Genomic DNA, 72,089 nt, shown 5'->3' with positions numbered 1-72,089 from the left:
ACACACACACACACACACACACACACACACACACACACACTGGTTTCACCCTCTGGACAGTACAGTATTTAGATCCTTCTGCCAGGTCAGTCAAGACTTGTTGAGGGGACCCCAGAGCCTTGGGACCCTGCCTTCTACACACATTCAGAGAGACCAGAGAACCTGCTAGGAGGACAGCGGGAAGCCAGATCAGGAGAACCGACCCCCAAGGAGCCTGGGCCTCTGCCTCAGACCCAACTACCCCAGCGGCCCAAATACCACGGTGGAGAGGACCCAAGTTTTACAACATCCAAATCCACTTTGTAGCCTTTTTAAGAAGACCCTGGGAAGCGTCAATAAATGCAGATTCAACCCACTTTCTTTGGCCCCGTTAAATCTGACTTTAAGATTAGAATTAGCTGCTCCCTAAAGGAAATGAGTCAGGCGCATTGGGAACTCAAGTGAGAGGCTTACCTGCGGAGGCCTCAGCCAACCCCATCCGGTCCCGAGGTTTTCTCTGAATTACACCTGACTTCTGCTCCAAGCTGCGTTTGGACGCCGTCTGAGGGACGCAGAGCTTCCTAGCATTGCCTTCCTCTGCGTATTCAGGGAATCTTTCTGAGCGTGCCATAGAAAAAAATGAGGCAGAGTCTGTTATGGTTTTAAGTAGGGCTGCGAGTTAAAAAAAAATGCAGCACATGGGCCAACTTGGGAAGCCAGGATGGGTAGGAGCATGTGTGAAAAAGGCTTAGTGGAGGCTAAGCTCCCCATGAGTCAGGAGTGTCATGAATCTTGAATACTATGTGAGGCTGCATTAAAAGAAGCAGAGCTCCCAAAGCAAGGAGGTCATGGTCCCACCTGACTCTGCCCTTTTCAGAGACTCTGTTTGCCCCTAAGCTTGCTTTATTTATTTACTATTTTTATTTTTTTGTGGTACTGGAGATTGAACCCAGGGGTGTTTGACCTCTGAGCTATACCCCAGGTCCTATTTTATTTTTATTTTATTTTGAAACAAGGCCCTGATAGGTTAATGAGAGTCTCACTACTGGCTGAGGCTGGTCTTAAGCCTGGAATCCTCCTGTCTCAGCCCACCAACTACTAGGATTGCAGGCATGTGTCCCCATGCTCAGCTGCCCCCGAGCTTTTTGATGGACATAGGTTAACTGGGATATATTGTATGGAGATAAAGGCGTTAGGGCAGGGGCTGCCACCTCTGTCCTGGGAGAGTGAGCTGTGTTGCCTGAACAAAAGTCAGACTGGGGCATGTCCCCCTTTCTTCAAGCCTCCCAGAAGCCTCCAGGGCAGAGAGTGGGGCGGTGGATACACACAGATGGGATTGAGGCTATATAGCATCAGATTTCACCTAAGAAAAGAAAGAAGTTTCAAACCATTGGAGGCAGCCAAGGGGGAAGCTGGCTGCCTCGGGCACTAGTAAGCTCCCCATTCTGGAAAGGTGTCCAGTGTTGAAAAGCAGGCAGTGGGATGTTGTAAGAGAATCCATTCCTTGGGAGGGGGTTGAGCCCAAAAGACTTTTGGAAACTTTTCCAGCCCTAGGCCTCTGGGATCTTGGGTACCTACTGGAGACTCAAGAACATGCACATTTCTTGGTTCTACACTCATCTTCAACTAGACATTCAGGCGGTGCCTCAAGGAAGATAAGTCAGCGCAGGCCTGCCCACCATCCAGCAGAGCTCTTTGGTTACAGGCAACAAAAAACTACTCTAAACAATTAAGCAGTAGCAGGAGCGTATTGGCAGAAATTAGATAGTTCACAGATCGAAGGGAGAGCCGAAATACCGAGTCTTGAGAAAGATGTAGTTCAGGACAGTAGCTCAGACCAGGACCTAATGGATTAGCTCCTCTGAGTTCCCCTGTCAGTGTGAACCAGGCTGTCAATGATCAAGCCGCTGAAGTCACAATCCAAAATCCAGAGAAACTCTCTGATCTCCCCAGTATCACCAGCCTCCTGGGGCTGATAGGGGACAGGGCGTACTGACCAACAGACAGGCCAATCATGGCAAAATCCAGTGAAGGAGGGGATTCTCCACAAAGAAAATCAGGGAGATGTTATCAGAGAAAGGAAGGATGCTGTGCTGGCATAATATGAAATTTATGCCTTGCTTTTGCCAGGATGAGTCAACAAGGACTTGTCAAGGAGACTCTGGCATCTATTCCTCCAGTCTCTTTCACTGCAGTGACAAGGTTAAAATCATGGGCAGGTAGGTAATCTCAGCAATTTAAGATGTGAGTACATCTGGGTGTGGTGGTGCATACCTGTAATCCCAGTATTTGGGAGACTGAGACAAGAGGATTGCAGGTTCAAGACCAGCCTTAGTAATTTAGTGAAACCCTGTTTCGAAAAAAAAAAAAAAAAAAAAAACTTTTTTTTAAGGCCTAGGGTATAGCTCAGCAGTAGAAAACTGCTCCGTTCAATCCCCAGTACCAAAGGAAAAAAAAACAAACGACAGGAATGTAAGGATGCAGGGATGTAGCTCGATGATAGGGTGCCCTTGGGTTCAATCTGGTACTGAGGAAGGAAGGAAGGAAGGAAGGAAGGAAGGAAGGAAGGAAGGAAGGAAGGAAGGAGTATTTTGGTGGAAAAAAGACTAGGACTTCTGTTTCCACCAGTAAACACAACCAGAACTTTCCAAGGAAACAACTGAAATAACTGGATAAAATATTTCTTAAAATACATTAGTAAACCAGGAATGATAGGACATACTTGTAATCCCAGTATTTGGGAGTCTGAGACAGGAAGATCACAGATTTCAGGACAGCCTCAGCAACATAGCAAGACTTTCTGCAGTTTAGCAAGACCATGTTTCAAAAATAATAATAGTGACTAGGAGTTTATCTTTGAGATAGAATGCCCTCGGGTTCAACCACACACACACACATACACACACAAAGGAAAAGAAAAAGAAAGAAATTGGATAGAGAACTAAAACATTAACCCATACAAATATATTCAACTGGGGTATGGGGTATGGGGGGTACTGAGGGCTGAATCTTCTTCCACTGAGTGATGTCCTAGCCCCTTTCATTTTATTTTGAAACAGGGTCTTGCTAAATTCCCTAAGCTGGCCTTGAACTTGTGCTACACCTGCCTCAGCCTCCCAAGAAGCTGGGGTTACAGGTGTGTGCCACCACACCCAGCTAACGATTTTATTCACAATAGAAAAGAGAGGGGGGTGGAGAGAAACAGAGAAAGAGAGGGAGGGAGGGAGGGGAAAAAACTGGAAAAAGCCCAGATGTCATAGGTGAATGGTACATCCATAAACATGGAATGCTGCTCAGCAATTAAAAAATGAATTATTATCTCATAATTATCAATAATCCCCAGAGAATTATGCTGAGCACAAGGGCCAATTCCAATAGATTACATGGTTATATTTATATAACACTTTTTGAAATGAAAAAATTACAGAAACGGAGAATAGCTTGGTCATTGCCAAGGGTTCAGGAGAGGGTGCAGGTGAAGAGGGAGTAGGCATGGGTGCGAACGGGTCATGGGAGAGGTCCTCGTGGCGACTCACATCACATGTTCTGATCCCGACTATATAAATGTCACTTCCCAGCTGCAATACTGCAATATTTTGTGAGATGTTAGCACTAGGAGAAATTGGGTAAAGGTTGCACAGGATGTCTTTGCATTATTTCTTATAAATGCCATGAATCTTGAAAATAAATGTCAGACATTTAAAAACGAGTTACTGATGAATATATGCCTTTGATTCCATTCATTAAAAGTGAAAAATGCCGGGCGTGGTGGCGCACGCTTGTAATCCCCGCGCTTGGGAGGCGGAGACAGGAGGATCGCGCAGGTTCGAAGCCAGCCGTGCTGGTGTAAGAGACCCTGTTTCAAAAATATAAAATAGGTCTGGGAGTGTAGCCCGGAGGAAGAAGGGCTTCCAGGAACCCCGGTACCACCAAAAAAAAAAAAAAAAAAAAGTGAAAAATGGGTAAAGTAAACTGATATCTTTCTTCTTAAAGGTTCCTTCCTCTAGCGTGATGTTAGAAATGGACTCCCAGGCCCGCGGCCAGCTACGCACAACAGGAAACGCTGACCTGTGCAGCTGGCTGACCGTCAGCGCTCCGTGCCATCGTGGTGAGCTATAAGGAAACACATGGAGTGATTAGCACAAGGTTCTGGTTGGTGTTTACCTCAAGCAGGGAGGAATTAGGAAGGAATAGTGAAGAAGAACCCAAAGGGGCCCATGATGATGTCTGGTCTCTTGAACTGGATGGAGGGGCTGTAAAAATGTTCATTTGCTGCTGCTGCTGGGTATCTGTATTCACCCCAAAAATGTCCCATTCACACATGCCTATCACCCAAGCCAGCAAAACCATCCCACCGTGTCAGACACAGCTACTCAGGAGACTGATCGACAGGACTCAGGAAGATTGAGAGTATGGGGCCAGCCTCTGCAACTTAGCGAGACGCTGTCTCAAAAGAAATAAAAAGAAGCCAAGCAGGGTGGGGCATACCTGTAACCCCCGTACTTGGAGGGTTGCTGGTTCGAGGCCAGCATCGCAATAACTAAGTGAGGCCCTCAACAACTTAGTGAGATTCTGTTCCAAAATAAAAGATAAAGCTGGGTGTGGTGGCGCACACTTGTCATCCCAGAATTTTGGAGGCTGAGACAGGACAGCCTCAGCTACTTAGTGAGGCCCTCTGCAACTCAGTGAGACCCTGTTTCAAAATAAAGAATAAAAAATAGGGCAGGGGGGTGTGGCTCGGAAGTCAAATGTCCCTGAGTTCCATCCCCAGACCCACCAAAAAATAAAAAATAAATTAAATTAAAAAATAAAAAGAAAACAATCATGGTGCTGCATGCTTGCAATCCCAATACTTGGGAGGCTGAAACAGGAGGATTGTTTTATTTATATTTTATTATCATAATAAAATATAAAATAGAGCCAGGAGTATAACTCAGTGGTAAAGTATACCTGGGTTCAATATCCAGTACTGCAAAAAAAAAAAAAAATAGCAAAGAAATAGAGAAAAAGAAAAAAGAAGGGAAAAAAGAGAAGAAAGAAAAAACCCATTCGAACCATTTATTTTTCTTTTCTCTCTTTTTATGTTTTTTGGTTTTGGTTTTGGTACTGGGGATTGAACTTAGTTAGGGCTATTCTACCTCCAAACTACACACACCCTCCCAGCCCTTTTTATTTTTCAGTTTGAAACAAGGACTTACTACGTTGCTGAGGCAGGTCTTGAACCTGCGATCCTCCTGTCTCAGACTCCCAAGTACTGGGACTGCGGGTGTGTCCACCACAGCCAGCTCACTCAGTGGCAGCAGTGATACAGTGTGGGGGCGGCCCAGGGGAAGCGCTCGTGTGCACGTGTTCTCACATCAGCAAGCCCACCGGGGCCTTCCCGCCCTGTCCCATTACACACATGGAGGAACAAAGGCCAAAGGACGGCGGGGACCATCCCGCAAGCCAGGAGCCCCACAGGCTCCTAAGCTGCCCACACCAGGCTGGCAGCCTCGGGGCTCACCCACCCACCCACCTTCACCGAAGCAGCCCAGGGAATTAGACCTGATGCCCACGCCCCGCGCTGGAGTTCCCGACACCTCTTCTTGGATCAAGGCCCTTTCAAAAGGAGCATTTCAAATAGGAGCCATCAACACTTACAGAGGAGGGCGGGTCTTAATCCACAGAGGATCATTAGCTTCAGCCAAGTGATGGGACGTCCGTCAGCACCTCCCATTCTTCCACCAATTATCTATCTGCTAATTATCTGGGATTAAGAATTGACACGGAGCGACATGGTCATTAACTACATATTTGCACGGCTTATTCATGTTCGCAGGGCTGCTCGGTCTCACCGAGTCTAATTGGACACGCCCACAATGCTGCGGAACACATTTACACAGACGTGGCTGTCAGCGGCCAATAAAGGACCTCAGGATGTGTTTACTTCCAAGGGGACTTGGCTCTTGGCAAGAGCTTCTCCGCAGGCACACTGGATGCCTTGGCTTCCTGGCAGGGCAAACTGCAGCTTAATTCAGAGCACACATTCACTCGTGTATCAAACATTCATTAACTCAAGCATTGTACCGGGTACAGCACCGTACCCAGGAGCTTTCACAAAGATGAGTGTGATGCTGTTCCTGCCACCTCTGCGGTTTACCTTCGGTCAAGGGACACGCATGAGCAGGGAAAGCTCAGAGACACAGAACAGGAGACGCACTGGGCTGTGTGAATGCAGCGCCAGCAGAGGTTGCCTTGGCCCAAGAAATCAGGAAGGGCCTCCCAGAGGAGGTGGCATCTTTGGAGAGAGCTGGATAGAAAGAAGAATTCCAGGCTGAAGGAACAGCAAAAGCGAGGGCACCAAGAGATGTGAGGGCCGGTGGGAGCAGTTCAACCGATGGCATACATGATATAGATGCGGGGACCCTGGTGGCTCGGGAGGCTGGGCACACCAACGAGAGCTCGCAGGATTCTGCCAGGCTTTGCAATTTTCTCCTCTAGGTAAGAGGATCCATGTGAGAGATTTGTTGTTGTTGTTGTTGTTGTGTATGTGTGGCTAGGTGTGTTTGAGTCAACTTTCTGTGGAAGTATAACATACATGCAGAAGAGCACAAAAATTTCACAGGCTGACCGCAGCTACGGAAATAGTACCAGGTCCAGAAACAAGTCATTACTGAAATGCCAGAAATCCACTGTGGCCCCTTCTCAGGAATGACCTACGCACACGAGAAAATTCTATCCTGACCGGCACCATAGATGCACTTTCCCTACCTGATGGTCCTTGGCTTCCCTCACTCAGTATATATTTACAAGACTCATCCACGTTGCTCTACGTAAACATTGTTTCTTCTTCCTCTGGCTGTACACCGGTTGGTTGCGAGCACTGTGCAGCTCCCAGCTGGGGGCTGTAAATCTTCCTGCTCCTGCCTTTTGATGCTCCTTTGGGTATTTGTTGGTTATTTTGCTCCTAGATACTCTTATCTAGGAGTGGAGTTGCCAGGTCACAGAGGATATACATGTCCACTTGAGTAGATACTACTAGGTTCATTGTTGTTGCTATCATGGTTTGTGGTGCTAGAGATTGAACCTACCGGCCCTTTTTATTTCTTGTTTTGAAACAAGGTCTTACCAAGTTGCCGAGAGTCTAGCCACATTGCTGAGGCTGTTCTTGAATCCTCCTGTCTTGGCCTCCCAAATTCTGGGATTATAGATGTGCACTACCCCACCTGGCGGATACTACTAGTTTCCCGAAGTCATTTTACTCATTAACACCCCACCAGGCGTGCACAGGAGCTCCGGTTGCTCTATCCTCGCCAACACTTAGTGGTGTCAGTTTTTTATGTTTTCTGTTTTTTTGAAGGGCAGCGACCAGCTAGTGAGGTGGAGTCCCACCTGGGCTGAAGTGCGCTCGCTCTGTCCGCAGTGTGGAGCGCAGGAGTTAGAAAAGAAGCAGGCAAGGATAAGTGGGACCCGTCACCAGGTCAGATGCTCGTGCCCAAGAAATGGACAACAGACCTGAAATGAAGAAGTATGGCCAGCGGGGCGTGGTGGCACGTGCTTGTAATCCCAGCGTTTGGGAGGCTAAGAAAGGAAGATCAAGAACAGCCTCAGCTACTTAGTGAGGTCTTTTGAAATTCAGTGAGCCCTTGATTTAAAATAAAGAATAAAAAAACAGGGCCGGGGGCATAGTTCAGAGGTAGAATGCCCCTAGGTTCTGTCTCCAATACCACACACACACAAAAAAAGTATGGTCAAAAGGGGCACCTTCTGGGGATGCAGATTTAGATACAGGTAGAAATGAACATGGGGGAGATGGAGGAAGGTTTTTATTTTCTTTCCTTTTGGGGTAAGAGCGGTACTAAGAATTAAATCCAGGGGTATTCTACCTCCAAGTTACACCCCCAGCCCTATTTTTATTTTTTATTTTGAAATAGGGTCTTGCTAAATTGCTGAGGTTGGCCTTGAACCTGCATTTCTTCTTTTTTAGCCTCCCAAGTACTGGGCTTTCAGGCATGTGGTACCACGCTTGGTGGAGGAAGGTTTCTGTACGGGGAAGCTGCCCAGGGGTGGGCTCTCTGATTTGAAGGCAAGAGAAACACCGCAGTTCGAGACATCTCCTGTCCAAGCTGGAGGATGGCTAGATGGAGCTCCCCAGGGCACCCTGGCTTTGTGGCCCCTTGCTCAGGGCTGAGGTCAAGGATGGAGACACAGAGATAGGAGTTGTCGCAGAGGTGGGGGTTGGAGCCAGGGGTGTGGAAGAGATTTCCCAAGAGGGTTGTATATAAAAGAGAGCAGGGCTAAAGAGAAGGCGCCTGCCTCTAGGGCATGAGCAGAGGACAAAGAGGGGGAGAAAACAGTGCTGAAAACGCTGGCAGGGGCTGAGAAGCGTGAGTCAGGCCCTCCCAGCCTCAATAGCCTAGGGTCGGTCCCTCCATCACTCCACCCTTGCATCACCAACCCCAAACGGGTTGTGAAACCCCATCACATTGCGTACCTCTGACGGCATCCTAGGGACAACGGGCACCAGACACTCATAGCATCCCCCTCACCTCCCCACATCTCCGCCAATTAGTTCTCCAGCACCCCAGGCAGGGAACTCAGAACTTCCCACGGCCCGCCCATTCGTCACTGAGCAAGTGAGGACCAGCAACCCTTTGCTTACAAACCAAGCCTCAGCAGAGTGCAAGTCAAAGGGAAAGATAAAGCTACATGGATGAGACTGACCCTGAGTCCAGCCAAGCGCTCGATCCTGAAAACACTTCTTTTCCCGTGCCCAACGGCACCTTCCTGCTGGACTTGAATCTGAGCATCTTCCTCCCCCCAGGAAGCTGCGGTGAGTTCATCCGTTTGCGCACCCCACGGGAATGCGCTCATCGGCTGCAGGCATTCCTCTGGCTTCCTCAAGCGGTGAGTACACGGGCCCTGGAACCCCGCCAGCCTCTCAGGACCGAGGCCGTGCATGCCACAGCGCAGACCCACTAGGCTGGACACGTGGGAAGAACGATGGCGGCCGGGGAGAGGGAGCCCACGGCAAGAGGAGTGGGCGTAATGCCCCTTCCCTTCAGCCTACCTGCCCCCCTACATGTTTAACCCCTCCTGGTCCTGTGCTGCTCTCTGAGAAGAAAAGGAGGGCAGATCTGATTAAGAAATCAGCCCAGGGGTGGGCTCTCTGATTTGAAGGCCAGAGAAACACCCCAGTGCGAGACATCTCCTGTCCAAGCTGGAGGATGGCTAGATGGAGCTCCCCAGGGAACCCTGGCTTTGTGGCCCCTTGCTCAGGGCTGAGGTCAAGGATGGAGACACAGAGTTAGGAGTTGTCGCAGAGGTGGGGGTTGAACAAGAGAGCAGGGCTAAAGAGAAGGCGCCTGCAAGTTCCCTTGCCCAGCATGATGGTACATGCTTGTAATCCTAGTATTTGGGAGACTGAGACGGGAGGATTCCAAGTTTGAGGCCAGCAATTTAGTGAGGGTGTAGCTCAAAGGTAAAATACCCCTGGGTTCAACCTCCAACACCAATTAAAAAATTTTTTCTTCAGCCGGACGTGGAGGTGCACGTTTGTAATCCCAGTGCTTAGGAGGCAGAGACGGGAGGATTGCACAGGTTCGAAGCCAGCCTCAGCTACTTAGTGAGGCTCTCAGCAACTTAGTGAGACCCTGTTTCCAAATAAAATAGAATATAGGTCTGGGAGTATAGCCTGGAGGTAGAAAAGCCCCTGGGTTCCACTCCCAGTACCGCACAAAAATGTATTTGAGAGGCTGAGGCAAGAAGATTACAGGTTTGAGGCCAGCCTCAGCTACTTAGGGAGACTCTGTTTCAAAATAAAAAAGTGCCTAGGGTGTATATTGGAGGTAGAATGCCCCCAGTTCAGTCCCCAGTAACTCTAATCTGCGATCCTTCTGTTTTAGCCTCCCAAGTACTGGTATCACAGGTGTGCATCACCAAGCCCAGCTTAATTTCTGTTTTCTTTTGTTTTGCAGTACTGAGGATAGAGCCCAGGGGCATTCTACCTCTGACCTACATCCCCAGCCCTACTTTTTATTCTTTATTTTGAAACAGGGTCTCACTGAGTTGCAAAGGGCCTCACTAAGTAGCTGAGGATGTTTGTGAACAGTGATCTTCCTGTCTCAGCCTCCCAAATGCTGGGATTACAAGCGTGCGCCACCACACCCATCATGTCCAGTTACTTAGTGTGGCCCTTTGCAACTCAGGAGACCCTGTTTCAAAATAAAGAATAAAAAAAATAATAGGGCTGCGGGTGTAGCTTGGAGGTAGAATGACTCTGGGTTCTGTCCCCGGTACCGAAAAAGAGAGGGAGGGAGAGAGAGAGAGAGAGAGAGAGAGAGAGAGAGAGAGAGAGTTTAAAAATATATGTATTCCAGCCTGGCATGGTGGCATACCTGTAATCCCAGTACTTGGGATACTTGGGAGGCTGAGACAGGAGAAGCTCATGTTTGAGACCAGCCTCGGCAATATAGCAAGACTTTCAGCAACCCAGCAAACCCTGTCTCAAAACAAACAAAAATATTAAAATCTTGCAAAGAAAAACATATTGAAGAAAGGATTGGGATAAGAATGGCATGATTTCAAGCCGGGCGTGGTGGTGCACGCTTATAATCCCTGTGCTTGGGAGGCGGAGACAGGAGGATCGCGCAGGTTCGAAGCCAGCCTCGCTAGCTTAAGAGACCCTGTTTCCAAATAAAAATATAAAATGGGTCTGGGAGTGTAGCCCGGAGGTAGAAGGGTTTCCAGGAATCCCAGTACCACCAAAAAAAAAAAAAAAAAAAAAAGAATGGCATGATTTCTAGAAGGCAATGGAACCCACCTGTCAAGATTCAAAGGATTATTTTAAACCTAGAACGCAATATCCAACCAAATTTTCAATGAAGTATGAGAGCTAAAAAAATAGATGCTTTCAGATATGCAAGATGTATTCATTAGAATTTAGGTTAAAGAAAGAGAGACTCTTAAAAAAATAAACAAGACAAGACAAAACAGAAACTGAAATTAAGCTGGGCGTGGTAGTGCATGCTTGTAATCCCTGTGCTTGGGAGGCTGAGACAGGAAGATCACAGTTCGCGGACAGCCTCAGCTACTTAGTGAGGTGTCACCAGTGGCCATGTGTCAGTGGTCATGTGTCATCAGCCAGCGGCTGACCCAGGCTTATTCCCAGGGTGGAAGGATCCTGAACAGGAAGAGAAGGCCCACTCCGATGACCAAGCTCCCCGTCCTATGTCCCAGAGGACATCCTGCGCACGGCTGCCCTAACCCATCCACTGAAGGATGTTTCCCCTTGCTGCCCCCGTCACCTGCGGGTGCTTCTTAGGTTATTCCTACAACACCGAAATCCTTTTTTGTGATCTTGCATCTTGGCAAAGATAGGATGTTAGACCAAAAAACTCAGAGAGAAACTGGGTGTGGAGGTGCATGCCTGTCATCCCAGTACCTGGGAAGCTGTCAGGAGGATCTCAGGTTTGAAGCTTACCCTCAGCAATTTGCACAGCCCTCAGTGACTTAGTGAGCCCCTACTTCAAAATAAAACATAAATTTGGGCTGGGGTATAGCTCAGAGGTAGAGTGCCCCTGGGTTCAATACCCAATACCAAAACCAAAACAAACAAATGACCTCAGAGAGAAAAATCTCTAGTCATAACATGCTGAGGAGGCCTCTGAAGCCCCCCCCACACACACACACAGGTCTGCCTAACCCCACAGAGACTCCGCCCATCCTTACAGATCTCAAGCCCTCCCCAACCCACGTCTGAGCTCCCAAGTCTGTTGACAACCCTTCTCCCCTCCACCTGTGGGCTCTGTCCTGCCATCTGCCACAGGCTGGCCCAGCCTTCCTCCTAGGTGTCCCCACCCCTCCCCAGCACAGCTCCCCTACACAGTAGGCACGGCCTCTCTCAGGCCCCAGATGGGTCTTTCCTCATCCACCCAGCCGCTTGAGCTCAGAGCGCCATTCTGACGAGGCAAGAGCCAGCCCCAGGGACACAAGGGAGCGATCCCCACGACTCACATGGCGGTGAGCTCGCGCCAGGCCAGCCGACTGCGCACCAGTGGGCGGGGCTGACGACGGAGAGGCTCCTGCAAGCCGGGACCCATCCCTAGTCCACACTGGATGAACTGCACAGATTTGGTGAACACTGGGCTAAGGAGCTCTCTGGGGCTTAGCCCTCTGCCAGCAACCCCATCCGCTCAGGAGCCTGTCTCCTTCCTGGAGGCACCAGGCCTTATCCAAAAGCCTGTCTCTAGAAAAACAGAAAACGTGAGTGCACCCTCACCGACAGTGCTTCCCGGGCTCAGCCAGCATCCCGGTCCAAACCAGCTCAGCATCCATAGTCAGTGTGGGACCTGGGTGGTTTTTTATTTTGTGATTCACATGGAATACTCCAAGAAAAATCAAACATGTCCTTAACTATATTTACCTAATCTTTCTCAGGAGGTGAAGAATAAATATATATTTAAATATATAAATCCAACATATTTGTTCATCTATTCTAATATATCAGATCCATTCCAGTTAGATACTGGACAGTTTATGTTCCTTATATTCCACCTATAAAAATATGTGCTTGTGATTTAAAAAAAGGTTTTCACAATGTACTGAAGAGAATAAAACAAAAAGTCCCCTTGTGCAACAAGTCCATTGTTGGGCTGGAGTTGTAGCTAGGTCATAGAGTGTTTGCCTAGCATGTGCAAGGCCTTGGTCTCAATCCCAAGAAAGAAAGAAAGAAAGAAAGAAAGAAAGAAAGAAAGAAAGAAAGAAAGAAAGAAAGAAGCCATTGGCAGCAGTTTTTATACCTCTAATTTTTTTTTTATATTGAGGATTGAACCTGGGAAACTTCTACCTCTGAGCTACAGCCCAAGCTCTATTTTTATTTTTAAATGAAAACAGGGCCTCACTAAGTTTCTAAGGCTGGCCTTGAACCTGCAATCCTCCAGTCTCAGCCTCCCAAGTACTGGGATTACAGTCATGTACCACCATGTCAGGCTATAAATTTATTTTCATATGTGTAAACTTAGATTTGTATCATCTCAGTTTACACATATGAATGAGATATTATGATATATACTGAGCTACCTTTTATATCCTATTTGTAACTTTTCTCACATGGCTACGTAAATAAAACCTTTCAAAAATATAGACAGTTCCTGTCTTAGAAGCATATGATAACACAATAATTTGCAAATAACCTTTCAAGAATTCAAAACACCATTTCTTTTGATTTCTTTCTTTCTTTTGGGGGGGGATTGAACCCAGAATAATTCTACCTTTGAGCTACATTCCAGCCCAATTGTATTTATTTGGAAAGAGTCTTGAGAGGTTGACAAGTCTCACTACTTCCTGAGGCTGTCCTCACACCTGAGACCCTTCTGTCTCAGCCTCCTAAACTGGGATTACAGGCGTGCTCCACCACACCTGGCATCAAAATGCCACTTCTGGGAAGTAATGCTCTGAATCAGGGGTCAGAAGTTTTGGGGGGAACAGCCAGTTAGTAAGTACTTCTAGCTCTGCAGGCCAGTCTGCGTCGTCGTGTGTGCTTTTGTGGAACTGTTTCATATTGTTTTGATTTTTTTGTTTATAATCCTTTAAAAATGTAGACTAATCTGAGCTCTCAGGCAGCACAAAAACAAGCTATGGGACACAGCTGGCCATAGATATCTGCTGACCACTCTTCCAAAGGTGCAGAGGCCTCAGTTTAGCTCTTAGATGCACCTCTGATTCCGAATGTTGCTGCAATATCAAGTGAGATTATATATATATTACACTTGAGATTATATATAATATATGCATTATATATATGTATGTATATATGATATATATCTCATACTAGGGATTGATCCCAGGGAAACTCTACTCTGAACTATACCCCTAGCCCTTTTTTCAAAGTTCTTTTTTGAAACAAGATTTCTCTGAATTGCTGAGAGGGTCTCACTGAATTGCTACGGTTGGCCTTGAACCTGTGGTCCTCATATCTCAGCCTCCTGGGATTACGGGCATGCACCACCACACCTGGCTGCGATAATATATTTAAAATTACTCCGAGCTTGGTGTAGTGGCACACAGATGTAATCCCAGTACTTGGGAGGCTGAGGCTGGAGGCCTGACAGTTTGAGGACAGCCTCAGCAACATAGCAAGACCATTTCCAAACAATAACAACAACAACAACAACAACAACAACAACAACAATAATTGAAAAGGCTTGGGGTATAGCTGAGAGGTAGAATGGCCTTGGGTTCAATTCCCAGTGCCATGAATGAATGAATGAATGAAATCTATAAGTTGTAAAGTCTATCTGTCCTAATGTATTTTTCAGTGTTTAGCATTTTTTTTTTCTTGGAACTGGAGTTTGAACCCAGGGGCATTCTACCTCCGAGGTACACCCCTAGCCCTGTTTTTTTATTCTTTATTTTGAAACAGGGTCTCACTAAGTTGCAGAGGGCCTCACTAAGTAGCTGAGGCTGGCCTCGAACCTGCAATCCTCCTGTCTCAGCCTCCCAAGTACTGGGATTACAAGCGTGTGCTGCCATGCCTGGCTGTAATATTTTAAATAAAAGTTAAAATGGAATGAAAAAGCATTCGATACATCTTGAATTAGGTGAAGAAATGTCAAGGTACCTACGAGATAGACTACCATCGTTATCACTTCCAATCAGCTACTTCAGTCCCATAACATAAATTCACGTTGACTCAACTGCGACTGGATCCTAGGGTATGAGTTCATAGCCAACTGGACCCTCCACCAAAAACCAGAGAGGCTCTCAGTGCCCACTGCACCACGGGCATCAAAGGCTTTCCTTCTGCTTGCTGCTCGCCCCACGTGACTGGCTACACCGAGTCCTCCGTGAACCTCAGCTACAAAGGCAGAGACGGTACCAACAGGGTATTGCTAAAGACTCATTTGACTACTTACCTAGATCAGGGAACTTACTTTAATAACAAAAACACTCCTATTATATTTAATTGAGCTTAAAAACTTATAATTTGCCTTTTCTCTGTCACAGAGGTAGTACTTGCTTTATTAACTTCACACCATGAATACAACTTATTTTTCTTATAAAAGAAATACAGAGGTTTGCCTGCAATACCTGGCTAGAGCCAGGGAAGGAGACGAAAGAGAATATGTGCTAAGGACGATCGTGTGTGAGGAAGGCGTCAAGCTGGTGAGCATCTGTGCTGGCGGCAAAGGCCAGAAAGGATACCCGGGGAAGAGGAGGAAGTGGCCTTCGGCAGGAGGCATAATGCGAGAGGAATCTTAATGTGGGAGCACTCTGTGATATCACCCCTAGCAAAACAGCACACACGCTCATGGGTACACATCTCCACATGCTGGGCTGATCCTTCCTACCCCTTAGACCTACAATTTAAGAAAATTTAATAAATGCCACTCGTCCTTCGAATCTTTCTATATGTGGTTGAAACACATCAGCATTTATTTGTAGAAATTACTGTTTTTGAAAGCTGTGACGGGTGTGCCAAAGCCAAAATTACCAGAGGGCTTGAAATTCTGAGTTTACCTTCAAGCTAGGGGAAAAATATTTTTTTTTAATCTGCCATCAATGGCTCCCCCTACAGGCACCAAAAAGAAAAAGTTGAAACTGAGAAGGGGCTCCCTGTTCTTCTGAAGCTTCCAAGACAAAAAGGATTGCGCTTGTTTCACGGGAGCACTTCTGCCTTTTTCTCCTTCTGAGATGGAAGTTCACAAACTACAGACACACATTTGCTCTCAATAGGTCACTTGAAATATACACCACAGACACAAAAGCTCCAGGGGGCCCTTGAGGGACTGGGGGTGGAGAGCCTTGAAGTCCTATTAAGCGAGAAACAGAAGAAAATTGGGTGCTCAGGGAAGGCGCAGTCTGAGAGGCTAACTCCAGGGGCCTCAGCCTTATTTTGTGTGACTTGTTTGCAGGGTACATTAACAGAAGCAGATCTGAGCTCATAAAAAGGAAAAATGTTTTAATAATGAGTAGTCTACATGGAATAAGCTTCACGGGGCAGGAGGGAGGACTTGGCTCCGAGGTGCTTAAAGCAGGGGCTGGAAAGCCCAGCGCTGGCAGTGCTGAGGGAGGCTTGTAAACTGGCAGAAAACTCAGCCGGGTTATGCTTAAGATTCGTTTAGCTCTAAAATCCTGAGGACGTATGATAAAATCCCAAAGAACTATTTCTCTTGCTAGAAAGCTGGTTGGAATCACCATCAGAGTTATTTCATGTTAATCATCAACATCTTGTGTTCAATCCCTGATTCACTTTCAGAATACTTTAATAGAAAAGACATCAAAACTAGGTGTGGTGGTGCATGCTTGTAATCCTGGTACTTGGGAGGCTGAGACAGGAGAATCACAGGTTCATGGCCAGCCTTTTTTTTTTTTTCTTTTTTTTCTTTTTTTTTGCAGCACTGGGGATGGAACCGAGGGGCATTCTACCTCTGAGCTCTATCCCAACCCTCTATTTTTTATTTTGAAACAAGGTCTCACTAAGTTGTGGAAGGCCTAAGTGTCTGAGGATGACCATGAACCTGTGATCCTCCTGTCTCAGCCTCCCAAGTACTGGGATTACAAGTGTGCACCACTATGCCCAGCTGTGAGAACTCATTTCGAACTAAAAGAATAAAAAGAGCTGGGAGTGTAGCTCAAAGGTACAATGCCCCTGAGTTTAATCTCCAGTACAGAGAGAGAGAGAGAGAGAGAGAGAGAGAGAGAGAGAGAGAGATTGATTGTAATCCCAGTATTTGGGAGACTAAGGCAGGAGGATCACAGGTTTGAGATCAGCCTCAGCAACTTAGTGAGAGACACCATTTCAAAATAAAAACAGCTGGAGATGTAGCTCAGTAGTAGAGCACTCCTGTGTTCAATCCCCTATACACATGCACACGCGCGCGCGCGCGCGCACACACACACACACACACACACACACACACACACGTGTATTTACTCTTGATTCCAAAATAAAGACTCTGGGATGTCTTTGGCTATTCTTGTATCAGAAAAGAAAATCATTCCCAAAAGCTCAAGAAATCATTACTGGTTTATTCTCTTATTTATTCTATGATTGTTTACTGAGAATCCACTATGGGTTAGGTATGGGTGATAAAATGTGATAAATAAGATACAGTTCTTGTTGCAAGTTGTGGTTTGTGGAGGCAGTAATAATTCACCAATTATTGTATTACAGTTTGATAACTCTAGTAATTAGGTCTGCACACAGTTCCTGAACCATGTAGGAAGGCGTTGTAAGAATGTATTGCCTATAGGTGATTTTTAATGAGGTGATCCCAGATAACTAAAGATTTACCACCAACGTAACCAAATTAGACACCTGTCAACATGACACAGACTTTCCTTATCACAACCATAAATCTAAAAGCTGGTTGTTCCTGGTTTCGAAATAAACCTGCTGCCTGTGGTGCTTGTGCAGAGGCATTTGTGGCCAAAGCTGTGCCACTCCTGAGACAAACTGATTTGTAGCTGTTGTCTTTGATGTTTCTTAAGACAGTTTTGGGTAAGAATCTTAAATATGATTGGGGGGGGGGACCTGCAGTGCCCTTTATAGGAAGGTGGTATTATTATTATCATTATTATTATTTTGTGGTACTAGGAATTGAACCCAGGAGCAGTCTACCTCCAAGCTATACCACAGCCCCCCCCCTTTTTTTCTTTATTTTGAAGCAGGGTCTCACTCAGTTGCAGAGGGTTTCACTAAGTAGCTGAGGCTGGCCACAAACCTGTCTCAGTCTCCCAAGTACTAGGATTACAAGCCTATACCACCATACCTGGCTAAATTTGATTTTTTTTAAGATTTCTATTCTGCAATAATTATAGAGTCACAGGAAACTGCAAAACAGGTCAGAGGCTCCCTGTTGCCTCCACACGCCCCACTCAGTGATTTCTTTAGAAAATCACTGAGACAGCATCACCTTTGGATTCCTAAATATCAGGAATGTCAAAAGGCATATGGTTATAATTTTAAAAAAAGATATAGTGATTTTTCTATATGTCTGTTAAGTTTATTAAAAATACATTTTTTGAATAAATATTTTTAAACAGCCTCAGTCAATCAAGAAGCAAAGTGTTACTTCTTTCTGCAAAGAAAACATATCACCTTGAACAGAAAACCCAAATCACACCCAGAGGTCAACATGGCTGTCTCAAAAACAGGATGGAGGCCCCTCATGACCCCAGAGTCATGGAGGACTCCTCAGGGTCGGCCATCTGGAGGGACTCAGAAGCAGGCTTGATCCTTAGAACTTCTGCAAAGCCATCACCAAACCAGCAGGTGACATGTGCTGTGTCCACCGTGAAGTAGAAGAGGCGGTCCTGGCAGAGCTTCCGGCGATACACGGACCGAGGGTCGGCCGCCAGCACGGCCTCGATGGCACACCTTGCCTCCTCTGCCGACCGGAAATACCTAAACGACACCTGACCGGCACCTGCAACGAGAGGAACACAGCTCAGCACTCAAAGACCCGTGGGTCAAACCCCAGTGAGCTTCCACATGGAATATGGAGGGCCCCTTGAAATGAACGGAGCTCAGAAATCTGTTCAGTCACTACAGAGACTGTCATATTCAAGTAGTATTTTCTGTCATTAGATTTAACTCATGGACCCCCCTCCACAATTTTTAATTTACTGAACAAAAAAATCATGGTGGTATTTTTCACTGGCCTCCTAACTAGGAAAGGTAAGCTTTCATTTTCTCTCAATCAAAATGCCACTTTTCTTCACCCAACTTAGACTTGTTGTGTATATGAGCGGGAGGTAAGGTGCTCAGGATTGAAGTCAGGAGGACCACAGGTAGCATTGTGGGAGGTAGCATTAGCAAGGGTAAGCATGACACCGAGTGCCTACGAGGCAGCATCCTTCCTTGGTCCCATCCAACTCACCCAGATCCTCCATCAATGGTGAGGAACAAGATGCAGGTGCGTGTGTGTGTTTTACTGGGGACTGAACCCTAGGCATGCTACTTCCGAGCTATTCCCATCCCTGTTTTTTCTAGACAGGGTATCACTAGATTGATACGAGTCCCACTACTTGCTGAGGCTGTCCTGGAACCTGTGGTCCTCCTGTTTCAATCTGGGCTACCTCTGGGCTAACCTCCCCCAGCCCTGTTGTATTTATTTTTCAATAGGGTCTCCCTAAGTTGCTGCGGGTCTTGCTAAATTTCTGAGGCTGCCCTCAAACCTGCAATCCTGCCTCAGTCCCCCAAGCACTGGGATTCCAGGAGTGCCCCACTGTGCCTGGCTTTTAACATAGACTAGTTCAATTCCTTGTCATTTTCCTCTGAGATCAAAGACATGGTCAAGGAAAGGCATGCCAACCCCCGCCTTTCAGCCACAGGAAGTGGACTAAGCCCACGCATGCCTATTTTACTAGCTGCAGGCAAGAGCTGGGGTCACAGTCACATGTAACACCACATCCCTAAGAAATGGAGACAGGAGAGAATGCTGGGACAGATGTGAAGGAGAGACACTGAGCCATTCCATGGCACCAGGAGGGAGCCAGTCACTCTCACACTCAAAATATCACCTGGAGCCAGAGTGGATCTTTATTCTTTGTAGTAGATTTAAGCTTTATAAATAGCCCCAAATCACTCTTGACTCTATCCAACAAGTAAGTTGGTAAATAAAGCCACAAAGTACATTTTTGGTGAAAAATACTAATCACCTGGTGATAAGATTCCTTCATTACATGGTTCATGGAGGACTGCTAAGGCTTCTCAAGAAAGTCAAGACAGGCTCCGCAACAGAGCTTCTGGAGGCAGCTCCGGGCCTCTGCTCGGCCCGGCTGTGGTGCTAGCACTCTGCTCCGTCCCCTGCCTACTCACCTCCTGGCCCACACTTCCTGCTCCTGCCCTGTCTGCACTGCCTCTCCCTTGCGCCCACAAGGCTCTTCCCAGACCTCTGTGACAGCACCAGCCCCTCCCCTTCCAACATCGTTCATCTCTCCTAGGCACTGAATGTCATAAAGTCTGCTGGCTCTCAGTCCTGCTGCTAGTTAGCAGTTGGTCCCTGTTTTATAGTTATAGTGCATAATTTCCTTTTAACCATTTTAAAATCAATTTGAAACATCTGAGACAGCACTACAGTCTGAAAAACAAAACTTCTTGTGAGAGGTAGCATTTAGCAAGGGGTAAGCATGACACCGAGTACCTACTAGGCAGCATCCTTCCTTGGTCCCATCCAACTCACCCAGATCCTCCATCAATGGTGAGGAACAAGATGCAGGTGCGTGTGTGTGTTTTACTGGGGACTGAACCCTAGGCATCTTACCTCCGAGCTATCCCCATCCCTATTTTTTTTTTAGACAGGGTATCATTAGGTTGATAAGAGTCCCACTACTTGCTGAAGCTGTCCTGGAACCTGTGGTCCTACTGTTTCAGCATCCCAAATACTTGGATTATAGGCATGTACAAATCAAAAGCTTTGCTTAAGCCAAGCACAGTGGTACACACCTGTCATCCTGGTACTTTGGAGGCTGAGACAGGAGGGTCACAGATACGCAGCCAGCCCCAGCAACCTCATGAGACCCTCTGTAACTTAGACTCTGTCTCAAAATAAAACAGGGTTGGTGGTGTTGCTCAGAGGTAGAATGTCCCTGGGTTCGATCTGTAATATCACATGCACAAAAAAAATCTTTGCTTAAAAATAAAGCCCTGGGAGCCGGGCATGGGGGCACAGGCTTGTAATCCCAGCATTTGGAAGGCTGACACCGAAGGATCATAGTTCAAGGACAGCTTCGGCTACTTAGTGAGGCCCTTTGCAACTCAGTGAGACCCGGTTTCAAAATAAAGAATAAAAAATAGGGCTGGGGTGTAGCTCAAAGGTAGAATACCCTTGGGTTTCATCCCCAGTACCATAAATAAATAAATAGCCCTGGGAAGGCAGCAGAGAGCAGTCCTTGAGCGGCCCACTGCTCGTGTCACGAGGCTGCTTATCCAGAGGTGCAGCTGGTGCTCCATGGAGGACACCTGCCACAGTTGGCACGGGGGGACAAAAACCAGCACCTGAGCCCTGACAGGTGGCTGCCTCCCTCCAGGGAAAGGAGTGCTTTTTTTTTTTTTTTTTTTTGGTATGGAGGATTGAATCCAGGGGCATTCAACCTCTGAGCTAACCCCTAACCCCTTTTATTTTATTTTATTTTTTTTAATTTTGAAACAGGGTCTCACTAAGTTTCTGAGTCTTGCTAACTTGCTAAGGCTGATCTCAAACCTGCAATCCTCCTGCCTCAGCCTCCCCAGTACTGAGATTAGAGGCATTCACCACCATGCCCACAGAGGGGGTGCTTTCTAACCTCATTTGCAAAAGGCAACAACATGGGCCAGCTGAGGCCAGGACAGAGAGAAATAGGGAAATCTCCAAAGTTAGCCGTGGTGTTTGTTGCTGATCCCAGTTTTGAATTTTGTTTTTTATTTTTATTTTTTCTAATTAAGAGGACTTTTTCAGACTGAGCTCTAAACACTTGTCCTCCTGATAAAACAGGGGAAACTGAATGTCTACGGTTGTCTAAGTCTTTACTTTCTGGATATGGAATGAAAGCCTTCATTTTCTGATCAGGAAAATTCAGTCGGCCACTGAAGTGTGACACCCCAGCAATCACTTGTCACCCATTGTACGCAGTGACTTGACCCCAGAGATGGCCATGCCCCCTGGGAATACTGAGGTCAAGTTCCTCTGCTTTCCGTTTCTCCCAAAGTAAAACTTACAATAGCCCATAAATCCGCATGCCCTCTGTGGTGCATGTCTAGAATCCCAGTACTTAAGAGTATGAAAAAGGAGGAGAGGGTTCAAGGTCAACATGCAGTAACCTAGCAAGATTCTGCTTCAAGATAAAAAATAAAAAGGGCTGGAGGTGTACCTCAAAGGCAGGACACCCCTGGACTCAATGCCCACTACCACCAAAAAGGAAACAAAACCAAAACCCCACCCACGTCCCCCGTAGCCTGTCTGCCCGGAGCTCCTTCTACTCAGTCCTTCCTGGTCCGCTGTCAGGGGGCCTTACCGCGCTTCCCCTCTGCCGCGGAGCTGTGCACCGGCTGTCCCACGGGCTGGCGCGTCCTTTCCCTGGGCAGGCCGGCTCACTCCTGCACCTCTCTGGCCTCTGTTCATATATGCCTTCTCAGCGAGACCTCCTGTGGCCACCCATTGAAACTTGCAATACCGTGACCCTTCTCTATTCCTTTTAAATTTCCTTTAGTCATTAATACCGTCTAATATCATATATATGATGCATTTCATTACATCATAGTATATATGTGTATATATACTACATCATATATATATATGTATACAAAGTATTGCTATCTAGTATATCATAGTATATATATCATCACAGAATATATAGTACACATATATATTTTCTGTATATTTTGTACAGTGACTTAGTTTGCTGTGCTTTTAGTTTGTTTCTGCCCATTAGAATGCAAGCTCCATGAAGGCAGATTTTAATTTGTTCTGTTCACTGTCATACCCCAAGGGCCTAGAAGAGTACCTATGACCCAGTGAACAACTGCAGAGTAAATGAATGGATTTCCGTCTGTAGGTGGCTATACTGACTCTCTACTGCGACGTACACAGAAAAACAGCTTTCTGCCTTTTGGCCATCTGACATCTCCTTGGCAACTGGCTCACAGTACCCACCTCTCAGCAGTCCCTTTCTTCATTCTACATTGCTGCTTGAGATCTGCTGTGGGCTGGGTAAACCAAATAACGTATTAAGAACCATGTGTTATTAAGTAGGCTTCAAAAAAGGATCCTGTGGTCTCTCTTCTGCAGGAAAAAGTGTGTCTCTAGTGCTGGGACTTTGTAGGGGCGCGTTCTGAACGAGGAGACCCTTGCCCTCCATTGTAGGTTCCTGGATCCTCTGTACTGAGGCGGAGCTGGCTATCCGACTGACTGAAAAAAACGTGACATTTCTCTAGCCGGACAGTAAAACAGACAAGAAATGTAGTGTACCTAAGTATAGAACAAGCACAGTTCAACTTCTGAATGCTGCATGCAAATTCCAAGAATAACTGTAACAGAGACAAGGACTGTAAATCATGGCTGCCTCGTGAGGCAGCAGCCAATCTCTGCAAATGCTGAGCTGAGCACCGGGAACGAATTACACCGAGCACCACAGAACTGTCACACAAAGCTGTCATTTGACAGTGTTGCTCAAATATGAGTTTACACTGCACTGTTTCTTCACAATCAGTCAAATATTCCTTATAACTGTCCTCAGAAATGACAAACCTCACTGAGTTTCATAGTAAACAAAAGCTCATCTCTCCCTCAGAACTAAGAGACAGAGGGTACCTGGTTCGCCTCCTGAGCTGAGCTGCCTGAGGTCCATCTCAGCATGAGGAGTAAAGCGGACTTGTAAAGGGGCCGCAGCGGCCCGTGTCACCCAGGCAGGCGTCAGGCTGCGGGGAGCTCTGCCAGCTGTCCCCGCCGGGCAGGGGGGAGCCTCGGGTCGCGTCTCCACGCTGCGTCCTCGCAGGCCCGCTGCTCCTTCCTCACTCCTTGGCCTCCTGTCTGTACCTTCCTCTGGACAGCTCTCCTCCAGGCCACCTGGGCTGCTCTGCTCTCCTGCCACACTCAGCCTGCCATCGCTTCTTGTTTCCAAAGCCAAGCCGGCCGTGTGCTCTCTGTGCTTGAGCGAGGTTTGCTGGGGCTTTGCGGTGTCGTCGGGGCTCGGGCAGCTGTCCTCTGAAGTCCTCTCTCCAGGACGCTCGGGAGTCCCCTCAGTGCTCCGGCTGGGCTGAGGTTCACTGCACCCTGAGGGCTGTCGCTGGTCACAGCCGTCAGTCTTGCCCTCAGACTGGGACATGGTCTTTGGTTTAGGTTGGTTATTCTGTAAACTAAAGTCCCCTGAAGGCTCCATCAGATTTGGTGGTGCGTCATAATCAGCTATGTAGGGTTTTATATCTAGTACAGGTGTGCCATGGATCATATCAATTCCAGAAAGGTATATAGCTCCACCTATGAGGTGAAAAAAAATTTCTTAAAAATATTCATAGTAAAGAGCAGAACAAACAAATAGATGACACAATTAGACCCAAACCCTCTCTCCAGCACGGTCCCCCTGAGGGGGCCTGACTGAGCTTGGTTTTCTTTCTACCTGGAACCCACCCTCTTCTTGACCAGCCAAACTCCTACCTGCTCAAGGCTCTCACAGAACAAGTCATCTACAAAGCTTTCTGGCACTTCCAGACATAAGCTTCCTTCCAGGTCCCACAGAGGAGCGTGTATACAAACCTCCACTAAGCCCTTTCCACACAGAATGGCAGTGGTATGTGGAGTCTCTGTCCCTAGGCAGAGAGCAGCCTCCCTGAGCACGGGTTGGAGTCAACTTATCTTTGTACCACTGGTGCTTCTAACTGTTCCAGGCACATATTAATCCTCGATATATTGCTATGGGAACAAGTGTTTCCATGTTGGCAAAGAGACTCTTCAGTGGCCCTTGTGATCCTCACCTCCTGGCACCCCTGCCCTCGTGTAATCCCGTCTCTTGAGTGTGGCTTGTTACTGACCAGCAGAATACAGCAAGAGTTGTGACATTCTCGGTGAGCGTGTTTCCTCTAAGACTCCTGCCTGCTGGTGGACTCGCCTGAGGCTCCCTGCCGCTTGATAAAGTGAGCAGGCATGCTGGGAAAGTCCGAGTGGCAAGAAGCCACGTCTAGGACATGTGAGCAGCCTTTAGGAGCTGTGTGTGGCCTCCAGCCAACAACCAGCAAAACCTGGGGCCCTCTGCCCCACAGCCACAAGGAAATGGGTTCTGCCAACAACCTAAGTGAGCCTGGATGAGGGTTCTCCCGAGGTCAGCTGAGAATTTAACTGCAGGCTCATGAGGCTCCTAAGCAGGGGACCTAGCTAGGGTGAGCCAAACTCCTGACCCACAGGAAGGTAGCAATACTTCAAACACATCACACATGTGCTGCACCCATCACACATGTGCTACATCATACACTATCAATGTGCTGTTTAAGCTGGTATATTTTTGGTAATTTGTTGCACAGCAACAGAAATATAACATATCCATCAAGATTTAAACAAATAAGTTTAACATAAGTCACTATTACCAAAGGACGGATCTCCTGTTGTCCGTGTACAATTGTCACCTACTGTCTTGTACAGCCCAACACTGCCTCCTTCAGTGTGAGCCCGCCAGGGCCTGCCACCCAGCACAGCCAATGACTGTGCGCATGGTGCCCAGTTCCTCCAAGCTGCAAGACTGCTGCAGCACCGCCCTGTGAGCCAGATACACACGACAAAGCTACCATGTCACATCTCAAAGCATCCAATTAGTGTTTAAGGTTCCAACTGTGAGAAAATATTGCTACCAATTTAATAGTTATAAAATCTATAAGTAAAAAATAATAATTTTACTTTTACAGTACTAGAGAGTGAAACCAGGGACATTCTACCTCTGAGCTATACCCCCAGCCCTATTTTTTTTTTTTTTTTGGTGGTACTGGGGTTCCTGGAAACCCTTCTACCTCCAGCCTACACTCCCAGACTTATTTTATATTTTTTTATTTGGAAACAGGGTCTCTTAAGCCAGCAAGGCTGGCCCCAAACCAGCATGATCCTCCTGTCTCCACCTCCCAAGCGCAGGGATTACAGGCGTGCGCCACCACGCCCGGCTTTTATTTTTATTTTTGAAACAGGGTCTCACTAAGTCGTGGAGGGCCTCACTAAGTAGCTGAGGCTGGCCAAGAACCTACGATCCTCCTCCCGTCTCAGCCTCCCAAGTATCGCCCAGCTTATTTTTTATTCTTTATTTTTAAAATAAGATCTCACTAAGTTGTGGAGGGCCTCACTAAGTAGCTAAGGCTGGCCACAAACCTGCAGTCCTCCTGTCTCCGCCTCCTAAGTACCAAGAGTACAAGTGTGCGCCACTACACCTGGCTTATTTTTTTCAACACAGGGTCTCATTAGGTTGCTAGGAGCCTCACTACATTCCCGAGGTTGTCCTCCAACCTATAATCCTTCTTTCTCAGCCTCCCAAGGACTGGGACTCCGGGTGTGCACCACCAGGCCCGGCTTTGTTTTCTATTCTGAGGCAGCATCCCGTGAGTTGGCCAGGCTGGCCTGGAAATTTGGTAGTCTCCTGTCCAAACCTCCCAAGTCACCGGGATTCTAGGTGTGCCCCTCCTCGCCTGGTTAATTTGATGGGTTTTGATAAATGCAAACTCTGAGCACCCATGACAACTTATTTCAGTGTTTTCAATGGTAGCATTCTATGAATCACTGTCTGTTCCCTCAGTGTCTGGGGGTTCTCGGGAGTTTAACCACTAGTGCTCGTGTGAAAGCGGCCAGCAATGAATGCTGTGTTCGTTCTACAGGTCTTCTGAGGGTAACAAAAAAAAGGCGTGAGCAGCGAGGAGAGACTAAGTTACCTTCCACCTTCTCCAGCGTGGCCAGCGTCAGTCCTATTGCATTGGGGCGATGTGGGCTCCTTGTGGAAAACACTCCAGTCTTCGCACCATCCAGCCGCGGCGGCTGCACTTTCGCCTTACAGCTCAAATGACCATTTTTGTGAAAAACAAACAAGATCCTATGAAAAAAAGAAGAGCCAAACTAATTAGTAAGAAAGGAACACGTGACCTCATTAAAATGACTTGGGGGGAATGCAACCCCCACAAACAGAATGAATGTTTTTAATGAAATTAAACAGAAGAAAACACACCATTCCCCTTGAAGCAAGAGTCATCTCCCCATTCTCTGTACCTCACACTAAGAGCCTACTGTTTGCCAGGCAGCACACTAGACGTGTGTGTGTGTGTGTGTGTGTGTGTGTGTGTGTGTGTGTGTGTTTTACCGGGGACTGAACGCGGGCATTCTGTCTCTGACCTACATCTTCCAACCCTATTTTATTTTTATTTGGAAATAGGGTCTAGCTAGGTTGATGAGTATCTATTTGCTGAGGCTGTCCTCAAACCTACAATCCTCCTTCTCAGCCTCCCAAGTACTGAGATTACAAGCATGCATTACCATACCAGCTTACGCTGGATATTTTTATACTAATTTCATGTGTTTCTTAACAATCTTAAGAAGTATAATTTAACCCTTATTTTAAAGATGAAGAAACTGAAACTCAGAAATGTCAAATAACTTGACCAGGTCTTCCTAAACAAGATACAAAACCAAGAAGCCATGAAGAAAAATAACAGGTTTAAATTCATTGAATCAGCCGGGCGTGGTGGTGCACGCTTGTAATCCCCGCGCTTGGGAGGTGGAGACAGGAGGATCGCGCTGGTTCGGAGCCAGCCTCGCTGGCTTAAGAGACCCTGTTTCCACATAAAAAAGTTAAAAAATAGGTCTGGGAGTGTAGCCCGTGGGAGTGTATCCCAGAGGTAGAAGGGCTTCCAGGGACCCCAGTACCACCAAAAATAAATAAATAAATAAATAAAAATAATAAATTCATTGAATCATTAAATTTATGTACCGTGAAACATCAGCCTAATGGAAAACGTTTACTACATATAACGAATTGCTATCTGTAGCATATAAACTACCCCTACATAAATCATGAAGCAATATAGGACACTTAGCAAAGAACATGAACAGAAATAATGAACAGAAAACATGAACATGAAAGAAATAACATTAAAAGAAGGTGAATCTCACTAACAACTAAGAACTTAAACTGAAACACAAAATACTTTTCTTCCGCATCAGGCAAAAATGCAAAACACTGATAACATACTGTATTGGGGAGGGTGTAGGAAGGTGGTCATTGGCATCCACTGTTGAAGTATAAATTGGTTAACTTTAGAGGGCAGTTTGGCAGTAGCTCTCCAAAAGTGCAAATACCCTCCTGGCCTATATATATTCTTCTGATATTTTAATGTTAAAAATACGTAAGTGCTGAGAAAATGTGCCCAAGGGGGTTTCAGTCTTTATCATAATAGCAAAATAGCACTCCATTCATAACAAGAGTTTGGTCAAATCTTGGAATTTTGCAACAGACAGCTACTAAAGCAAAAAGGTAAATCTGTATGTATTCTCATGAAGGGTCTCCATGATATATACTGGATTTTTGGGGGGTGGGAGTACTGGATATTGAACCTAGAGGCATTCTACCTCTAAGCTACACCCCCAGGTATATTTTATTTTTTCTTTAAAATCAAGGTCTCCCTAAGTTACTGAGAGTCTCACTAAGTTGCTGAGGATGGCCTCGAACCTGTAATCCTCCTGTCTCAGCCTCCCAAGTACTATAATTATAGGTGTGCACTACCACACCTGGTTCATTATACATACTGTTAAATGACAAAAACATATTCCATTTTTTAAATTCAACACCCACTCTAAATGTGAATATTTGTGCTTCTGGGTGTATTACCACAGGGTAATTATGTATAATTATGTATAATCCCAGTGCTTGAAAGGCTGAGACAGGAGGATCACAGGTTTGAGGACAGCCTCAGCAAGTAGTGAGACTCTCATCAACCTAGCAAGACCCAGTTTCAAAATAAAAAAAAATAATAGGGCTGGAGGTGTAGATCAGAAGTAGAATATCACTGTGTTCAATCCCTAGTACTATAAAATAATAAGTTAAATATCAGCAACATTTAATTTTTTTTTTTGGGTGGTCCTGGGAGTTGAGCCCAGGGGCTTTCCTACCTCCAGGCTATACTCTCAGATCTATTTTATACTTTATTTGGAAACAGGGACTCATTAAGTTGCTGAGAGCCTCACCAAGTACCTGAGGCTGGCTTTGAACTTATGCAATCCTCCTGTCTCAGCCTCCCAAGCACTGGGATTACAAGCATGCACCACCATGCCCAGCTTCAATGTTTTAATTTAGATAATCAAGATCATATAAACTATATCAGAACATCTATGTTTTTCTACTCTACCCAAATCCTCAAATTAACATGTAAAAAAAAATCTATTCCAGAATAAATTTTTTTTTTTTTTTTTTTTTTTGGTGGTACTGGGGTTCCTGGAAGCCCTTCTACCTCCGGGCTACACTCCCAGACCTATTTTTACATTTTTTGATTTGGAAACAGGGTCTCCTAAGCCAGCGCGCGCGGCTGGCTTCAAACCTGCGCGATCCTCCTGTCTCTGCCTCCCAAGCGCGGGGATTACAAGCGTGCGCCACCACGCCTGGCCAGAATAAATATTTTTTTTAGGTATTCGCCAGTAAAATGAGAACAATTCTGACTGCTAATGTTGGGGTGAAGAAGAATGGACAAAGAAAGAATTCCAAAAGATAGCAGATAGTATACAGATTCATTTATTTATTTATTTATTTAGTGTGTGTGTGTGTGTGTGTGTGTGTGTGTGTGTGTGTGTGTGTTACTACAGATGGAAGTCAGGGGCATTCTACTTCCAAGCTACACCCCCAGTCCTATTTTTTTAGTCTTAATTTTTGAAACACAGTATCACTAAGTTGCGGGCCTCACAAAGGAGCTAAGGCTGAAGCTAGCTGCAAACCAGCAATCCTCCTGACTCAGCCCCCCAAATGCTTGGATTATAAGCATACACCACCACATCTGGCTAGTGTTCAGACTTCTAAGGTCTCTTGTCTTTTAGGAAGAGTAAACTTAATTCTTCATGAGTCTAGAGCAGGACCCACAGACCTTTCTATAAAAGGTCACATAGTAAAGATTTTAGGATTTGAGGCCTACCAGTCACATTGTTTCAACTATTCAAAGGTGCTCACCTCCCATAAAGAGCTGCAGACAATACATAAACAAAGGGACATGGCTGTGGTCCTATAAAACTAATGTACAAAATGGAAGTGACGCCAGGTATGGTGTCACATGCCTGTATTCCTAGTACCTGGGAAGCTAAGACAGGAGAATTGCAGGTGTACAACTAGACTCAGAAACTTAGTGAGGTTGTCCACAACTTACTGAGGCCCTGTTTCAAAAATATAAACATAGGGGTGGGGTATAGCTTATTGGCAGAATGCCCCTGTGTTCATTCTCTCTCTCTCTCTCTCTCTCTATCTCTATATCTCTCTAATTCTCTCTTTCTCTCTCTCTCACACACACATACACACACACACACACACAAAGAAAAAAAAACAGGCAGTGGGCAACATTTGGTCCAGAGGCTGTCAACTATTTGTTGACCCTTGGTCAAGAGGACAGCATAACAACCATGGGCAGAATCCAAGAGGTACACAGTTTATGCTCAACAGAGGCGCTCAATACAATTAGAACCAACTGCAAACAGAGGGATCCCCCTCTGTGGATCCCAAGCTTTCTTAAAGGGGATGGAACCCAGGGGCATTCTACCTCAGAGCTACATCCCTTGCCCTATTTTGTATTCTTCATTTTGAAACAGGGTCTCACTAAGTTGCGGAGGGCCTAAGTAGCTGAGGCTGTTCACGAACCACGATCCTCTAGTCTCAGTCTCCTGAATGCTGAGATTACAAGGGTGCACCACACTGGGCCCAGTTTGAAGGTATCCATATTATGCAGACAGCCACATCCATAAAAGCAGTATAAAAATTTCATGCAATAAATAAAGGTGGTCTGGATGGTAGACTCCAAAGTTGCCTTCAATTGGAGGACTTTACTCAGGGGTATGTCCCAGCCCAAAGTACCACTTTTAACTATAAAACAACTTACCAAACATGAGAAAACTGTTCTAGGCCCATCAAGGAATGTTCAGGATTATTAAAGATGCTCTTTCTAATCCTCAAACAGGCCCGTGAATGGCTACAAATGGATGGCTGCCGTGGAGTACCATTTTTGGCAGAGAAACAGGATTCCAAGTAGCCAATTGGCTCAGTTAGAAGATTCCCTAGCAAAGAAAAGTAGGTAAGAAACCATTAGTCAAAAGGTCAAAGAAAACACGTTTTCTCTACTGTGTTGATTTCATATTTTAAAAACTCCTAGGTATTTTGCAACTATTAAAAATTACTGGGTTTTGCTTTATTTTTGTTTCTGGTTTTGTTTTAGGTAGGGTCTAGCTATGTTGTCCAGGCTTTGTGGGATCGAGAAATCCTCCTGCCTCAGGTGGGACTACAGGCACGTACCATCACACCTAGCCCATTTTGAATTGACAGATTAGCACACACACCCCGATCTCATGAGAGCCTTACTAAGTCCTTTGAAGAGATGATCTAAAGACACTTTGGAACTTCATTTTATTTCCAGTTTCCATTAAATCTATCCTACCAGCACAACCAGTTAAGACTTTCACAATACCTTTCACTACTTTACACCTATAAAAACTATATTATTTGATACATATAAAATATTATATGCAATATATGTACATAATAAAATAATTTATTGTGTGTGTGTTACTGGGGATGGAACTCAGGGGCATTCTACCTCCAAGATACACTCCAGCCCAGTTATATTTTTTATTTTGAAACAGGGTCTCACTCTGTTGCAGAGGGCCTAAGCTGCTGAGGCTCATCTCAAACCTGCAATTCTCCTGTCTCAGCCGCCCAAGTACTGGGATTATAAGCATGAGCCACCATACCCGGCTCTAAAGTATAATATTATAATGAAACCCTCTGTATCAACTATGCATTAGGGTTTAGGGTTAGGATTGGTATCAGCACACACACACACAAAAAAAAAAACACAGTCACTACACTAGTTGAGTGTCCTTGGGCAAAACTAGCTTACCTCTCCAAATCTAGGTTTTCCCATCTATAAAACAAAGATAATACTATCTACCTTGCAAAATTATAAGAGTATTAATAGAATATGTAAAGCACCTAGTACCATCAGAGGTGCTCAGCAGAGTGGTTTTCAAAGCCCTTGCTCAGCCTTTTTCCTCATTTTCACATTACAACTGTATTAACTGTGTACTAAGAAACTGCCCAGAAAGCTGTGAATGCAGAGCTTTTCGTATGCAAAGCCTAGCTCAGGTCCTGCTCTAAAAGTTCACGTTCTTTCCACCTCTGCCTGGACTATTACAATGTCCTTGTTATAATCTGTCTCCCCACTACATGTCCCTCCCAAGGTCAAAACACACTAGGCCAATCCTCTACACTTCCAGAGTTCCGTGGGTTAACTATTCTAACTGTACACTTGCCATGTTTCCCACTGTAACAAACCTATCACTTCTTAGGCTGATATGCAAGGGTTTTCCTAATATGAACCCAGCTCCACTCCCACCACCTCTCCCATCCAACACTTTGGGTTCCTGTTTGTTCTGATCTGTCAGAATATTTGACTTGTAATCTAATAGTGTGCAACGGTTTTCTTAAATGAGCACAAAATTGACCTAGTAATAGCAATTTCTTGGAAACTTAAGTTCAACAGTTAGAACATATTAAAGACTTCAGTTTCACAAAGTTTAGCTGGGTGTGGTGGCACATGCCAGTAATCCCAGTATTTGGTAGGCTGAGACAGGAAGATCTCAGGTTCAAGACCAGCCTCAGCTACTATGAGGTTGTCTGCAACTCAGCAAGAACATGTAGAGAAACAAAAACAAACAGGTGTGGTAGTGCACACCTGTAATCCCAGTACTTGTGAGGTTGAGAGAGGAGGATAACAGGTTCACAACCACTTTTTGAGGCTTTCAGCAATTTAGCAAGAACCTGTTTCCAAGTAAAAAATAAAAGTAGGACTAGGGGTGTAGTCCAGAGGTAGAAGGCTCCTGGGTTCCATCCCCAGTACAAAAAATATATATATATATGGGGTGTAGGTCAGAATTACAATCCCCAGTAACACCCCACACACACACATAATGAAAACTGGCAAGAACATAAATGTCCAACAATAAGAAACTGGTTAATGACATGGGGGCGCATCTTTAAAACAAAATAGCATACATGCCTTTAAAACTAAAATTTATTCTCATAGGAGATTTCTGTTAAATATTTTAATTTTTATTTATTACACACACATACATATATATATATATATATATATATATATATATATATATACTTTTTTTTTTAAATACAGTCTCACTGTGCTGCCCGGGGTTGGCACTGAATTCCTAGGATCAAGTGATCCTCTTGCTTCAGTCTCCTCAGGCTTGGGCTCCCATGCCCCGCATATTTCTTTTAAAAAAGTTATCAAAACCCAGATTTGGTGGCATATTGCCTGTAATCCCAGTATTTGAGAGCCTGAGACAGGAGGATTTTGGTTTGATTACAACCTCAGCAAGACCCTATTTCAAACCAAAAAATAAAAAGGGTTCAATCCCCAGTACCACACGCATACAAATAAGAGTGGGGTCACAGATCCTCTAATTTCCCTACTGGGTATGCAACGGGCGGTAGACACCAAGATATTAACAGCATGGGGAGAGGCAGGCACCAGATAATAAGAGTGATTTTCTCTGTGTGATGGCAGGCTATATTTATTTTTTCTATTTGCTTCTTCAAGCCTCTAAGACAAATTTCGCTCCTGGAGTAAACAAAGAGGCACAACTTAGTCCTGATTTCAGACCCAGTCTAAAACTATTTCCTCTCCCCAAACTTTTCCTTCTTCCTCCTCATTTCCTGGAACACAGGCTGCTCTTTCGTGTGGCATTTAATTCCTAACCAGCATGGATGCCAGCCACACACACCCTATCACTCCCAGAGGAGGGAGCACTACCTACTTTCTCTGCAGGCCGTCTCCCTGCACCTGGCTACTGACCCGCCTGCTCAAGACTAGGCAGGGCACAAGCGCCGAGAACGTGCGCGATGACGTCATCCCGCTCGCCCAGCTACGTCACCCGCGACCCGCGCCTTCGCTAGAAGTAGGACAATGGCGCGTGTCACTTCAAGATCTGACAGTTCGCATCTCGACAACGAGGTGGCCTTCTGGGCCCGAGCCTCCCTTGGGTGCGGTACCGCCAGTTTCCTTCAGGTTACCTGACTCCAGGGCCGGCTTCACGCAGCCGCACGGGGTCGCTGTAGACCGGGGCCCCGACTCCTCCAGGCCGCGCATGGCTACGGTCGCGGAGGCGCGCACGGACGCGCGGGTTTCCGCTTCCGCTTCCGCCTTGCGGACTCGGCGCCTGCGCAGTAGCGCTGGCGGGCTGGTGCCGCCTGGAGGAGTCTCAACTGCGGCGCCCAGGACCCCCTTCCGAGCCGGCTTCCCCCGCCTCGGACCCGAGCCTCGGTTGTCAGGTGTCCAGCCGCTGCGGTTACCTGCCTCACAGTGTAGCCTGCAGCTCCAAGTTCCCAGAGGGGGTACACAAGTGTGACGATTTACACGCAAAGATTTCTCTCGAATCATTGCTAATAATGAGCGAGGTACAGGCCCAAGAATGACCTTGATTTTTAAAGAAAACGGATGCGTCTATGCCATTGCCACAAAGCAAAAGGGCAGGATGTGTTTAGAATTCTCCTTGGATGATGGGAATAGAGATGATTATACTCCCGGATGCTCCCATTTTCCCATAATATAAACGATAATTTGCCGGGCATGGCGGCACACGCTTGCAGTCTCACTTCTTGGGAGGCTGAAACAGGAGGATCGCAGATTCGCAGCCAGCCTCAGTTATAAGTGAGGCCGTCCTCAACTTAGACCCTGTTTCAACAGGACTGAGCGTGTAGCTGGCGGTAGAATGCCCCTGGGTTCAATCCCCAGTAAAATAATAAAAAATAATAATAAAAACGATAATATCAGAGAAGAACCTCAAGTAAATCTCATTTTGAGGGTGATGGACTTTATCAGGAAGCCCCAGGCCCGGTTAAGGATTAGTAAATGGGGGCCAGGCGTGGTGGTGCACGCTTGTAATCCCCGCGCTTGGGAGGCTGAGACAGGAGGATCGCGCAGGTTCGAAGCCAGCCTCAGCTACTTAGTGAGGCTCTCAGCAACTTAGTGAGACCCTGTTTCCAAGTAAGTATATAACACAGGTCTGGGAGTGTAGCCCGGAGGTAGAAGGCCTCTGGGTTCCACCCCCAGTACCACACACACACACAAAAAATAATAAATGGGATTGTTTCTTGTACTCCAGACCTCACTGGAACCGAAGTTAGAATGAAATCAGAGGCAATGTTCACATCGGGAGAATTATTGTCAGGGTTTCATCGCAGCTCTGAAAATTCGAAGGCCAATGATCATTTTCATCCCATACAGTAATGATCAGTCGCCCCAGCACCGGGAGCCCATCATTTATCTACCCAATTACCTGGAATGTCTTCTCTCACCTTTATCAAATTTCTCTGTATATCTAATTCTGTTTCTGGGATTCCTTACCGGCAACACAGAGTACTCAGAAGCATACATATCCACGGATTAAAAAATGTAAGCATGATGAAAATTTGTTTTTAAGTTTGTTCCTTTACACCAATCAGGACCAGCAGTATGAGACAGGAGATGATTGTGGACTTCAAATGGGTCACATTATGCCAGGCGTGGTAACACATGCCAGTAATCTCAGTAGTGGGAGACTGAGGCAGGAGGATCACGGGTTCCAGGACAGCCTCATCAACTTAGCGAAGCCCTCAGCAACTTACTGAGACCCTGTTTCAAACATAAAAAATAAAAAGGACTGGGGGTGTAGTTCTGAAGTAGACTCCCTCTGGGTTCAATCTTCAGCACCACCAGCAACAACAACAAAACCTGACTATATTAGTATCATGTCCCCTGGAAGGTCTTTTCTAACCCAAAATTTGGAAAAGAATACCATTGTTTTGCTTTTAAGAGGGGCACATGCTTGTAATCCCAGTACTTGGGAAACTGAGACAGGAGGATCACAGATTAGAGGCCAGCCTCAGTTGCTTAGTAAGGCCCTCCACAACTTAGTGAGACCCTGTTTCAAAAATAAAAGAAAGCCGGGCGTGGTGGCGCACGCTTGTAATCCCTGTGCTTGGGAGGCAGAGACAGGAGGATCGCGCAGGTTCGAAGCCAGCCGCGTGCGCTGGCTTAGGAGACCCTGTTTCCAAATAAAAATGTAAAAATAGGTCTGGGAGGGTAGCCCGGAGGTAGAAGGGCTTCCAGGAACCCCAGTACCACCAAAAATAAAGAAAGAAAAAGAAAAGAAAATTGGGCTGGGGTATAGCTCTGAGGTAGAATACCTCTGGTTCAATCCCCAGTACCACAAAAAAGGAAGGAAGGAAGGAAGGAAGGAAGGAAGGAAGGAAGGAAGGAAGGAAGGAAGGAAGGAAGGAAAGAAGGAAGGCAGGCAGGAAGGAAGGAAAAGAAAAGAGAAAGGGGTCTGTCCAGCTCAAGAAACAAGTTTGAGGACTTCGGGTGACCAACCCACTTTGTGAAAGTGGACGGGAATAGCTGCACTCGCCACTAGGAGGCGCCGTTGCTAAGCGACAGTGTCAGTGCATTCCTGGGAAGACTCGAGGTTGAAGGAAGGCAAGGCAGACATTTGATCATCACACAAAGAGCATGTGATCACGGGACAAATCCCGAGCTCAGAGACGACCTTGGGACACTAACGAAGCTATTGCTGGGTTTTCAAAAGATCAGAGCCTCTGAACACAGGAACTGAACTGTTCCGCACTTTGATCACTCCATGAAGTTTTATCCTGCTAAGAGTCGCGTCTGATTATTATTTCCATCTTACAAGACTTAAAAGTTTCTTCCCTTTTCTTTTTTTTCTTTTTTTTTTTTTTTTTTTCCAGTACTGGGGATTGAGTTCAGGGATATTCTACCTTCAAGCCATATACTCCCAGCCCTATTTTCCATTCTTTATTCTGAAACAGGGTCTCACTAAGTTGCAGAGGGCCTCACTAAGTAGCTGAGGCTGGCTGCGAACCTGTGATCCTCTTATCTCGGCCTCCCAAATACTGGGATTACAAGAATGCACCACCACACCCAGTTTAGACTTAGCAGTTTCTATCCCTTTCTCTGGGAGTAAAAACTAAGAGTCTGCCTATGAAAAGCAGCCTGAATGATCCTGATTTGAGTAGTTCATCAGCCTTCAGTACTTTATTTTTTAATTTATTTTTATTTTTAATTTTTTGTGGTGCTGGTGATGAAATCCAGGGGCTTTCTACCTCCAGGATATACTCCCAGAGCTATTTTATATTTTATTTGGAAACAGGGTCTCACTAACTTGCTGAAAGCCTCACTAAGTAGCTGAGGCTGGCTTCGAACCTGTGTGGTCCTCCTGTCTCAGCCTCCTAAGCACTAGGGTTACAAGTGTGCACCACCATGCCTGGCAGCCTTCAGTACTTTAAAAAACACCTAAGTAGAGTGATTTTCAACCTCTCATTTGATAAGGATCCCTTTGGAAATCAGTCGAAATTTTGGACGTGTGTGTGTGTGTGTGTGTGTGTGTGTGTGTGTGTGTGGTGTGGGGGATTGAACCTAGGGGTATTCTACCTCTGAGCTACGTCTCCAGCCCCATTTTATTTTGAAACAGGGTCTCACTAAGTTGCTGAGGACCTTGAACCTGCGATCCTCCTGTCTCAGCCTCTCAAGTACTGGTATTACAGGCATGTGCCACCAAACTCAGCTTTTTAATTAATTAATATTTATTTATTTATTTTTAGTGGTACTGGGGTTCCTGGAAGCCCTTCTACCTCCAGGCTACACTCCCAGACCTATTTTTACATCTTTATTTGGAAACAGGGTCTCCTAAGCCAGCGGCGCGACGGGCTTCAAACCTGCGCGATCCTCCTGTCTCTGCCTCCCAAGTGCGGGGATTACAAGCGTGCTCCACCACGCCCGGCTTTTTTATTTTTATTTTTTATTTTCTACTTTTTATTTTGGTGGTACTGGGGGTGGAACCCAGAGGCTTTCTACCTCCGGACTATACTCCCAGACCTATTTCGTACTTTATTTGGAAACAGGGTCTCACTAAGTTGCTGAGAGCCTCACTCAGTCGCTGAGGCTGGCTTCGAACCTGCGCGATCCTCCTGTCTCAGCCTCCCAAGCGCGGGGATTACAAGCGTGTGCCACCACGCCTGGCTCAGCTTTTTTTTTTTTTTTTTTATACTCTTGATCCACTCTGGCAGGTAAAATTAACACAAAAGCATTCCAGAGATGGAGCATATCCTGAAATGCACTCAGGAAATCAGAGGTGACTCTGGGTGAGTAGCCCTCCTCTATTAGTATTGCCTGGTCTGTGAGATAGGTTTCCCCATCCAGCCTATTTCATAGGCTTTCGTATCAATTAAATAAAATAGTGTATGTGGAAGTATAAATATTGAAGTGCCGTCCATATGTAAGGAACTATTTATTCTGTGGTTGTGCTACCCTCAATATGTTACTTGAGTATTATGAGATATGAGTAATCATTGAAGAATGAAAGAGGAAAAATATTTAATGTACCCACAGAGGAGGATAGCAAGTAAGAGAGAAACAGCATTGGAATTGCCACCATAGCGGTACTTACCAACCCTCGCTTCAGATCAGAGCCACCTAGAAATAGAAAAGTGTCCTAAACATAATGCCGCATCCTGAGTAAGATCTCGAAGCAGTGGGAAAAAAGTGGAGACCAAATAATGCCTGTACTTTAGTTAATCGAAATGTAATTATCTTAATTTCTTAGTTCTGACAAATGAACCATGGTTATACAAGCTGCAACTTTAGGGTGTACTGATTGAAAGGTATAGAGGAACTTCTGTACTATCTTTTATTGTATTATCTATCTATCTATCTATCTATCTATCTGTCTATCTATCTATCGCCCTGGGGATTGAACTCAGGGATGTCCTACCCCTAAGCTACACCCTCAGCTCATTTTTAAAATTTATTATTATTATTAATATTAATATTAATAATAATTTTCTGTGGGTCTGGGGATGGAACCCAGGGGCATTCGACCTCCAAGCTATACCCCCAGCCCTGTTTTTTATTCTTTATTTTGAAACAGGGTCTCACAAAGTTGCGGAGGGCCTCACTAAGTAGCGAGGCTGTCCATGAACCGCGATCCTCTGGTCTCAGCCTCCCGAATGCTGGGATTACAAGCGTGCGCCACCACACCCGGCTAAATTTATTATTTTGAAACAGTTTCTTGCTAAATTGCTGAGGCTGGCCTCAAACCTGTAATCCTTCTGTATCTGCCTCCCAAGGACTGAAATAACACGTGTGCCACTGTGCCTGACTTCTGTACTATCTTTATAACTTTCCTATAATTCTGAAATTAATTCTCAAAAAATTATATAAAGCATAAAACAATTAAGAATAAATATATCGCCAGGCCTAGTGGCGCATGCTTGTAAACCCAGCATTTGGGAGGCTGAGACAGGAGGATCACGGTTTGCGGACAGCCTCAGCTACTTAGTAAGGCTCTTTGCAACTCACTGAGACCCTGTTTCCAAACAAAGAATAAAAAATAAGGCTGGGAGCCGGGCATGGTGGCGCACGCTTGTAATCCCCGTGCTTGGGAGGCAGAGACAGGAGGATCATGCTAGTTCGAAGCCAGCCTCTCTGGCTTAAGAGACCCTGTTTCCAAATAAAAATATAAAATAGGTCTGGGAGTGTAGCCCAGAGGTAGAAGGGTTTCCAGGAACCCCAGTACCACCAAAAATTTAAAAAAAAATAAAATAAATAAAGGCTGGGATATTGCTCAGAGGTAAAAGGCCCCTGTGTCCCATCCCCAGTACCGAAAAAAAAAAAAAAAAGAATAAATATATGTATGCCTGGGTGTCATCTATGATAAAGGACTCAGAATTCCCAGTGGAAGAATCTGGGCATCTATTTCATGTTTCTGTTTTTTTAATATTTTGGTTGTTTTGTTTTGGTTTTTGGTACTGGGAATTGAACCCAGGGGAATTCTATCTCCAAGCTACACCCCAGCCCTTTCTCTTGTCTTGTCTTGTCTTTTTTTCTTTTTTCTGTTTTTGAAAGTGTCTAAGTTGCAGAGGTTGGCGTCGAACCTGCAATCCTCCCGTCTCAGCCTCCCAAGTACTAGGATTACAGGTGTGTGCTACTTCCGGGCTACATTCCCAGACCTATTTTTTATAGGTTTTTATTTGGAAACAGGGTCTCTTAAGCCAGCCACAGCTGGCTTCGAACCTGCAATCCTGTCTCCGCCTCCCAAGCGCCGGGATTACAAGGGTGCGCCACCGCGCCTGGCAAGCGTCTGCATTTTTTAAGTGAGCTGCAGTTATTCTCATGTACCGTGAGGGTGAGAGAACCACTGTTCCGTGTCATGAGTATCCGGGGGACTGGGATCCTTTCTTGCCCTTTGGAATAGCTTAGTACTTGCAATTGCACACTTCCGGAATGAACCTTTATTTGCAAGGGTATCTTTTACTTTTAGTCCCTATAATACTGCAAAGAAAAATGAAACCAAAGTACCAGGGGACGCTTTTTAACATCTTCCTGCCCAGAATTGTTCCTGATTCTGCCCCTGGACTCTGTTATTTTCAGTTCATCTTGACCATTAGCCCCACATGAATGTACCTAAAATACAAAAACTGCTGATCCCTTGTTCCACTGTCTTGCTGTGTGTGTGTGTGTGTGTGTGTGTGTGTGTGTGTGTGTGTGTGTGTGTTACTAATGTTACTAAGGACTGAACCCAGGGGCATTTTACTTCCAAGCTACACGCCCAGCTCTATTTATTTTATTTATTTATTTATTTATGCATGTATGTATTTATTGCTTTGATACTGGGTCTTGCTAGATAGCTGAAAGTCTTGCTAAATTGTTGAGGCTGGCCTCAAACCTATGATCTTCCTGCCTCAGCCTCCCAAATACTGGGATTACAGGCATGCACCACCACACCCAGCCAAGGGTTATACTATGCAAAATTCTGTACACTCCAATAACAGTTTAGCTGTCTAATAAAAGATTTTTAGTGAACAAGCTAATTATTCCACATGGACCCTAAATTGATTATGGTTTCTATGCTTTTTTTTTTTTTTTTTTTTTTTTTTTTTGCCAGTCTGGGGATGGAACCCAGGGCATTCTACCTCCGAGCTACACCCCTGCCCTATTTTTTATTCTTTATTTTGAAACAGGTTCTCACTAAGTTGCAAAGGGCCTCACTAAGTAGCTGAGGCTGTTTTCGAACCGCGATCTTCCCGTCTCTGCCTCCCGAATGCTGGGATTACAAACGTGCACCACCACACTCGGCCTCTATGCCGTTCTTTTGAACGTGCTTTGAACTCACTGGGTCACACACTACTGCTGTTCTCACCTGCATAACGCCTCCCCATCTCTCAAGGCTCCGCTCTAACAACAGGTGAACACCCCTATTATACCTTACTACTCAAGTGGCACTGCAACGTATGTTATTTTTCTGTGTGTGTGTTCCTCAGAATTGAACCTAGGCCCTCACACGTGCTAGGCAAGTGCTCTACCATTCAACGACATTCCCAGACCTCTTGAAATTATTTGTTTTCTGTTTTATTCCCATGAGACTAGATTAAACCCCTGGGAGGCAAGGACTGTGTGCCATAGAGGTCTTCTAACCCCACAGGACTACCATAACACCATCCACACAATTAAACATATAATAATATTTTAATGTACATTTTGCACAAATACAATATTTATCATGTAAAAATAGAAAATCCAAGTTCAAATACAAAAAAGTAGAGCCGAGCATGGTGGCACACACTTGTGATCCCAGTACTTGGGAGGCGAGACTGGAGGATCACAGGTTCCTGGCCAGCCTCAGCTACTTAGTGAGCCCCTCCACAACTTAGTGAGACCCTGTTTCAAAGTAAATAGGGGCTGGCAGTGTAGCTTGGAGGTAGAATGCCCCTGGGTTCCATTCCCAGTAACACACACACACACACACACACACACACACACAGTAGACAACACTCATCATTCCAAAATATCTTTTAAGGAGTCCCATAACACAACAAGAATTGTTCAAATTAATTAAAAGAACCAACTAAAGCCTAAATAAAAATTTAATGTTATTGTTACGTCAATAATTGAACAAAGCTTACAAGAAAACTATACACTCCCAAAATGTTAAGTATCCATATTTAATCACTTATCTTTTCTTAATAATTAATCAAGTTAAGGTTTCTCAGTGGGAAAACCACATATTCAGCCCTTACTTTATCTGTCTTTTCCCTCCACTAACTCCCCCCATATACATATATACATACATGTATACACACACATGTGCACACACACACACACAGCAAAATATTGTCTATGTGTTTGAGTCTTACAAAATGTTAGTTCTCTAAAGAATATTATGCTAAGTGAGATCGGGTAGTCTCAGAAATTCAAGGGTCAGCCGGGCGCGGCGGCCCACACATGTAATCCCAGTGCTTGGGAGGCTGAGATAGGAAGATGGCAGGTTTGAGGAAACAGCCTCAGCAAGTAGCGAGACTCATCAATCTAGCAAGACCCTGTTCCAAAATAAAAGATAAAATAGGGCTGGAGGCGTAATTTAAAGGTAGACTGCTCCCCTGGGTTCAATCCCCAGTAACACACACACACACACACACACACACACACACACACACAGTCAAGGGTCATATGTTTTCTCTCCTATGTGGAAGCTAGAATGAAAATAGAAAATAAAAGAGATATCAGTCAAATGAGGAGAGAGACCAGTAGAATAGTGAAAGAGGGTTGGGGGAGGCAGGGGGGAGAGGAAAAGCTAGGACTGAGGAACAGGTCACATAAGGTTCTGTCCACACATGAAGGAGTCACTACCAATCTCTCTAAGATGTATGGAAGGGAGGAGAGACGAGCTGGGTGGGAAAAGGAGGGAAATCATCAAGTGACATGTCTACATATGTTTGTACCACGTTGAATCTCACTATGATCTATAATTACAATGTACCAAGAAAGGTATAAAAATGTTAGTTCCCTCTTTCAGATATGGTCTGTAAATGTAAAAAAAAAAAAGACTAAGCTAAAACATCTGTGAAAACTTTTGAGATTTCTACAATATTTTGAAAAAATCACACGCGTAGAATATTAAGGTGCATACTACACTGCACTCCCACTTTATGGCAGGACACTCTTAAAACAAAACGTAGCTGTAGACATCATGTTCTGGGTGCATCTCTTGAGGAATGTGTGGAATTGCTGGTATTTCTGGGTCTTCTACTTGGGGTTTTTCTTTCATTTCTGTAACAAATAAAATATAAAAAGATTAATAAAAGGAATTGGAACAATTGACTATCCCCTCGGAGGAGGAAAAAATACAACCCTACCTCATATCACTCACAAAATCAAATTTCAGATGGATTAAGGATTTCAATATCAAAATACTCAGCCGGGTGTGAGGATCACGCTGGTTCGAAGCCAGCTGTGCTGGCTTAAGAGACCCTGTTTCCAAACAAAAATATAAAATAGGTCTAGGAGTGTAGCCTGGAAGTAGAAGGGCTTCCAGGAACCCCAGTACCACACACACACAAAAAAAAAAATAGATAGATAGATAGATAGATAGATAGATATAGATATAGAGATATATATACTATATACTCAGTTATAGAAATAATAGTGTTTTTATAATCTGAGGATTCTAAGCAATATCAGAAATCATTAAGAAAAAGGTTGACAACTTTGAATATCTAAAAATTAAAATTCTATATGACAAAACCCACTACAAATAAAATTAAATACAAACAAATGGGGAAAAAAAAGAAGTACATGTAATTAGGTGGAGAATTGTGTGTGTGTGGGGGGGGGTGCTGGGGATTTTTTTTTTTTTTTTTTTTGCGGTACAGGGGATGGAACCCAGGGGCATTCTACCTCTGAGCTACACTCCCAGCGCTATTATTTAGTATTTTCTTTTCTTTTCTTTATTTTTTTCCTTTTTTTTTTTTTTTTTTTTTGAAACAGGGTCTCACTGAGTTGCAAACAGCCTCCCTTGCTAAGTAGCTGAAGCTGTCCACAAATCGAGATCCTCCGGTCTCCACCTCTAGAATGCTGGGATTACAAGTATGCGCCACCACCCGGCCTACCACGCTTCCAAGATTTTTTTTTAATCTAGATTTAACTGTCTCTTAAAATAGTTTAAACAGCTGGGCATGGTGGCACACACTTGTAATCCCAACATTCGGGGGGCTGAGACCAGAGGGTCATGGTTCACGAACAGCCTCAGCTACTTAGTAAGGCCCTCTGCGACTTAGTGAGACCCTGTTATAAAATAAAGAATAAAAATAATAGGACAGGGGTTGTAGCTCAGAGGTCGAATGCCCCTGGGTTCCATCTCCAGACCGACAAAAAAATATTTATGTATATATAGTTTAAACATAGCTGGGATAGTAGCACATGCTTATAATCCAGTACTTGGGAAGTTGAGACAGGAGAATCATAAGTTCAAGGACAGCCTCAGATACTTAGGCCCTTCACAATTTACCCTATTTCAAAATTTTAAAAATTAAAAAAATAGAGCTAGGGGTATAGCTCAAAGGTAGACTGCTCCTGGGTTCATTCTCTAGTACCAAAAAAAAAAAAAAATGTTTAAACATAATCTACCCTCCACCCTATACTGGATTCATTTCACTGACTATAGTTCTCAAATGCAGGCAAAAGTACCTACTGTGCATGTTTTTGTTTTCATTTTTTTTCTTTTAATCCTTTGAAAATATGCCAAGACAGAATGTTAGCTGCATAAAGAATTTTTACTTAAAAATAGCCGATGATGCTGGGCGAGGTGGCACATGCCTGTAATCCCAGTACTTGGGAGGCTGAGGCAGGGTTGAGGCCAGTGTGTAGTCACTTAGCAAGACTTTGTTTTAGAATAAAAAATAAATAAAAAGGCTAGGGTGTGGCTCAGAGATAAATATATGTAAATATTTATAAATTATATATATGTATATCCCTGATTTCAATTCCCAGTAACCCCCCCAAAAAAGCCAATGATATTTAATTACCCATTGAGGTAATGGGGTAGTGTGAAAGGCTGTCACTACTCTAGGGGAGCTGTATCTATGCTATTGCTATAAACAGTCTCCTACCTTGAAGAAACATATCCTGCTGTACTTTAGATTTCTGGCTTTGGGGCACATCTGTTTCTTGGTATGGTTCTGAAAGGCATTCTTCAGGCACAGCCTTATTTTTATATATTTTAGTAGAGAGATCTTCAGGCTCAGGTGTTTCTTGGTATGGTTCAGGTGAATATTTCTCAGGCTCAGGTGTTTCTTGGCATGATTCAGGTGAATATTTCTCAGGCTCAGGTGTTTCTTGGCATGGTTCAGGTGAATATTTCTCAGGCCCAGGTGTTTTTTGGCATGGTTCAGGTGAATATTTCTCAGGCCCAGGTGTTTCTTGGAATGGTTCAGGTGAATATTCTTCAGGTTCAAGTGTTTCTTGATATATTTCAGGTGAATATTTCTCAGGCCCAGATGTTTCTTGGCATGTTTCACCTGATCCTTCAGGATAAAGATCAGGTGTTTCTTGGGTTGTTTTAGGAAAGGTGGCTTGATGCACAGTAATTTCCTGGTATCCAGGTTCAACTATTTCTTGGTATGTTTTTGTAGACAAGTCTTTGGGCACAACTATTTCTTGTTGTGTTTGGGGAAAGAAGCCTTCAGGCTCAGCCATCCCTTGATCTGGTTGGGTATTAAGCTCCTCTGGTCCAGCTGCTTTTTGATATATGTCAAGAGGATAGCCTTGAGACACACCCTGTTTGGGGGATGTTTCAGGAGAGCATCCTTCCAGCTCAGCTATATCTTCAGATATAGAAGGAAGGGCATTGGGAACAGCTATTTCTTGGCACATTTCAGATGAGGGGATATCAGGTTCAGCCATATCCTGGCACGTTTTGAAAGGGTGGTCTGGACATACAGCTACTTCTTGGCACATTTTAGAAGTGATGACTTCGGGTTCAGCCACATCTCGGCCTACTTTGGAAGAGTGGTCTGGAAGTACAACTACGTCTTGGCACAGTTTTGGAGACAGGCCTTCAGGTTCAGGCATATGTTGGCATGTTTCAGAAGAAGGGTTTTGTACCACTCTTTCTTGGTACTCAGAAGAATTTTCCTGATGTATAATGCTTTCTTGATGTATTTCAGAAGAACGTTCCTGAAATACTCCTTTGGGGGAGGCTACCAAAGGAAGGGCGTCGGGCACACCCCCAGGCGGCTCATTTTCTTTCTCTGTAACTGCCAGCGCTTTCTCCATCGTTTCTTTTTCTGTTTGTGACCGAGGGTCCACCTTCGGTTCTGCATTTTGCTGTCTCTTTCGGCCTCTTTCATTTCCTTTTCCTGTGTTCTGCCGCTTGCGTTTTTTCTGTTCTCTGATGAGAAATTAGAATTAGTGTCAACAACTGGGCCACAGAATTCAAATAAATGTTTCTTCTAACAGTACCAGGTCCTTCGCTGCCTTGCCGCACAACCTTGAACAACTCACTTAATCTCTCTGGACCTCAGTCTCCTTGTTTGTAAAATGAACAATGCTAGATGTTCTCGATTGTTAGGAGAGGAAGTGTTCCTCCAGGGCTTTGAGGTTTTGATGCCTTTTGCACAAGTGGAGTGTGTGTGTGTGTGTGTGTGTGTGTGTGTGTGTGTGTGTGTGTGTGATAGCATATGCTTAAAGTTTGGTTATGGAAAACGTATAAGTTCTGTTGTAAATGAAGAGGTTAGCATTCTGGTTTACACACTCATCTCTTTGGGTTTTGTCTGTGTGATGTAGCCCTCTCTATCCCCTGGATAAACTGATGTAATTGAATCTCTAGATCTACAATCCAGACAGGGTGTCTCATCTGTGCAGACTGCAGGCGATGGTGGATATGGCTTCCCCGATACAGTTGTCTTCTGTAAAGAATGCTAAGTAGCTAAGGACATATCCAATGAGGCATACTGTAAGCAGAGTCAAAGGCTACAAACAATATTTCTTGAGGTTAGGAAGCCTGATGGAAAGGCATGAATGGCCGTATTAAACCTAATTAATAGATTAAAGATCTAGAGCATGAGAGGGTATGCATGGAAATTGAAGCCAATGACAAATTGTTAGGCATTGCAAATATAACCAAATACAGATGGCTAATACAGATGGGCTGGGGGGCGGGGAAGTGCTATAAATAAGCATTCCATCGTTTTTCTAAGCCTATTGAAATTCTGTTCCATGCTACCCACTTCACGGAGCCTTCTCTAACAGAACAAAGGGCTGAAATTCTCTCCCTCCTTAGCCCTCCTATAGGACTTATTATGTCACGCTTAAGGCAAGAACATAGGCTGCCTCATATCGTAGTTTTTCTGAAGAAACCATATTTCTCTTAAGCTAAACATTCTTTGGTAATAAAACCAGTGTTTCTTGTATTCTTATAATGCTCATAGTTCTTTGCACTTAAAAAAAAAAAAAAAACAGCTGGGCATAGAGGCGCTTGGAAGGCTGAGACAGGAGGATCGAGGCCAGTGAAGACCTGTAACAACTTAGTGAGACCCTGCCTGGCCCAGCATGGAGGCACACACCTCTAATCCTAGTACTTGGAAGGCTAACACAGGAGGATCACAGGTTTGAACACAGCCTCAGCAACTTAGCAAGACTCTCATTAACCAGTGAGACCCTTTTACAAAATAAAATGTGAACTCAACTTTTTTTTCCCTGAACCCAGGGTGCTCCACCACTGAGCTAAATCCCATCCTTTTTTTTTTTTTTTTTTTTTTAGTGGGGGGTGGGAGTGCTGGGGATTTAACCTAGAGACATTCTATCTCCAAGCTACACCCCCTGCCCTATATTGTTTTTATTTGGAAACGAGGTCTTAAGTTTCTGAGAGCCTTGCTAAATTGCTGAGGCTGGCCTTGAACCTGTGACCCACTTGTCTCAGTCTCCCAAGTATTGGAATTATAGGCATGCACCACCATCCCTGGCCTCAAAATAAAAAAAAAAAAGGGATGAGATGTAGCTCAGAGGTAGAATGCCCCTGGGTTCATTCCCCAGTACCCCCATAAAAGATTTACATATGTATGTATGTATGTATGTGTATGTATATATAATTATATATTATATATTTATATATCATATACATTATATATAATCTGTTCTACATTTGTATATGTTTGAAATTTTTATAATGACATTTTTATAATATTTATTTTTTTGTGTTACTGAGGGTGGAACCCAGGGGCTTTTCTACCTCTGGGCTATACTCCCAGACCTATTTTTATACTTTATTCGGAAACAGGGTCTCACTAAGTTGCTGAGAGCCTCACTAAGTAGCTGAGGCTGGCTTCGAACCTGTGCTATCCTCCTGTCTCAGCCTCCCAAGTGCTGGGATTACAAGTGTGTGCCACCACACCTGGCTTTATAATATATTTTTATTATATATATATATATATATATATATATATATATATATATATATATATTTTTTTTTTTTTTTTTTTTTTTGCGGGTCCGGGGATGGAACCCAGGGGCATTCAGCCTCCAAGCTACACCACCTGCCCTATTTTTTTTTTTATTCTTTATTTTGAAACCGGGTCTCACTGAGTTGCAGAGGACCTCACTAAGTAGCTGAGGCTGTCCACGAACTGTGATCCTCCGGGCTCAGCCTCCCAAATGCTGGGATTACAAGCGTGCTCCACCATGCCTGGCTTATAATAAAATTTTTTAAAAAGATTATCTCAAAGCCGGGCGTGGTGGCGCACGCTTGTAATCCCAGCATTCAGGAGGCTGAGACCTGGAGGATTGCGGTTCGCGGACAGCCTCAGCTACTTAGTGAGGCCCTCTGCAACTCGGTGAGACCCGGTTTCAAAATAAAGAATAAAAAATAGGGAAGGGGGTGTAGCTCGGAGGTCAAATGCCCCTGGGTTCCATCCCCAGACCTGAAAAAAAAAAAAAAAGATTATCTCACCAAAACTAGTTTGAAGATCAAAAAGACATATATATGTCATAAGATAGTCAAAGGTAAATATCAATAATTACAGAGAAGAAGCCAGGTGTGGTGGTGCATGCTTGTAATCCCAGTACTTGAGAGGCTGAGACAAGAGGATGGCAGGTTCTCAGCCAGCCTCAGCTACTTAGTGAGGCCTTCCACAACTTAGCAAGATCCCATTTCAAAATAAAAGAATAAGCCAGTGTGATGGTGCACGCTTGTAATCCCAGCATTTGGGAGGCTGAGACAGGAGGAGCTGGGTTCGTGGACAGCCTCAGCTACTCAGTGAGGCCCTTTACAACTCAGTGAGACCCTGCTTCAAAATCAACAATAAAAAAAGGGCTGGGGGTGTCACTTGGAGGTAGAATGCCCCTGGGTTCCATCCAGTACCGCAAAAAAAATAAAAAATAAAAAAAAAAATAATAATAATAATATAGGCCTGGGTGTATAGCTCAGAGGTAGAGTGCCCCAGGTTCCATCCCCAATACTGAAAAAAAAATTCTAGAGAAGAAAAGGAAATCTGGAGATTATGGCTATGGCATCTCAGCACTTTGAACTATTGCTCTAAGTAACCAAGGTAACAAGGCAAATTATAAAGTTCTTATTGTCAGGTGTTTTTTTTAAGATGAAATATCTGAATTCCTCAGGTAACATTTTATTTTTTCTAGCTATTAATTTCTAAATAATTTGTTATATGGATCTCTCTATGAGGAGATCTAAGCAAAATAATGGGTCCACAGCCAAGCATAGTGGCTCACACCTGTAATTCCCAGCACTTTGAGAGGCTGAAACAGGAGGATGACAAGTTTGAGGCCAATCTGGGCAACCAAACCAATTAACCCTTTCTCAAAAAATTTAGCTGAGCATGGTGGTGCAGGCTTGTAATCCCAGTATTTGGGAGGCTGAGACACGAGGATCACAGGTTCAAGGATAACCTCAGCAAGTAGTGAGACTCTCAACAACCTAGCAAGACCCTGTTTAAAAAAACAATTAAAAAAAATAGGGATGAGGGTGTAGCTCAGAGGTAGGATGCTCACAGGTTCAATCCCCAGTACAAAAAATAATAAGAATAAATAAAAGAACTGGAGCCAAGCATGGTGGCACATGCCTGTAATCCTAGTACTTGGGAGGCTGAGACAGGACGATCACAAGTTTGAGGCCAGCCTGGACAACTTAGCAAACTCTGTCTCAAAATTTAAATAAAGGGTGTAGCTTAGTAGTAGAACACTGCTGGGTTCAATCCCACCACCACAAATAGGAGTTGAGGTGTAGCTAAGGAGTACAGTGCCTCTAGAGTCCATCCTTAGTACTGCAAAAACAAAACAAAAACAAAGTCCACGTCTTCCCCGGTAGTTTTTCTAAAGATATAAAAATATCTGTGGCCTAAACTTTATACTCTCTTGTCATCGTGACAAATCAGTCTCCATGTCTTGCTTTCTTATAGGTAGAATGAGGTAAATACTAATCTGCCCAACTTCACGTGGCAGAAGAATTATATATTATAACTTGAAGGCATGAATCATTCAAGTACAGCATAAATTAGTACTCTCATAATGAGATAGAAAACAGTTATAGTCCTTCCTATGTATCCATCACTGTTGTAAATAATATATTTTGTCGTCTCATGTAATCTTCACATCCACCTATGAAGTGTCTATTATTATCACCATTTTACAGATGACAAAACTGAGGCAGGGAAGCTGAATAACTTGTCCAGGGTCAACAGCTAGGGGAGTCAGGCTTCAGAGCTAGTCATTCTAGCATATCAGCCAGTCTCTCTCTTTCTTTCTTTCTCTCTCTCTCTCCCTCTCTCCCTCTCTTTCTTTCTTTTTTTGGTACTGGGGATTGAGTCCAGGGACATTCTATCTCTAAGTTACAACCTCAGCCTTTTTATTTTATTTATTTATTTTTGTTTTGTTTTTTTTTTTTTGAAGATTTAAAGTTTATTAAAAGATGGAAATACAGAAAATAGAAATACAGCCCCATGCCAAAATGGCATGGGGGGTGACTCGAAATGAATACACCCTTTTGTTTTGTTTTGAAGCAGGGTCTCACTAGGTTGCTGAGAGTTTCGCTAAGTTACCGAGGCTGGCTTCAAACCTGTGATCCTCCTAACTCAGCCTCCCAAGTAATGGGATTACAGATGTGTGCCACCCAGCCCAGGAAGACCCTTTTTGTTTGTTTGTTGTCTGTTTTGGTACTAAGGATTGGATCCAGGAGTATTCTACTTCTGAGCTATACTCCCAGCCCTTTTTATTTATTCTGAAACAAGGTCTCAATAAGTTGCTGAGGCTGGCCTAAAACCTCTGATCCTCCCGTCTCAGCCTTCCAAGTACTGGAATTACAGGTACAAAGCACCACACCCAGCTAAAACCAATTTTTAAATTAACAGTGATCAATGCAGTCATCACACAGAAAAAAAATGGCGGGCCAGTAGATGACTGTAAGGTAAACAAATGCACTCTTTCTCTTGCAGGCAAGTACTTGGGAAAACAAATAACAATCAGGTTGTTCAGTGGGTACCTACTCTTGGGTGAGGTAATTAGATAACCTTCAACAGAGCCACCTGCCACAGGACAGATGTTTCTGCTATAAAATCATGTGTGCATTCCTGAAAACCCTCACTTTCTGCAAAACCATCTACAAAATTGTAATAGTAGTGGGAGGTAGTGGATAAAACCCATGCAACCTTTTGACACTAGCAAAAACAACAATTGGTACCAGGGGAGATACCCTGATGACCCAGACCAGCAGCTTCTGATGGCTGGAGACCTCCGGTAAAAATGCAGAAAGGTCACAGTTTTATTTCAGGCTCACATCTGCTGAGACCTGAGCTCTGAGCCACTGAGCTGGGCACAGGAGCGCATGGGGAGCTGTGCAAGGCTGGGGCCAGGCCTCTCTGGGGAGGGAGGCCTGGGTGCCAGGCCTGGGTGCTGGCTGAAAAGGAGCAGGCCATCAGAGCGGCCTAGCCCAAGGCGTCTCCTTTTCCTGCTGAATGTTCTAATTCTGTTCCCATTATTCTGACTCTTTTTGACGAGGAAAAACGAACCAGTACAACTTCCACATTAGACTGATATTTTCCAATTTGCCAACCATATGCAAGTCAATTGGAATTACAGAAACATCTCTGGTAGTAGAGACAGCACAGCTCAGCAGCAGTTACAAAAGCTCTTTTTTAATAAGATTGCTTTGAGCCGGGCATGGGGACACACACTTGTAATCCCAGTACTTGGGAAGCTGAGACAGGAGGATCACAGGTTTACGGCCAGCCTCAGCTACTTAGTGAGGCCCTCCGCAACTTAGTGTGACCCTGTCTCAAAATAAAGAATAAAAAACAGGGCTGGAAGCTGGGTGTGGTGGCGCATGCTTGTAATCCCAGCATTCGGGAGGCTGAGACTGGAGGATCGCAGTTCACGGTCAGCCTCAGCTACTTAGTGAGGCCCTCTGCTACTCAGTGAGACTCTGTTTCAAAATGAAGAATAAAAAATAGGGCAGGGGGTGTAGCTCGGAGGTCAAATGCCCCTGGGTTCCATCCCCAGACCCCCCCCCCCAAATAGGGCTGGGGAAGTAGCTCAGAAGTAGAATGCTCAGCCGGGCGTGGTGGCGCACGCTTGTAATCCCCGCGCTTGGGAGGCAGAGACAGGAGGATCGCGCAGGTTCGAAGCCAGCCGCGCGCGCTGGCTTAGGAGACCCTGTTTCCAAATAAAAAAATGTAAAAATAGGTCTGGAAGTGTAGCCCGAAGGTAGAAGGGCTTCCGGGAACCCCAGTACCACCAAAAAAAAAAAAAAAAGAAGTAGAATGCTCATGGGTTCAATGCCCAGTGTATCACAAAAAAAAGAAAGAAAGAAAAAGAAAGAAAGAAAGAAAGAAAGAAAGAAAGAAAGAAAGAAGGAAGGAAGGAAGGAAGGAAGGGAAAGAGAAAAGAAAAAAAGAGCGCTTGTGCTGGGATCGGGGTTCTTAACTGGGAGTGACCTTTCTCATGTCCTCCCCACCTGGCTCCATCCCTGAAGACATTTAACGATGTCTGGAGACATTTCTCTTGTCACAGCTGGGTTGGGAGGAGGAGGTGCTGCTGGCATCCAGAGGCTAGATGACACTAAGCGCCTAGAACACACAGAGGGCCTCCCACACGAAGAGCCTCCCTGCCCAGGGCAGAGGCCAGACGGGCTGGGGCCAGCCGGGTGACCCGCATCCTTGGCTCCTTGGGCGCGCCTTTCCTATCTGTAAGCCAACACGCCTCTCATTCTCAGTCACATTCTAAAGTAGATACTGCCTGAATCATGTTCCTGTCCTCCCTTCTTGAGTTTAATGCAGATGACTTTGGCGATTTGGAAACGGTTACTGGTTTACAATGTTTACTTTTACTCTGAGGAGAGTTAATCACACCCCTTTAGCCAGCTCCCCCAGCCCACCCCAGCCCCACGCGGGCCTGGGGGTGTTCCCTGTCATCTTAGTACTCAGGAGGCCGAGACAGGAGATCTCAGGTTCCAGGCCAGCCTCAGTAACAGGTGAGATCCTACTTCAAAATAAAAACCCAAAGGGGCTAAGGGTGTAGCTTGGAGGTAGAATGCCCCTAAGTTGGATCCTCAGGACCAAATAAGATAAAATAAAAACAACAAAAATAAAGTTCCTCCTCAACACTTCCCATTAGATGCTTGTATGTTTGTATTGCCAGAGTAGCCAGGCTTGGGCTGGGGGTGTAGCTCAGTGTAGAGCACTCACCTAGCATGTGCACGGCCCGGACTCAATCCCCAGCACTACACACACACACACACACACACACACACACACACACACACACACCAGAGTAGTCAGTCTTCTCTACAAATAATTTGATTGCCTGGTACTCCAGCTAAAAGAGACAAGGGTTAAAATTCTCTTGCTCCAGACTTTCCACTGTAATTTTAGGCAAGAGATTTAACCTATTGGAGACTAGATTCCCCTTTTTGTAAAAATGGGGATGACAGCACTGGACTCGCAGATTGCTTGGAAGACAGAACAGAGCGAGAGCGAGCAGCGCTGTTTGCCATGGAACCTCTGCTTAGTGAGTATGAGTTCCTTCCCCTGGTGGTGATAGCATACCCAAGCAGCCATTGAGAAGTTTGTTTTTCTTGTGCCTCGGCTTTTCTCTTTCTGAGTTGTTCTCTATTGCGCAGACTCCAGGTTCCAATGACTTCTGTAAGATGAAAACAAAAGTTACTGGATAGCGTGATGACACCTGGCGCTGTCAGCAAGCATCCTGTGGCGAAGCAGTGACTACCAATGCTGGAGTTTTGCTTCTAGTTTTTTGTGTGTGTTGTGTTGTTTTGTTTTGTTTTGTTTTGTAGTGCTGGGAATTGAATCCAGAAGCATTCTACCTCCAAGCTACCCACTCAGCCCAATTTTTTTTTTTTTTAAAAAAAACAGGGTCTTGATAGATTGCTGAGAATCTCACTACTTGCTGAGGCTGTCCTCAAACCTGCAATCCTCCTGCCTCAGCCTCTCAAGTACTGGGGTTACAGGTGTGCACCACCACGCTCACCCTGTAAACATTTCTGAGTAAAAATATCAGAGACCAAGTCAGACATGGTATTTGTACATAAGTGTGATACTAACCTATTAATTTCTTCAAAATACTTTTGAGTCAGCGTTTTGCTCTGTTACCCAGGCTGGTCTTGAACTTGTAGGCTCAAGCAATCCTCCCACCTCAGCCTCCCAAGTAGTTGGGACTACAGGTGTGTGTCATCATGCCTGGCCAAAATAATTTTATATGTTGTACAAATAATAAAATGAGCCAGGCATGATGCCACACACTTGTAATCCCAGTACTTAGGAGGCTGAGGCAGGAGGATCACTGTTGTGGCCAGCCCCAGCTACTTAGTGAGGCCTTCTGAAATTTAGTGAGACCCTGTTTCAAAATAAAAGACTAAAAAATAGAGCTGGGGGGTGTAGTTCAGAGTTAGAATACACCTGGGTCCAATCCCCAGTACTTCAAAAAAAAAATAATAATAATAATAGGAAAAACCAGTCATATTCTGCCACCTCTAACAAAATAGTTTTCATTTAATTCCTCATTTCCATCCAGGCTCTATACACAAAGCTGTAATAATAGTATACAATGACTTTATCTTTTTAAAACCTAACATTATATCAGAAATATTTTCAGCCGGGCATGGTGGCACATGCTTGTAATCCCAGTACTTGGGAGGCTGAGACAGGAGGATCGCAGGTTCGAGGACAGCCTCAGCAAGTAGAGAGGCTCATCCACCCAGTAAGTAGACCTAGTAAGACCCTGTTTTCAAAATTAAAAAAAAAAAATTAGGTCGGGGTGTAGCTCAGAGGTAGAATGCCTCTGAGCTCAATCCCCAACACTAAAAGAGAGAGAGAGAGAGAGAGAGAAGTATTTTCCATAACATAGTCTTCATAATTATTCATTTAATGATAATAAAATGAGTTAATTTAAATAGTTTAGTTAACTATTACTCGTAGTTAATGATACCATGGCACCTAATCAGCTGATCAAGTATACTCATTTACTCAGTCTTTCCTCTTGTAATGAGCAAGTAGATTGTTGCCAGTTGTTTTGGGCTTGTATATCAAGCTGTAATAAGCATATTCATTGCATACAGCTTTGGTTTTTCTCTTAGATCCCCCCAATGGTGTTTCTTCAGATCCTTTGGGATATGAAGGTCCTACCAGAAAGGTTTCTGCTGCCAAGTTGGAGGAATGTTGATGGGTCTCTGATTTAGAACTTCTCAGAGCCTATAGCGTGATATAGTTCTACACTGGGAACAAAAAAACGATGGAGCACGGCTGGGCCTGGTGGTGTGCACCATAATCCCAGACTTGGGAGGCTGAGACAGGAGGATCATGGGCTCAAAGCCAGCCTCAGCAACTTAGCGAAGCCCTCCACAACTTAATGAGACCCTGCTTCAAAAGAAAAAATAAGCTGGGCATGGTGTCCCACACCTGTAATCCCAGTACTTGGAAGGCTTAGGCAGGAGGATTATAGCCAGCCTCAGCAACTTAGTGAGGTCCTCAGCAATTTAATGAGACCTTGTTTCAAAATAAAAGAATAAAATAGGGTGGGGGTATAGATTGGAGGTAGAATACTCCTGAGTTCCATCCCCAATACCACAATAAATAAATAAATACTGAGGGAGCTGGGCACACTAGTACACGCTTGGAATCCTAGTACTTGGGAGGCTGAGACAGGAGGATGGCAGTATTGAGGACAGCCTTAGCAAGTAGTGAGACTCTCATCAACTTAGCAAGACCCTGTTTCCAAATAAGAAATAAAATGGGTCTGAGGGTATAGCTCAGAGATAGAATGCTTCTGGGTTCAATCCCTAGTACAAAAAAAAAAAAAAGACTTGAGGATGTATCTCAAAGGTTAAATGCCTCTGGGTTCAATCCCCATTACCAATAATAACTGAATAAGTAAACAAACAAAAACACAGGGCGCAGGATATAACAGTTTTGAGGTGGAATGCCGCAGGGTTTAATCCCCAGTAACACACACACACACACACACACACACACACACACACACACACACACACACACAATGGATGAACATGTCTCTTGAACCAAGGCACCTTTTGTTCTTAGGATAAAGGGTCTTGGACAGATGTAGTAGCCCACTTCTATAATCTCAGTTCTTGGGAGGCTGAGACAGGAGGATTGCAGGTTCAAGAACAGCCTCAGCAACTTAAGACTCTAAGCAACCTAATGAAACCCTGTTTCAAAAATAAAAAAAATAAAAAAGGCTAGGGGTATAGCTCAGAGGTAGAATGCCCCTGGGTTCAATCCCCAATATCACAAAAAATAAAAAGAAAAAAAAAGAATAAAGAACCTTGTGATGGGGGGAAATTATATCTTTATTTTTTCAACCTATAATTCAAATTACCACTTTCTTCAATTATAAATATTATGAACATAGGTAGCAAACCCTAGTAGTTTTAGTGGTATATAAGTTGTCACCAAAAAAATCATAACTTTTTCATATAGCATGTAGTTCTTGTAGATGCCTTAAAATATTTATTGAATATGATTTGTTCAATATGACTCCATGGTTATTACACCTACCACTGATCTTGTTATTTAATGCATCTGTAAATAAGCATGTATATTACCATATCACAATTATTAAATTTTTATAACTATCTTAATATAATTACTTTATAATACTGGGTTGTTGTTTTTTTCAGTACTGGGGATTGAACCCAGAGGCATTCTACCTCTGAGCAACACCCCCAGACCTATTTTTTAATTCTTTTTTCTTTTTTTTTTTTTTTTTTTTGGTGCTACTGGGGTTCCTGGAAGCCCTTCTACCTCCGGGCTACACTCCCAGATCTATTTTTACATTTTTATTTGGAAACAGGGTCTCCTAAGCCAGCGCACATGGCTGGCTTCGAACCTGCGTGATCCTCCTGTCTCAGCCTCCCAAGCACGGGGATTACAAGTGTGCGCCACCACGCCCGGCTTTAATTCTTTATTTTGAAACAGGTCTCACTGAGTTGCAAAGGTCCTCATTAAGTAGCCAAGGCTGGCTGCGAACCGCGATCCTCCTGTCTCAGCCTCCCGAATGCTGGATTACAAGAATGCACCATCATGCTTAGCCCTATGTTTTAATTTTATGTATTCAAAAAAAAATTTTTTTGTGTGTGGTACTGGGGATGGAACCCAGGGGCATTCTACCTCTAAGCTACACCCCCAACACTATTTTTTAGTCTTTATTTTGAAACAGAGTCTCACTGAGTTGCAAAGGGCCTCACTAAGTAGTAGCTGAGGCTGTCCTCAAACTGCTATCCTCCAGTCTCAGCCTCCCAAATACTGGGATTACAAGCATGTGCCACCATGCCCGGCTTCAAAATTTTTATTCAAAGAAGGAATCTAGATCTGGGCATGTTGGCACACACCTGTAATTCCAGTACTTGGGAGACTGAGACAGGAGGATCACAGGTTCAAAGCCAGCCACAGCAATCTAGCAAAACTCTCAGCAATTTAGTGAGACCCTGCTTCTAAATAAAAACATGAAATAGGGTTGGGACTAGAGCTTAGAGGTAGAATGCCCTAAGTTCAATTCCCAGCATTACAAAACAAAAAAATAAAAGAAAGAAAAAAGAGATCTAAAGTTCCATTGAAATGTTTTAAAATTTTGTCTTAGCTGGACACAGTAGTGCACACCTGTAATCCCAGTGCTTTTTATTTTTATTTTTTATTTTTTATTTTTTTGCGGGTCTGGGGATGAAACCCAGGGCATTCGACCTCTGAGCTACACCCCTGCCCTATTTTTTATTTTTTATTTTGAAACCAGGTCTCATTGAGTTTCAGAGGGCCTCACCAAGTAGCTGAGGCTGTCCATGAACCACAATCCTCAGGTCTCAGCCTCCCGAATGCTGGGATTACAAGTGTGCGCCACCACGCCTGGCAATCCCAGTACTTTAGAGGCAAATCCTGGAGGATCACAGGCCCAATGCCAGCACAGTAATTTAGCGAGACCATATCTCAAAAATAAAAATAAAAAATTTAAAGGGCTGAGGATGTAGCTCCATGGTAGAGCATTCCTGGCTTCAATCCCCAGTACCACACACACACACTCACACACACACACTGTCTTAGGGTATCTCAAAGCCCAAGTTTATGCAAAATATCTTAAGAAATCCTGCTTTAGAATAGATCCAAAGACTGAAATTTGAATTCAAAAGAATAAATGCTATTACAGTTCTTGCTATTTCCTGTTGCAGATCTTTTTCCAAAAAAAAAAAAAAAAGCCAAATGTACACTACCATAAAGCATAAAGTGTAAAGGTATTCTCATTTTTGACACAACCATTCAATATTGTGTATTTTCACTATCTTCCATTTAAGTGGATTTCTTACTTATAATTTATTATTATCCTGTGTTTTTCTGGATTAGAATCTTAGTGCTAAAAGGCACCTCACAGTTTACACAGCCCCGTTCTTCCCACATAGCGGTATATAAATAGAATCAATTATGCCTTTTTTTGCCATATCCATAAAGAAGAAAACACCCCTAGATCCAAGTGTCCCAGCAGCCACCACCTCTGAAGGTCTCAATGGTTACCTGGAACAGGTGTCTCTTGATGAGGGTCAGGTGTTTGACGAAGCTTCCGGTGAGGATGGGCCTTTCCCACGTCCATCTTACTGCAGTAGCCTTCTGGTATTTGGTCTGACCTCCACAAGCAGTCTAAAAGCTTCTTTAAAAATATCAAAAACAACCAACACTTAAAAAAAAAAAAAAAAAAACTCACACACACACAGGTTCACTTGTCCTGTCTTCCCGCCTAAAAGTTGTATCTGGTTGGACCACAGCTGCAGGCGAAGTCGGCTGTCTTTATCACATCGCACAGGTGTGGGCAGGCGAAAGCCCGCCTGGGCTGCGTCCTCATCCTGAGGCCTAGGTTGCCATTTAGACAGGGAGCCCCCCGGCACAGCAGGATGCTCACAGCGCAGCGCAGCAGCCACTGGGTTCCAGCTGCAAGAGTCGGATTCCTTTTTAGGAAACCAAACACTGTCCAACAGGCTGCGCCTTACCAGGCTATGGCCAGAGGGGTTTCCTTGTACAAATGGAGGTGGCCTACTGCAGAGAGAAAGAACACTGGATCTAGGACCAGTCAGCTCACTGGACCACGGAATATCACTTCCCTTTCCTAAGACTCTAGTCCTTATTTGCCAAATGGGCAAATGGTCCCTGTCTTGCGTATTCCATATAGTTCTTATGAGAGTGAAAGTAATGGATATGAAAATTATGAGTGTGCTACATATGTAAAGCTAATCTTACTTTTTCGACCTGGATGTGGCTTTCTATCACTTTAATTTGTTGCAAAACAGGAAGAGGTCGAGCTATAGAAAGGGCCCTGTAGCGAAGCAACTAAGGTGACCAATCAGAGGGTATGGAATAGGCGAGGATGGAGCCTCCTTAAAAGCAGGAGGTACATAGACAAATGTATCAAAGTTAATCACCAAACAAGCATGGGATGGAGGGAGGGGGAGGGAATGGGATGGGGGCTGGATGAGGGCTGATTGGATGATGTGTGTTTGTATATCCTCTCAAGTCTTGTCTTCCAATGTGATGTATGATTACAATGCACCAATACAAATAAATTAAAAATAATTTAAAAAATTTGTTGCAAAAAATGTAAAAAATGTGAAGTCTTGCTGAGCATTTATTCAATAAGTAGACATAAAGAGCCAAATTAGCAATTCCAAACAAATTTGTACCTTTTTGCTCAACCCAATCATCCGTAAGTGACCTGAAATAACTAAGGAAGCCGGGCGTGGTGGCACACACTTGTAATCCCCGTGCTTGGGAGGCAGAGACAGGAGGATGGCACAGTTTCGAAGCCAGCCGCGTATGCTGGCTTAGGAGACCCTGTTTCCAAATAAAAAATGTAAAAATAGGTCTGGGAGTGTAGCCCGGAGGTAGAAGGGCTTCCAGGAACCCCGGTACCACCAAAAAAATAAAATAAAATAAAATAACTAAGGAAATCTACTATTACTCATCCAGGTGAAGGTCAAAAGGCATTTTTTAATGAAAATACTACTGATACGTCCCCCAAATTAAGTTGAAATCAAAGGAAACATCCTCTCTCCAATCAGTCATTCACTTGTGGAGGCACAGAGGCACAAAGGGGGTCATGGTTCAAGGGACACTGAGTCAGCAGCTGGTTCGGGGGACACAGGGTTAACAGATTTAAGTGAAGAGAGTTTGAATTTCACTGTTACCATACCCTAATTTCTTGACTTTAGGCAAATTAAATAGCCTTGGAGCCAGTTTTTGCCTTTTTGTAACATGAAAAAAGACAACACTGGTATCAACTTCATGGGTTTACTGAGATGACTACATCAGATGATTCATATACGGTATTTTCCATAGGCCCAATGCAGTAAATGAGTGGTGCCTAGCGAATTGAATTTGCTAGTGGGTTTTTTTGTTTGTTTTGTCTTTTAACAGTAATAACACCAGTAAACTAAGCCAGGTATGGTGGCACACTTCTGTAATTCCAGTACTAAGGGAGGCTGAGATAGGATAATCTCAGGTGAAGCCATCCTCAGCAACCTAAGATTCTGGCCCACATAGCTAGACCCTGTTTCTAAATAAAAAATAAGCCAGGAGTGGTGGCGCACACTTGTAATCCCAGCATTTAGGAGGTTGAGACAGGAGGATTGTCTCAACCAGGATTGTCACAGGCAGCCTCAGCTACTTAGTGAGGCCCTCTGCAACTCAGTGAGACCCTTTTTCAAAATAAAAAATAAAAAATAGGGCTGGGGGTGTAGCTCTGAGGTAGAATGCCCCTGGGTTCCATCCTTGGTACCACAATAAGTAAATAAATAGAAGTGGAGGTATAGCTCAGAGATAGAATGCCCCTGGATTCAATCCCCAGTACCAAAAACAAAACAAAACAAAAATACTCAAATTAACTTTCGAAATGATAGTGTTGTTTACTATTTAAGTTAGCATTTTATTTTATGTTTTGTACTGGGGATTGAGCCCAGGGGCATTCTATCTCCAAGCTACAACCCCAGCCCTATTTTATTATTTTTTATTTTGAAACAGAGTCTCACTACTTTGCTAAAGATGGCTGTGAATCTCAGGCTCTGTCTCAGCCTCCCAAGTACTAGAATTACATAAACTAGCATTTTAAACATTGGTTCCTGCCAGACATAGCAGCACATGTTTGTAATCCTAGTACTTGGAAAGCTGAGATAGGATTGCAGGTTTGAAGCCAGCCTTAGCAACTTAGGCACTCTACAACTTGGCGAGACCCTATTTCAAAATAAAAAATAAAATAGGGCTAGGGATGTAACTCAGGTAGAATGCCTCTGAGTTCAATCCCCAGTACTGCAATAAAGTCAATTAATTAATTAATTAAAAAATAAACATTGGTTCCTTTGGAATGTTTTAATTTTTACTAGTTGTGAATTTTATGACAGTTCTATAAAATAACCTTACTAAATTTCTCTAGGACAACTTCAGAAAATTCAAAGGTATTTTCTTTTTTTCTTTTTCTTTTTCTTTTATTCTTTTGTTCCCCGGACTTGAACCCAGGAGCATTCTACCTCCAAGCTACATCTCCAGCCCTTTTTTGGTCTGTTTGTTTTGAAACAGAGTCTCCCTAGGTCACTGAGAGTCTCCCTAATTTGCTGAGGCTGTCCTGGAAGCTGTGCTCCTCTTGTCTCAGCCTCCCAAGTAATGGGTTACAGCCCCAGCGCACAGGTCTTTCTTAAGCAGGACTATCCTTACAGTTCACAACACCCGGCTCAGTGATTCAGCAAACTTGACCCAGTGGCCACTCTGTGCCGTATGCTGAGCAAGTCTGTGGGGCTGCAGAGCTGGGTAGCGGAGCCCCGGAACTCTGTGCACTGCAGGCTGGTGGAGGAAAGAGGATGTACACCATGATTTTAAGAAAATCATCTTTAGGGTCGATTCTGCCCCTGCCCCAAGTTTCCAGTATCTAGAAGCAGAGTGAGATGGGATTAAGAGAGGGTGGGGCCTGAAGTTAACAGCAAAGAAGGGCCATACTGGGTGGAGGGGGCTGGTGGAGACACTTTGGACAAAGCTAGATTGGAAGTCAGGCAAGGTGCCTCTGGTGTGATAAGTGGGCCGGAGCGGGAACTGCAGACAGAAATAGCCCCACGGTAAATTTACAAACCATCGCTCGTAGTCCACTCTCTCTACAAAGCTGAGCTGGCATGGTGGCAAACATCTGTAATCCCAGGGTTTGGGAGGCTGAGAGAGGGGGATCGCAGGTTTGCCGCCAGCCTTAGCAACTTAGTGAGGCTCTCAGCAAGTTAGTAAGGCCCTGTTTCCAAATAAAAAATCAAACAGGGGTGGGGGCATAGCACACAGAGGAAAAAAGGCCCTGGGCTCCATCCTCAGTACCAAAAGAAAAAAGAAATCATCTGGACTTTAATGCCTAACAATTTACAATCTGGTAATAACTAGAGTTACACCTGTAATCCCAGTACTTGGGAGGCTGAGACAGGAGGATCACAGCTTCCAAGCCAGCCTCAGCAACTTAGTGAGATTCTCAGCAACCTGGCAAGATCCCGTTCCAGAACAAAATATAAAAAGGGCTGGGTTATAACTTGGAGGTAGAATGCCCCTGGGTTCAATTCCCAGTACCACTAAAAAAAAAAGAAAAAGAAAAAAGGATTGGTAATTGTCCTCCTAATAATATATTTTCTTTCTTTCTTTTTTTTTTTTTTTTTTTTTAGTGGTGCTGGGGATGGAACCCAGGGTCATTCTACCTCTAAGCTACACTCCCAGCCCATTTTTTTTTATTTCTTAGTTTGAAACAGGGTCTCACTAAGTTGCAGAGGGCCTCACTAAGTACCTGAGGCTGGCCGCGAACTGCAATCCTGCTGTCTCAGCCTCCCAAATGCTGGGATTACGAGCGTATGCCACCACACCCGATTCTAATAATACATTTTCTAATAATCCAATTCAATTAAATCTGTTACAGCTGTGGTGCCCAGAGAGGTGAAATGTATTCTTGACTAAGGGCACACAGGTTAGGCCAGCTACATAACTTGTTAGGGCCCAGTGCAAAATGAAAAGACAGGGGGCTGCTCCTTCAAAAATTATTAAGAATTTCAAGACAATTTCCACAGAAAACTCAACCCTGCACAGGGCCCTACTTTTGCAAGTGTTTCATTGGCTCCTTGCGAAATATGCTTATAAGACAGCTATTATTCTCCTCATTTCTCAGATCACAAAGCGGGTGCTCGGTGTGCTGAGTGGTAGAGCCAAAGCCACAGAGCTGGACTGCTTGGTGGTCTGAGCCTCGAAGCTGGGTCTCCCATCTCCACGTCTGGCCAGCTTCCGACTCGACCATTCTAGGGCCTGGGGAGAGAGTTGCTCCCCGGGCCCCTACCCGTCTGGAGCAGGTCTAGGGACTGATGCCTGCCTGCATTTCGGAGGCCTGACTGCACATTGCTAAGAACTCCTGCCCTGGAGCTTTGTGATAGGGCTAGTAAGGGGGAATGGGAAAATAGTTCAGCCCACAGAGTGGGTACAAAACATGACCCGATAAAAGTGCCCAAAGTTAATGCCATATTCTAAGCTAGCTGATAGAATGTTGAGCCCCAACCAGAGATGAGAGTCTTGCCGCCCTTGGTCATACCCCAGCTCGGCTTCATACCGTGAAGACCACATGGGTGGTGTTTGAAAGCCTGTGCTGGAAAGAGCAAGGGGTATAGGGCTCTGCCACTTCCTGGGTAGGTAATTTGGGGGAAATTATTTCTGATCCTCAGTTTCTTTGCGAAACAGAGAAAAATAGTACTTCACGGGAATTCTATGAGGATTAAAGAGATCAGGAGAGCAGGGATGGGGGGGGGACTGTGGTATAGGCTTGAAATCCCAGTCCTTGGGAAGCTAAAACAGGATTATTGCAGGTTTGAGACCAACCTCAGTAGTATAAATATGTTTGGGTAGAAAAGTCAAGGAAAGGAAGACATTGTACATTTTTTTCCCCTTAGCATCGCTTCCTGGTTAAAATACTTTTTCGAAGCTTTTGAATGCCTCTCATAGAATGGGCCGCGCTTTGTTTTCCTAAGTAGAGAAGAATGTCTTGTTTCTCCCTCTCAGTCTGTTGATGTGTGATAAACGAGCTCTGTCTCTGCTAAAACAGCTGCTGCTGTACACATCCAGATAACGTGTTCCGTAACTTCAGAACGGCTGGAACCTGACTTCCATCCAGTGTTTCCAAAGCCGCCCCTCTGGCCGCCTACCAGTATTGCCTTCTATTAAAGCAGACAAACAAGCATCTCTCGACAATCACTGGTGAGTGGATGCTTACGTGGGAGGACCGCTCTCCCGCCTCCAGCCACCATTCAACTTTGTCTTTTCATTTTGAACTTCTTGAAATAGTGATATATTCCCAGTACCCCCCCTCTTTTTTTTTTTTTTTTTTTTTTTGCTAGGAATTAAACCCAAGGACATTCTACCTTCTAGCTACACCCCCAGCCCTATTTTTTTTAATGGGGTCTCACTAAATTGCTGAATCTGGCCTCCAACCTGTTATCCTCCTGTCTCAGCCTTCAAATACTGGGATCACAGGTGTGTGCTACCATGCCCAGCTCAGTATCTCCTTCCACCACACCTACTTCATTCCTTTGCATCTGCAGTCTAGTTTTCTGCTCTATGTGTCATTCTTTGATAAGTCATCAATGGTGTCTAATGGCCACGCCCAGTGGTCCCAGCTCAGTTATTAGGCCTCTCGGCAGCTCACGATCCCTCTGAGCACTTCTGTCCTCCAAACTCGCTTTGCCCTTGGTTTCTATGAAGATGTGCCCTTTACTTCGCTCTCTCCTTTCTCTCACAGGCTTCTTTTTCACTCCCTTCCATGTGGACGGTATTTTTTTTTTTTTTTACTTTTTCTGTGATATGGGTGTATGTGTTTCCGGGAATTGAATTCAGGGGCATTGTACCTCTGAGCTACACCCTCAGCCCCAGCCCTACTTTATCTTTTTATTTTGAAACAGGGTCTCACTAAGTTGTGAAGAGCCTCACTACTTTGCCAAGGCTGGCTTGGAACCTGCGATCCTCTTGTCTCAGCTTCCCGAGCACTGGGATTCCAGACATGTGCCATTACACCAGGGACATTCAACCCCAGCCCTATCTATATATGTGGAAATAATGTCTCCCAAGATTTCTGATAGTCTCTCAGTGTTGTTGAGACTGTCCTCTAACTACTATCCTCCTGTCTTAGCCTCCCAAGCACTGGATTTACAGCTGTGCACCACTATGCCCAGCTGTGGGAGGTATTTTCCAAGGATGAGGCCCTGATCCTCTTGACTTCATATGCTGCTCTTTAGGCAGCTGATCCAACTGTGTGCTTTTATCTGTTACATCTATGCAGATGCCATCTAAATATATATCTGTCTGGTACTAAGGTCACTTTCTGTAGTCTCCTGGCTGTCATTCATGACCTAGAGGTCTCATGACACCTCAACCTTAGCATAGCTAAAGCAAATTGTTCTTCCCCCTAAGTTCCAATGTACTTTATTTCTTGGTAGCTTTTGACCCAAAGCCAAGGCTGACTCTAAAATTCACCAATTGTATGTGTGTGTGGGGGTGGGGTACTTACTGGGTATGGAACCCAGGGGCCTTCTACCTCTGGGTTGTACTCTCAGACCTCTTTTTTTTTTTTTTTTTTTTGAAACAGGGTCTTGCTAAGTTGCTGAGAACCTAATTATATAACTGAGGCTGACTTAGAAACTGCGATTCTCACCAGGCTTGGTGGCGCATGCTTGTAATCCCAGCATTCGGGAGGCTGAGACACAAGGATTGCGGTTCATAGACAGCCTCAGCTACTTAGTGAGGCCCTCTGCAACTCAGTGAGACCCTGTTTCAAAATAAAGAATAAAAAATAGGGCAGGGGGTGTAGCTTGGAGGTCGAACGCCCCTGGGTTCCATCCCCAAACCCGCAAAAAGAAAGAAAGAAAGGAAGAAAGAAAGAAAGAAAGAAAGAAACTGCGATTCTCCTGTCTCAGCCTCCCAAGTACTGGAATTACAAGTGTGCACCACTGCGCCCAGCTTTACAGTCCACAGATTTACGCGCTGTTTTCTACTCCCCCTCCCAGGCTCCTCTGCACCTTGCTCCCATTGGAGTGAGCCCGCTGAGTTCACCACCCAGTTGTACATCTTCAGAACTGCCCTTGCCCCTAGCCTTCACTTAGCTTCTACCATTCTATCAGTTCTTCCCAAAGTCCCACGTGCCCATTCACTCCCTTCCTTAGCACCATCATAAAGGGTAAGCTCAGCTTCTCATTGAGAAGTACTGAAAAAACATCAGAAGAGGTTTATTTACTTCCCTCTCCCCTCACCCTCCCTGGTCTGCACTGACAAACAGCCAGGGCAGGCCCCCTGCAGCTGGCTCTGAACTGATCAGTACCCTGCTTCTTTCCTGGTGCAGTGACACATCCTGGGATCCCAGCTACTCCTTGGAGCCTGAGGCAAGAGGATCTGAGAGTTCAAAGCCAGCCTGAGTAATGTGGCCAGACTTTGTCTCAAAGTCTAAAATAAAAAAGTCTGGGGAAAGCCGGGTGTGGTGGTACAGACCTGTAATCACAGTACTTGGAAGGCTGAGACAGGAGGATCGCAAGTTCAAAGCCAGCCTCGGCCACTCAGCAAGACCCTCAACAACTAGGGAGACTCTGTGTTTCAAAAAACAATAATAAAAAGGACTGGGGATGTAGCTCAGAAGTAGGATGCCTCTGGGTTCAATCTCCAGTATCACCAAAAGAAAAAAAAAAAAAAGGCCTGGATATAGTTATGTAGTTTAGCAGTGGAGTGCGCGCCCATAAAAAAGACTAGTATTTAAAGCCAGCCTCCCAGTGTTACCTCCCATGACTTTCCTGAAACTACCCTGTGGCCCAATTAAATAGCATCCTTTGCCCTCCCTGTGTTACTTGGAGTCTTTCAAACACTCACAGTACCTTCCTTGGTGCCTTCTGGTTGTTTAGTGCTCCTCCCTGCATCTGGCGCTCCAGGCAGGGCGTGCCCCATCACAAAGCCTTTGGTGATGATGGTGATGATGGTGGTGGTGGTGGTGGTGATGATATTGTAATGTGATGTGAAGTGAGCGGCTCATAATGAGTCCCTGACACTTTACGTGCGTTGTCTTAGTTCTTCCACCCCCACCCTCCATTTCACCAATAAGGACACTGCAGGTTAGGTTACATCCCTAGGTCACATAAATGCATACGTGACAGAGGGCTTAAAACCGAGATTGTCACACTCTTGGTTTTAAGTCCATACATTCATGTGTAGTGCGGAATGGGGCATGGGGACGATGGGACCCAGCGGGCATTCTACTTCTGAGCTATGCTCCAACTCAATATTTTTGGTCCTGGGGATTAAACACAGGGGCATTCTACCTCCCAGCTATACCCCAGCCCTATTTTTTAAATTTTTCTTTTGAAACAGGGTCTTGTTAAGTTGATGAGAATCTCACTACTTGCTAAGGCTGTCCTCAAACCTGCAACCCTCATGTATCAGCCTCCCAAGTACTGGAATTTGGGGTTAGAGACGCGCCACCACACCCACCTACTTCTTTCTTTTGTTTTCTTTTTATGGTACTGGGGATTGAACGTGGGGGCATTCTACCTCTGTACTACATCCCCAGCTCTTTTTAGTTTTTTGTTTGGAAACAAGGTCTTGCTAAGGTTGCTGAGAGTATTTCTATGTTGCTGAGGCTGGCGGTCACTGAACCTGTGATCCTCCTGTCTCAGCCCCACCAAGTGTTTGGATTACAGTCCTGCACCACCACACCCCACTGAGCATTTATTTCTTGCTGATTCTTTTGCTAAGAATCTTTGAATATTTCTTTACTTTGAAACAGGGTCTCACTAAGTTGTAGAGGGCCTCACTAAGTAACTGAGGCTGGCTATGAACCTGCAATCTTCCTATCTCTGCCTCCCAAGTATTGGGATTGCAGGCCTGTGCCATCACACCTAGCTCCATTTTAAAATTTTTATTTTGAAACGGAGTCTCACAAAGTTGCAGAGGGCCTCACTAAGTTGCTGAGGCTGGCCTTGACCCTGTGATCCTCCTGCCTCAGCCTCCCAGACTTAATACCTATCTTTTAAGGCAATTAGAAGCCGAGTATTGGGGTACATGCTTGTATAGGGCTGAGGGTGTAGCTCAGTGGTAGAATGACCCTGGGTTCAATCCCCAGTACTGAAAGAAAGAAAAAGAAAAAAGACAGAAGAATTTAAAATGGTGATCTCAAAGCCAGGTGTTGTGGTACATGCTTGTAATCCCAGTACTTGAGAGGTTGAGACTAGAAGATTGCAGGTTGGAGACCAGCCTCAGCAATTTAGTGAGGCCCTCAGAAATTTAATAAGACTGTGTTTCAAAATAAAAAATAAGCTGGGTGTGGTAGTGCACACCTGTAATCGCAGCACTTGGGAGGCTGAGACAGGGGGATCACAGGTTCAAGGACAGCCTCCACCTCAGCTTCAGCAAGTCGTTAGACTCTCATCAACCTAGCAAGACCTTGTTCTAAAATAAAAATTAAAAAATAGGGTTGGGGGTATAGTTCAGAGGTAGAACACCTCTGAGTTCAGTCCCCAGCATCACACACACAAAAAATAAAAATAAAATAAAATTGGGTTTTAGGTGTAGATACATGAAAATAAATATCAAACTATTAAAATAAAGTATATTCCATCTAAAATGATCCACACTTGCCAGGATTGTTGGCATATGCTTGTCATCCCAGTACTTGGGAGGCTGAGACAGGAGGATCGCAGGTTCAAGGACAATCTCAGCGAGTAGTGAGACTCTCATTAGCCTAGCAAGACCTTGTTTCCAAGTAAAAATAAAATGGGGCTACACACTAAGAGGTAGAATGCTCCTGGGTTCAATTTCCAGGGCCACAAAAAAATAAAAATAAAAAAATAAAAAATAAAATGATCCACACTGCCCTAAGTGGTATGCATACCACATCTTGGGAAACATGAGCCTGTGTAATTCATCCATGATTTTTTTTAATTGTCATATTAACTTCTAGACCATGTCCAAATCTATTCTAGAACCAAACTTTCCTTTGCAGGAGCTCCTTTATATTCAGAAAGACAGAGCAAAGGACCCCCATCCCTCCTGGCCTGCCACCAACCCACGGTTACTCACATCAACTACTCGCCAGGAGCTTTCTAGTTATTGGAATACTTGCCTCTCCTATTTTAGCTAACTTCTTCACCCCTTAGAATTTTCACTTCTCTGCATGGACTATATCCTAAAACCATATGTGTCGTTAACAACTTCTGTTTTTACCCAGTTCAGATGGATGTGTGATTCTGTGGTATATATCTGTAATCCCAACAACCTGGGAGGCTGAGGCAGGAGGCCCACAAGGCCAGCCTAGATAACATAGACCCTGTCTCAAAAACAAAACAAAACAAAACTCAGGCAGATTCTGTCCCCTGGACTTGGAGTTTATTTTATTTCTGTGTGTCATTGGATATTGAACTCAGGGGCATTCTACCTCTGAGCTCCACCCTCAACCTTATTTTATTTATTTATTTATTTATTTATTTATTTATTTATTTATTGCAGTACTGGGGATTGAACCCAGGGGCATTCTACCTCTGAGCTACTCCCCCAGCCCTATTTTTTATTCTTTATGTTGAAACAGATTCTCACTAAGTTGTAGAGGGCCTAAGTAGCTGAGGCTGGCCACAAACCTATGAGCCTCCTGTCTCAGCCTTCCAAGTACTGGGATTACAAGCATGTCCCACTACGCTAGGCTTATTTTTACTTAGAAATAGGGTCTCACTAAGTTGTTAAGTCTCACTACTTGCTAAGACTATCCTCAAACCTGTGATCCTTCTGTCGCAGCCTCCCAAGTACTGGGATTGTTAAGTGAGTGCCACCATGTCCAGCTCTGGACTTGGGAGTAAGAATTAGAATAACCCTAGATCAGACCTTGCCCTAAAAAGGAACTGCAGCTGGCAAATTAGCAACCTACCACTTGGTTCTGCTCCTGGTACTCGCCCGAGGGTCTGGTATATGGTGTATGTTATACATTCAGTAGTTAGGCATTGCCTCAACCAGCTGAGGCACCGATGCTCTGGCTGAACTGCTGCCACTAGGTGGACATGAAGGGCCACTGCATCATTCTGACCTGTCCCCTGGTCCTGAGCTGGTTCCAGCTCTCCTGGAGGCAGCCCGGCCTGACACTCTGTTCCCCCTCCCTCCTAGTCCTCCTCTGGGTGGGTTAAGCACTGAGGATGTTTGCATACCAAACACTTAGCTAATTGATATTCTATCACAATCTGCTCAACAAATGTTAGATTCTTTTGCATTTTGCTTTTATTTAGCGACACTTTGGTTGTATTTTTAGCCAGGTCAGGAGGGAAGAGAAGGAGTGACTTTTGCAGGCAGGAAAGGTATTGCTGGGTCTTTCTTGCCTGGCATTTTCCTAAGCATCTGTGAGTACCTTTGCTAGACGGGGTCCAGGATCTTATCTGATCTGGTTTTATCAGCACATATGGTGGGAAAACTCTGTGAGAATGAAGCATCCCTTTGTGCTCATCTGTGTCCTGTATTGTCACACTTTATTGTTAGCTTTTTTTTTTTTTTTTTTTTTTTTGTGTGTGTGTGTGTAGTACTTGGGATCAAACCCAAGGGCCTTCTACCTCTGAGCTACTCCCCCAGCCCTATATTTTCTTTATTTTAAAACAGGGTCTCATTAAATTGCAGAGGGTCTCACTAAGTAGCTAAGGCTAGCTGTGAACCTGTGATCCTCTGGTCTCAGCCTCCCAAGTACTGGAATTACAAGCGTGTGCCACCACACCTGGCCACATGCTACATTTTATCACACCCCCCCCCGCCCCCCGTCCACCTCCTCCTCTTTCTCCTCTTCTTCTTCTCTAGGGACTGAACCCATAAGCATTCTACCTCTGAACTACACCCCTACCCTTTTTTATTTTATTTGGAAACAGGATCTTGCTAGGTTGATGATAGTCTCACTACTTGCTGAGATTGTTCTCGAACCTGTGATCTTCCTGTCTCAGCCTCCCACATACTGGGATCACTGAGTGCACCGCCATGCCAGGCTCTTTACTTTCTTCTTTTTACAGAAGAAAGTAAATAGATAAGATCACTGGTATCCAGACAGGTAAAAGACAAGTTAAAAAACCAGCCCAAGGTCACATACATTATAAGAAAAGGACAAAGATCATGAAGTAATCATCAGAATTATAATATGCTGGATTTTCCTTCCTTCCTTCCTTCCTTCCTTCCTTCCTTCCTTCCTTCCTTCCTTTCTTTTTGTTCTTCAGCTTTTTGTTTAGAAACAGGTACTGCTAGTTTGTTAAAAGTTTCGCTATGTTGCTGAGGCTGTCCTCGAGCATTTGAACCTCTTGTCTCAGCCTCCCAAGTATTAGGATTACAGATGTGCTCCACTACACCTAGCTGCTAGATTTTCTTGCTAACAAAATGCTTAACATCAGAAAACGTTTCTAGTAAATTGAGTCTGTAAAGGGAGTTCTATCATCTCTTAGAAAATTTGACATCAATGTGTTCTCCAAGTTTATGACATTTGGGATTCACTGTGTCTCACGTTCATAAAACTACAGAAATGATCATCTTGCAGTGATTTCCAAAACTAATCGCTGTCCTGCCCAGCCCTACATCCCTGCCTCGCTTGTTGAGTGAGTCTTGAGACCGCCGTTTATTCTATTGCCCACTTATCAATCCGTTCTTCCCACTCCTGCTCCTTACAACGTGGCAGCCCTGCTCCTTGACCAGTCGTTCACTTCCTCTATGAGCAGTAACCAGAATGCGCAGCTAGAGGAGTAATTTCCACATCAGACAGGAGAGCGGGACTGCCACCATGCATTACTGAGGTCTTAATTTAGTTCCCATTAAGGAGAGTTCAGCCAACTGGATGAGCAAAGGTCCACTCTACATTCCTTCTCAGAGAGATGACTAAATCCAGTCGAGTGCCATATTTGATAGAGGATATGAGAGGGGAGGGTGTGTGTGTGTGTGTGTGTGTGTGTGTGTGTGTGTGCATGTGTGTGTGCGTGCATGTGTGTGTGTGTGTGCGCGTGCGTGTG

At 44.6% G+C, this 72,089-nt stretch overlaps 2 protein-coding genes across 2 annotated transcripts; both read right to left on the bottom strand.

The window, feature by feature from the left end:
• Positions 1 to 18,129: 18,129 nt before the first annotated feature.
• On the bottom strand, positions 18,130 to 33,805 carry TRMO (tRNA methyltransferase O; the record flags this gene model as incomplete). The annotated part of the gene is made up of 5 exons (XM_080708804.1): positions 18,130 to 18,389; positions 23,253 to 23,918; positions 26,339 to 26,496; positions 30,527 to 30,701; positions 33,730 to 33,805. The coding sequence occupies 5 exons, from the start codon at positions 33,803 to 33,805 to the stop codon at positions 18,130 to 18,132; spliced, it is 1,335 nt and encodes a 444-aa protein (XP_080564930.1).
• A 4,365-nt stretch (positions 33,806 to 38,170) lies between these two features.
• HEMGN (hemogen) lies at positions 38,171 to 58,813 on the bottom strand (the record flags this gene model as incomplete). Its single annotated transcript, XM_080708924.1, has 5 exons — positions 58,582 to 58,813; positions 53,596 to 53,689; positions 45,545 to 45,935; positions 44,656 to 45,093; positions 38,171 to 38,185 (listed from the first exon to the last, which is right to left on the bottom strand). Exons 1-5 carry the CDS (start codon positions 58,655 to 58,657, stop codon positions 38,171 to 38,173), a joined length of 1,014 nt encoding a protein of 337 aa, XP_080565050.1. The 5' UTR covers positions 58,658 to 58,813.
• Positions 58,814 to 72,089: the final 13,276 nt, after the last annotated feature.

This window comes from Muscardinus avellanarius (genome assembly GCF_963383645.1).
Source record: "Muscardinus avellanarius genome assembly, chromosome: 13".
In the NCBI taxonomy this organism is placed as follows: domain Eukaryota; kingdom Metazoa; phylum Chordata; class Mammalia; order Rodentia; family Gliridae; genus Muscardinus; species Muscardinus avellanarius.
Note: the sequence above shows the minus strand (reverse complement) of the source record. Positions and strands in the feature narration are given on the sequence as shown.